Genomic DNA, 72,089 nt, shown 5'->3' with positions numbered 1-72,089 from the left:
TGCTGTATGCAGATGACTTGCTGCTTCTGTCACCAACCGAGAAAGACCTCCAAGACAACCTGAAAATCTTAGAGAAATTCAGCTCCACCTGGGCTCTACTGGTCAACCTAAAGAAAACCAACATCATGGTGTTCCAGAAGAGAAAATCAGACCAGCACCCTTCATTTATCCTCAACAACTGCGCCCTTACAGGAACGGACAAATATACCTATCTGGGCTTAGAGATTCACCGATCAGGGAGCTTCAAACAAGCCATAGAGACCCTGAAAGACAAGGCATGCAAAACCTTCTATGCCATCCGAAGGAAACTCTACCATCTAAAGCCACCAGTGAGGGTCTGGTTAAAAATCTTCGATTCTATCATCGCCCCAATCCTCCTGTATGGCAGCGAAGTCTGGGGTCCTCACACCTACCCAGACTGGTCAAGGTGGGATTCAAGCCCAACAGAAATATTCCACCTGGAATTCTGCAAGCACCTTCTCCAAGTCCATCGGAGCACCTCCAACAGTGCTTGCCGGGCCGAGCTGGGCAGATTCCCTCTACACCTAACGGTTCTAAAGAGGGCACTGTCATTCCGGGCTCACCTACGTAGGAGCAATCCAAGCTCCCATCACCATAAAGCCCTGACACATGTAGGGGAAACAGAAAAACCAGGACCCTCGGAACAGCTCACCCAAACCCAACCTGACCAGAAAACCAATCACAACAACCTGACAAAAGCCGGAATCAGGAAGATGGTAGACGAAGGCCAGGAGAGGTACGTAAGTGACTGGAAGAACGACATCATCAGCTCACAGAAACTGACCATGTACCAGAGTCTACAGAGAGACTACAGACTGGCTCCATACCTGGAGAAACTCCAGGACCCCAAAGACCGCAAGATCCTGAGCCGGTATAGACTCAGTGCCCACAGTCTGACCATCGAATCCGGCCGACACAGGCAGAGCTACAAGCCCAGGGAGGAAAGACTGTGCCAACACTGTGACCAGGAGGCCCTGGAGGATGAGACCCACTTCCTGCTACACTGCTCCAAGTACTCAGCAGTGAGGGACACTCACTTCAGGAGACTCTCACATCTCTTCCCGGATTTCACCACCATGAAGGAGGAAGAGAAAACATACATCCTGCTGGGGGAAGAAGAGAGAGCAGTGGAGATAGCAGCGCAATATGTGAACGAATGCCATAGACTGCGAGAAAGAGAACTCTGATATGCCATGGACTTCTATGGCACCCACCCTGGATATGCCCCAATCCCCCATCCACCTTCCCTATGCCATGGACTTCTATAGCCTCATCCTGGATCTGCCCCCATGCCGCCATCCACCTTCCCTATGCCATGGACTTCTATAGCCCCAACCTGGATCTGCCCCATCCACCTTTCCTACAGCCCCTTCCCAACATCCCTACAGTCCCTATCCCTATTCCCTTCTGTACACCTGCTTTGGCAAAACTAATGTGTATTTAGTCCTGCCAATAAAGCTTCTTTGAATCTTGAATATACCCCTCCTCCTGTATATATACCTCTCCTGTACACTATATACCCCTCCTCCTGTATATATACCTCTCCTGTACACTATATACCCCCTCCTCCTGTATATATATCCTGTACACTATATACCCCTCCTCCTGTATATATACCTCTCCTGTACACTATATACCCCTCCTCCTGTACACTATATACCCCCTCCTCCTGTATATATATCCTGTACACTATATACCCCCTCCTGTATATATACCTCTCCTGTACACTATATACCCCTCCTCCTGTATATATACCTCTCCTGTACACTATATACCCCCTCCTCCTGTATATATATCCTGTACACTATATACCCCTCCTCCTGTATATATACCTCTCCTGTACACTATATACCCCTCCTCCTGTATATATACGTCTCCTGTACACTATATACCCCCTCCTCCTGTATATATACCTCTCCTCCTGTATATATACCCCTCCTGTACACTATATACCTCTCCTCCTGTATATATACCCCTCCTGTACACTATATAATAATAATAATAATAATAATAAATTTTATTTTTATAGCGCCGACATATTCCGCAGCACTTTACATTTCAGAGGGGATTTGTACAGACAATAGACATTACAGCATAACAATAATCACATACAGTAGATTATAACAAATACCAAGAGGAAAGAGGGCCCTGCTCGCAAGCTTACAGTCTATGAGGAAAGAGGGAGACACGAAAGGTGGGTGGTAACAGTTAAGGCCCTTTTACATTTAGCGATGCACCAGCGATCCAACCAGCGATCCGACCCGGTCAGGATCGCTGGTGCATCGCTAAATGATCGCTAGTGAGCTTTCATACAGAAAGATCTCACAGCGATGCAGCAGCGACGCAGCGCACGATACTTACCTTTCACACACAGCGATCCTGCGTCCTCCCGCCCGCGTCCAGCGTCGCTCGTCGTCACAGCAGGAAGTCTCAGCAGGAAGCGCCCGACGAGAAATGGAGCCGGACATTCTCGCGCGATCAGCGATGGACAGCGGGGGAGCCGGTCGGAGGTAAGTATCACACATAGCGATATCGCTAGCAATATCGCTATAACGTCACAAAACCAGTGACGTTTTAGCGATATTGCTAGCGATATCGCTTAGTGTAAAACCCCCTTTACCCTGAGTGTATGGACCAGTCATAATGTTAAGTGTGTAACAGTACACAGAGGGCTAATGGAGGCATAAAGCATGTGGGAACATGATGCGGGGAACCTGGTTATGGTAAAACTTTTGGCTCTGCCACACAGGGATAGATTAGGTTAATGTGTTGGGGTGGTAGGCCAGTCTGAATATATGCGTTTTCAGGACACGCTTAAAATTGTGGGGATTGGGGACTAATCGTATTGACCTGGGAAGTGCATTCCAAAGAATTGGCGCGGCACGTGTAAAGTCTTGGAGACGGGAGTGGGAGGTTCTGACTATTGAGGATGCTAATCTCAGGTCATCAGCAGAACGGAGGGCGCGGGTAGGGTGGTATACTGAAACAAGGGAGGAGATGTAGGGTGGTGCTGAGCCATGGAGGGCTTTGTGGGTGAGGGTAATAAGTTTATACTGAATTCTGGAGTGGATGGGTAGCCAGTGTAATGACTGGCACAAGGTAGAGGCATCGGTGTAACGATTGGTGAGGAATATGATCCTGGCTGCAGCATTCAAGACAGATTGGAGGGGGGAGAGTTTGGTAAGAGGGAGACCGATTAGAAGAGAGTTACAATAGTCGAGACGAGAATGAATAAGAGAAACAGTAAGAGTTTTTGCAGAGTCAAAGGTAAGAAAAGGTTGAATTCTAGAAATGTTTTTGAGGTGCAGATGACAAGAGCGAGCCAGTGATCGAATGTGGGGGGCAAAGGAAAGCTCGGAATCAAGTATGACCCCAAGACAGCGGGCCTGTTGCTGGGGAGTAATAGTGGAACCACACACAGAAATATATACCCCCTCCTCCTGTATATATACCCCTCCTGTACACTATATACTCCCTCCTGTATATATACCTCTCCTGTACACTATATACCCCCTCCTCCTGTATATATACCACTCCTGTACACTATATACCCCCTCCTCCTGTATATATACCCCTCCTGTACACTATATACTCCCTCCTGTATATATACCTCTCCTGTACACTATATACCCCCTCCTCCTGTATATATAACCCTCCTGTACACTATATACCCCCTCCTCCTGTATATATACCCTCTCCTGTACACTATATACCCCCTCCTCCTGTATATATACCCTCTCCTGTACACTATATACCCCCTCCTCCTGTATATATACCTCTCCTGTACACTATATACCCCCTCCTCCTGTATATATACCTCTCCTGTACACTATATACCCCCTCCTCCTGTATATATACCTCTCCTGTACACTATATACCCCCTCCTCCTGTATATATACCTCTCCTGTACACTATATACCCCCTCCTCCTGTATATATACCCCTCCTTCTGTATATATACCTCTCCTGTACACTATATACCCCTCCTCCTGTATATTTATCTCTCCTGTACACTATATACCCCCTCCTCCTGTATATATACCCTCCTCCTGTATATATACCCCTCCTCCTGTATATATACCTCTCCTGTACACTATATACCCCTCCTCCTGTATATATACCTCTCCTCCTGTATATATACCTCTCCTGTACACTATATACCCCCTCCTCCTGTATATATACCTCTCCTGTACACTATATACCCCCTCCTCCTGTATATATACCTCTCCTGTACACTATATACCCCTCCTCCTGTATATATACCTCTCCTGTACACTATATACCTCCTCCTCCTGCACATATACCTCTCCTGTACACTATATACCTCCTCCTCCTGTATATATACCTCTCCTGTACACTATATACCCCCTCCTCCTGTATATATCTCTCCTGTACACTATATACCCCTCCTCCTGTATATATACCTCTCCTGTACACTATATACCCCTCCTCCTGTATATATACCTCTCCTGTACACTATATACCCCCTCCTCCTGTATATATACCTCTCCTGTACACTATATACCTCTCCTGTACACTATATACCTCTCCTGTACACTATATACCCCTCCTCCTGTATATATACCTCTCCTGTACACTATATACCCCCTCCTCCTGTACACTATATACCCCCTCCTCCTGTGTATACCTCTCCTGTACACTATATACCCCTTCCTCCTGTATATATACCTCTCCTGTACACTATATACCCCTCCTCCTGTATATATACCCCTCCTCCTGTATATATACCTCTCCTGTACACTATATACCCCGTCCTCCTGTATATATACCTCTCCTGTACACTATATACCCCGTCCTCCTGTATATATACCTCTCCTGTACACTATATACCCCCTCCTACTGTATATATACCTCTCCTGTACACTATATACCCCTTCCTCCTGTATATATACCCCTCCTGTACACTATATACCCCCTCCTCCTGTATATATACCTCTCCTGTACACTATATACCCCCTCCTCCTGTATATATACCTCTCCTGTACACTATATACCCCTTCCTCCTGTATATATACCTCTCCTGTACACTATATACCCCCTCCTACTGTATATATACCTCTCCTGTACACTATATACCCCTTCCTCCTGTATATATACCTCTCCTGTACACTATATACCCCCTCCTCCTGTATATATACCTCTCCTGTACACTATATACCCCTCCTCCTGTATATATACCTCTCCTGTACACTATATACCTCCTCCTCCTGCATATATACCTCTCCTGTACACTATATACCTCCTCCTCCTGTATATATACCTCTCCTGTACACTATATACCCCCTCCTCCTGTATATATCTCTCCTGTACACTATATACCCCTCCTCCTGTATATATACCTCTCCTGTACACTATATACCCCTCCTCCTGTATATATACCTCTCCTGTACACTATATACCCCCTCCTCCTGTATATATACCTCTCCTGTACACTATATACCTCTCCTGTACACTATATACCCCCTCCTCCTGTACACTATATACCCCCTCCTCCTGTGTATACCTCTCCTGTACACTATATACCCCTTCCTCCTGTATATATACCTCTCCTGTACACTATATACCCCTCCTCCTGTATATATACCCCTCCTCCTGTATATATACCTCTCCTGTACACTATATACCCCGTCCTCCTGTATATATACCTCTCCTGTACACTATATACCCCGTCCTCCTGTATATATACCTCTCCTGTACACTATATACCCCCTCCTACTGTATATATACCTCTCCTGTACACTATATACCCCTTCCTCCTGTATATATACCCCTCCTGTACACTATATACCCCCTCCTCCTGTATATATACCTCTCCTGTACACTATATACCCCGTCCTCCTGTATATATACCTCTCCTGTACACTATATACCCCGTCCTCCTGTATATATACCTCTCCTGTACACTATATACCCCCTCCTACTGTATATATACCTCTCCTGTACACTATATACCCCTTCCTCCTGTATATATACCCCTCCTGTACACTATATACCCCCTCCTCCTGTATATATACCTCTCCTGTACACTATATACCCCTCCTCCTGTATATATACCTCTCCTGTACACTATATACCCCTCCTCCTGTATATATACCTCTCCTGTACACTATATACCCCTTCCTCCTGTATATATACCTCTCCTGTACACTATATACCCCCTCCTCCTGTATATATACCCCTCCTCCTGTATATATACCTCTCCTGTACACTATATACCCCTTCCTCCTGTATATATATCTCTCCTGTACACTATATACCCCTTCCTCCTGTATATACCCCTCCTGTACACTATATACCCCTTCCTCCTGTATATATACCTCTCCTGTACACTATATATCCCTTCCTCCTGTATATATACCTCTCCTGTACACTATATACCCCCTCCTCCTGTATATATACCTCTCCTGTACACTATATACTCCCTCCTCCTGTATATATACCTCTCCTGTACACTATATACCCCCTCCTCCTGTATATATACCCCTCCTGTACACTATATACCCCTCCTCCTGTATATATACCTCTCCTGTACACTATATACCCCCTCCTCCTGTATATATACCCCTCCTGTACACTATATACCCCCTCCTCCTGTATATATACCTCTCCTGTACACTATATACCCCCTCCTCCTGTATATATACCCCTCCTGTACACTATATACTCCCTCCTCCTGTATATATACCTCTCCTGTACACTATATACCCCCTCCTCCTGTATATATACCCCTCCTGTACACTATATACTCCCTCCTCCTGTATATATACCTCTCCTGTACACTATATACCCCCTCCTCCTGTATATATACCCCTCCTGTACACTATATACCCCCTCCTCCTGTATATAAACCTCTCCTGTACACTATATACTCCCTCCTCCTGTATATATACCTCTCCTGTACACTATATACCCCCTCCTCCTGTATATATACCCCTCCTGTACACTATATACCCCTCCTCCTGTATATATACCTCTCCTGTACACTATATACCCCTTCCTCCTGTATATATACCCCTCCTGTACACTATATACCCCCTCCTCCTGTATATAAACCTCTCCTGTACACTATATACTCCCTCCTCCTGTATATATACCTCTCCTGTACACTATATACCCCCTCCTCCTGTATATAGACCCCTCCTGTACACTATATACCCCTCCTCCTGTATATATACCTCTCCTGTACACTATATACCCCCTCCTCCTGTATATATACCTCTCCTGTACACTATATACCCCTCCTCCTGTATATATATACCCCTCCTGTACACTATATACCCCCTCCTCCTGTATATATACCTCTCCTGTACACTATATACCCCCTCCTCCTGTATATATACCTCTCCTGTACACTATATACCCCCTCCTCCTGTATATATACCTCTTCTGTACACTATATACCCCTCCTCCTGTATATATACCTCTCCTGTACACTATATACCCCTCCTCCTGTATATATACCTCTCCTGTACACTATATACCCCTCCTCCTGTATATATACCCCTCCTGTACACTATATACCCCCTCCTCCTGTATATATACCTCTCCTGTACACTATATACCCCTCCTCCTGTATATATACCTCTCCTGTACACTATATACCCCTCCTCCTGTATATATACCTCTCCTGTACACTATATACCCCCTCCTCCTGTATATATACCTCTCCTGTACACTATATACCCCTTCCTCTTGTATATATACCTCTCCTGTACACTATATACCCCCTCCTCCTGTGTATACAGTGGGGAAAAAAAGTATTTAGTCAGTCAGCAATAGTGCAAGTTCCACCACTTAAAAAGATGAGAGGCGTCTGTAATTTACATCATAGGTAGACCTCAACTATGGGAGACAAACTGAGAAAAAAAAATCCAGAAAATCACATTGTCTGTTTTTTTTTCATTTCATTTGCATATTATGGTGGAAAATAAGTATTTGGTCAGAAACAAAATTTCATCTCAATACTTTGTGATATATCCTTTGTTGGCAATGACAGAGGTCAAACGTTTTCTGTAAGTCTTCACAAGGTTGCCACAAACTGTTGTTGGTATGTTGGCCCATTCCTCCATGCAGATCTCCTCTAGAGCAGTGATGTTTTTGGCTTTTCGCTTGGCAACACGGACTTTCAACTCCCTCCAAAGGTTTTCTATAGGGTTGAGATCTGGAGACTGGCTAGGCCACTCCAGGACCTTGAAATGCTTCTTATGAAGCCACTCCTTCATTGCCCTGGCGGTGTGCTTTGGATCATTGTCATATTGAAAGACCCAGCCACGTTTCATCTTCAATGCCCTTGCTGATGGAAGGAGGTTTGCACTCAAAATCTCACGATACATGGCCCCATTCATTCTTTCATGTACCCGGATGAGTCGTCCTGGCCCCTTTGCAGAGAAACAGCCCCAAAGCATGATGTTTCCACCACCATGCTTTACAGTAGGTATGGTGTTTGATGGATGCAACTCAGTATTCTTTTTCCTCCAAACACGACAAGTTGTGTTTCTACCAAACAGTTCCAGTTTGGTTTCATCAGACCATAGGACATTCTCCCAAAACTCCTCTGGATCATCCAAATGCTCTCTAGCAAACTTCAGACGGGCCCGGACATGTACAGGCTTAAGCAGTGGGACACGTCTGGCACTGCAGGATCTGAGTCCATGGTGGCGTAGTGTGTTACTTATGGTAGGCCTTTTTACATTGGTCCCAGCTCTCTGCAGTTCATTCACTAGGTCCCCCCGCGTGGTTCTGGGATTTTTGCTCACCGTTCTTGTGATCATTCTGACCCCACAGGGTGGGATTTTGCGTGGAGCACCAGATCGAGGGAGATTATCAGTGGTCTTGTATGTCTTCCATTTTCTAATTATTGCTCCCACAGTTGATTTATTCACTCCAAGCTGGTTGGCTATTGCAGATTCAGTCTTCCCAGCCTGGTGCAGGGCTACAATTTTGTTTCTGGTGTCCTTTGACAGCTCTTTGGTCTTCACCATAGTGGAGTTTGGAGTCAGACTGTTTGAGGGTGTGCACAGGTGTCTTTTTATACTGATAACAAGTTTAAACAGGTGCCATTACTACAGGTAATGAGTGGAGGAAAGAGGGGACTCTTAAAGAAGAAGTTACAGGTCTGTGAGAGCCAGAAATCTTGATTGCTTGTTTCTGACCAAATACTTATTTTCCACCATAATATGCAAATAAAATGAAAAAAAACAGACAATGTGATTTTCTGGATTTTTTTTTTCTCAGTTTGTCTCCCATAGTTGAGGTCTACCTATGATGTAAATTACAGACGCCTCTCATCTTTTTAAGTGGTGGAACTTGCACTATTGCTGACTGACTAAATACTTTTTTTCCCCACTGTATATACCTCTCCTGTACACTATATACTCCCTCCTGTATATATACCTCTCCTGTACACTATATACCCCTCCTCCTGTATATATACCTCCCCTGTACACTATATACCCCCTCCTCCTGTATATATACCTCTCCTGTACACTATATACCCCCTCCTCCTGTATATATACCTGTCCTGTACACTATATACCCCTCCTCCTGTATATATACCTCCCCTGTACACTATATACCCCCTCCTCCTGTATATATACCTCTCCTGTACACTATATACCCCCTCCTCCTGTATATATACCTCTCCTGTGCACTATATACCCCTCCTCCTGTACACTATATACTCCCTCCTCCTGTATATATACCTCTCCTGTACACTATATACCCCCTCCTCCTGTATATATACCTCTCCTGTACACTATATACCCCCTCCTCCTGTATATATACCTCTCCTGTACACTATATACCCCCTCCTCCTGTATATATACCTCTCCTGTACACTATATACCCCCTCCTCCTGTATATATACCTCTCCTGTACACTATATACCCCTCCTCCTGTATATATACCCCTCCTGTACACTATATACCCCCTCCTCCTGTATATATACCTCTCCTGTACACTATATACTCCCTCCTCCTGTATATATACCTCTCCTGTACACTATATACCCTTCCTCCTGTATATATACCTCTCCTGTACACTATATACCCCCTCCTCCTGTATATATACACCCCTCCTGTACACTATATACCCCTCCTCCTGTATATATACCTCTCCTGTACACTATATACCCCCTCCTCCTGTATATATACCTCTCCTGTACACTATATACTCCCTCCTCCTGTATATATACCTCTCCTGTACACTATATACCCTTCCTCCTGTATATATACCCTCTCCTGTACACTATATACCCCCTCCTCCTGTATATATACCCCTCCTGTACACTATATACCCCCTCCTCCTGTATATATACCCCTCCTGTACACTATATACCCCTCCTCCTGTATATATACCTCTCCTGTACACTATATACCCCTCCTCCTGTATATATACCCCTCCTGTACACTATATACCCCTCCTCCTGTATATAAACCTCTCCTGTACACTATATACCCCCTCCTCCTGTATATATACCCCTCCTGTACACTATATACCCCCTCCTCCTGTATATATACCCCTCCTGTACACTATATACCCCTCCTCCTGTATATATACCTCTCCTGTACACTATATACCCCCTCCTCCTGTATATATACCTCTCCTGTACACTATATACCCCCTCCTCCTGTACACTATATACCCCTCCTCCTGTATATATACCTCTCCTGTACACTATATACCCCTCCTCCTGTATATAAACCTCTCCTGTACACTATATACTACCTCCTCCTGTATATATACCTCTGCTGTACACTATATACCCCTCCTACTGTATATATACCTCTCCTGTACACTATATACTCCCTCCTCCTGTATATATACCTCTCCTGTACACTATATACCCTTCCTCCTGTATATATACCTCTCCTGTACACTATATACCCCTCCTCCTGTATATATACCTCTCCTGTACACTATATATACCCCCTCCTGTATATATACCTCTCCTGTACACTATATACCCCCTCCTCCTGTATATATACCTCTCCTGTACACTATATACCCCCTCCTCCTGTATATATACCCCTCCTGTACACTATATACCCTTCCTCCTGTATATATACCTCTCCTGTACACTATATACCCCTCCTACTGTATATATACCTCTCCTGTACACTATATACCGCTACTCCTGTATATATACCTCTCCTGTACACTATATACCCCTCCTCCTGTATATATACCTCTCCTGTACACTATATACCCCTCCTCCTGTATATATACCCCTCCTGTACACTATATACCCCTCCTCCTGTATATATACCTCTCCTGTACACTATATACCCCCTCCTCCTGTATATATACCTCTCCTGTACACTATATACCCCCTCCTCCTGTATATATACCTCTCCTGTACACTATATACCCCTCCTCCTGTATATATACCCCTCCTGTACACTATATACCCCCTCCTCCTGTATATATACCTCTCCTGTACACTATATACTCCCTCCTCCTGTATATATACCTCTCCTGTACACTATATACCCTTCCTCCTGTATATATACCTCTCCTGTACACTATATACCCCCTCCTCCTGTATATATACACCCCTCCTGTACACTATATACCCCTCCTCCTGTATATATACCTCTCCTGTACACTATATACCCCCTCCTCCTGTATATATACCTCTCCTGTACACTATATACCCCCTCCTCCTGTACACTATATACCCCTCCTCCTGTATATATACCTCTCCTGTACACTATATACCCCTCCTCCTGTATATAAACCTCTCCTGTACACTATATACTACCTCCTCCTGTATATATACCTCTGCTGTACACTATATACCCCTCCTACTGTATATATACCTCTCCTGTACACTATATACTCCCTCCTCCTGTATATATACCTCTCCTGTACACTATATACCCTTCCTCCTGTATATATACCTCTCCTGTACACTATATACCCCTCCTCCTGTATATATACCTCTCCTGTACACTATATATACCCCCTCCTGTATATATACCTCTCCTGTACACTATATACCCCCTCCTCCTGTATATATACCTCTCCTGTACACTATATACCCCCTCCTCCTGTATATATACCCCTCCTGTACACTATATACCCTTCCTCCTGTATATATACCTCTCCTGTACACTATATACCCCCTCCTCCTGTATATATACCCCTCCTGTACACTATATACCCCTCCTCCTGTATATATACCTCTCCTGTACACTATATACCCCCTCCTCCTGTATATATACCTCTCCTGTACACTATATACTACCTCCTCCTGTATATATACCTCTCCTGTACACTATATACCCCTCCTACTGTATATATACCTCTCCTGTACACTATATACCCCTCCTCCTGTATATATACCTCTCCTGTACACTATATACCCCTCCTCCTGTATATATACCTCTCCTGTACACTATATACCCCTCCTCCTGTATATATACCCCTCCTGTACACTATATACCCCTCCTCCTGTATATATACCTCTCCTGTACACTATATACCCCCTCCTCCTGTATATATACCTCTCCTGTACACTATATACCCCCTCCTCCTGTATATATACCTCTCCTGTACACTATATACCCCTCCTCCTGTATATATACCCCTCCTGTACACTATATACCCCCTCCTCCTGTATATATACCTCTCCTGTACACTATATACTCCCTCCTCCTGTATATATACCTCTCCTGTACACTATATACCCTTCCTCCTGTATATATACCTCTCCTGTACACTATATACCCCCTCCTCCTGTATATATACACCCCTCCTGTACACTATATACCCCTCCTCCTGTATATATACCTCTCCTGTACACTATATACCCCCTCCTCCTGTATATATACCTCTCCTGTACACTATATACTCCCTCCTCCTGTATATATACCTCTCCTGTACACTATATACCCTTCCTCCTGTATATATACCCTCTCCTGTACACTATATACCCCCTCCTCCTGTATATATACCCCTCCTGTACACTATATACCCCCTCCTCCTGTATATATACCCCTCCTGTACACTATATACCCCTCCTCCTGTATATATACCTCTCCTGTACACTATATACCCCTCCTCCTGTATATATACCCCTCCTGTACACTATATACCCCTCCTCCTGTATATAAACCTCTCCTGTACACTATATACCCCCTCCTCCTGTATATATACCCCTCCTGTACACTATATACCCCCTCCTCCTGTATATATACCCCTCCTGTACACTATATACCCCTCCTCCTGTATATATACCTCTCCTGTACACTATATACCCCCTCCTCCTGTATATATACCTCTCCTGTACACTATATACCCCCTCCTCCTGTACACTATGTCGGGATCCCTCAGATTACTCTTTCATCTGAAGGACCGATGTTCTTAGGTGTGAAGCATCATATGTCTCTAATTAAATCAGCTCCATCGAGAAGAACTACACAGACACCAGCTGTATAATACCACTCAGGATGCCTCCAAGACGCCTCTGGCTTATCAGTTAGGCTTCCGTCTTTTATAGTAAAGAATTTAGACATTTACAGACATGCGCAGTACAAATGATTTTACAACTTGTTTTCGACAAAGAAAGTCATTTAGGCGAAAAAGCAGAGGTATTTGACCTTGGTTCACAAGGGAGATGTCTGAGACATCTCCTCGAAGAACAGATAAGGTTTTAAACAAGAGAATGCAACATAGACAGAACTCAATTTAACTCCTTCAGTTCCTATCATTCCCCCCTTTGACATCTTCATTTTCCACAATCTGGAACACTGGATCCTGCAACAACAGCGGATAGTGGCTCGTTCACCAGGTACTATCCCAGGCCGACGGGTTGCCTGAGGGAGACAGGTCTTCTACCTTCTCCATCCCCCAGATACTGAAGCCACGTCCATCATTGCAAGAGTACGCTCCTTCATGCCAGAAATGAGATGTCAATCTAGGACTCAAAGGAATAATAGTTAAATTCTTGTTGTTTACAGTCAAACTTCCTTATTTATTTCTACATCTTTTCTTGCATACAGAGATACACCAAAAAACAAGTTTCAATAGCACATATATTACAAAGATACAAACAACAATGATTTTGGACAGCAACGGTGGTGTTCAATATATCCAATATATCCCATATTTGGTCATCTAAGTAATCTGTAGCCCTGACTAATTTATCCCACATTTGAGTGATCATAGGATAAATAAAAATAGAACTGACAATTTTATTAGCCACACTCATCTGCACTATATGTGGTCTCCCAGAGAGGCGAGGTGTATTGTCAGCAGCTCTTTTGTACAACGTGTGTTTAGGTATGCTCTGAGTATTCAACTGGTCATTCGGAATAACAAAGGTAGCTGGAGTCAAACGACCCAGAGTACAAGCACCTTTTACCCCTACTGGCAACCATTTATATGCATTGTCTCCACATACCCAGAACATGTCACTAGGTAGGTCCCATAGGGCTGAATGTTGTAATACCAGTCTATGAACTAAATCTATGAACGCAGATACATTCTGAAGCATACACCAATTTGGAAGTTGTCCTAAAGGGCTACAATACCCTACATCGGGATTTCTACAGGTGGGAGTTCCTTTCTCATATCCAGATGACTCGTTGCAAGGTATATTACCTGAAATATTAAAACAAGTTTCATTATTGCCCTGGGGAAATAAATTGGAATACTCCCAGGACGTGTTATGCAACCTTCTTTCTAGCAGTATTGGTTTGAAGGCATCAGTAGAGTGGGAAGTTACATTAAAACTAACTTGTAGGCCATACATTGGAATTTGCCCCAGGTAGGTTAATCGAGTTCTATTCCTGGGTACCCAAGCTCCCCTTTATATGCCAGATATTGAAGATATGTGTTACTTCCTGAAAGATTACCCTGCCACCAAGGGTATCCTACCCATCCCACAATAGGTATACCAACAGTTGTGTTCCATAACTTCACATTATTTGTGGCATTATTAGCGAGTGTATCAGAACAACTGGTCCAGGCAAATAATTCCTCGGGTGGCATAGGAATAACAAGGAACGGAATACTAGTGGCTGATACTGCTGAATGTGTGCAGATCCAGCAAATGATTTGACCAATCATTTAGTATTTTTTCATGATGTTGTATAAACTTATTATTCAAGGACATTGGAGAATTTAGACTATCCCACGCAGCTACCATTATTACAGATAATGCAACAAAACCAAACCAAAACATTATGCACTCTTATGCTTTGTTAACTCCTGTGGCTAGTTTGCAATGCGATGCGTGGATCCAGGTTGGTCGTCCTTCCAACTTAACAGAAGTAGGCGTTGTTAGGAGTACTTGGTAAGGTCCTTGATATCGGGGTTCAAGGGTCTTTCTGGAGTGTTTCTTGACATATACGTAATCACCAGGTTGTAGACAGTGAGTTCCTTCCACACTATCTGGATCTGGAATGGAAGAGAAAACTAGAGAATGCATTTGAGTTAAATGCTTTTGCAACTGGATTACATAACTTGTCAAATTATCCACATTAAGTGTTAAGACCTGTGGGTAGTACAACCCTGTGTTCGGTGGTCTTCCAAACAGTATCTCGAAGGGTGACAGTTTAGCTTTCCCCGTGGGTGTGTACCTTACTGAGAATAATGCTAATGGGAGACACTCTGGCCATGGTCTATGGGTCTGCTCCATGGTTTTCTGTATTTTCAATTTCAGTGTCCCGTTCATTCTTTCTACCTTCCCTGAACTCTGTGGGTGGTAGGGTGTATGAAATGCCTGTTCTACACCTATCATTTGCATGACATTTTGCATTACCTCAGCAGTAAAGTGTGTACCTCTGTCTGATTCAATTGTTTCAGGGACACCGAATCGTGGTACTAGTTCCATCACCAGTTTCTTTGCAGTGGCTCGAGCTGTAGCCGTTTTCACCGGGTAGGCCTCTGGCCATCCAGAGAAGAGATCTACACATACTAGGATATTTGCATACACTCCTACCTTGGTAGCTGTATGTCGTCAATCTGCCATCTCTGAAACGGGTAGAGAGGCCTAGGTGTCGCTTTCTTAGGGACTTTTACTGTTTTACCTGGGTTGTGCTGTGCACAGATGAGGCATGATTGTACAAGTTTCGCGGCTGCGCAACTGAAGCCAGGAGCGATCCAGAAGGCATCTACCATGGCACACATGTGACTTTTTGAGGTGTGATTGGGGCCATGTGCTGCTTGCGCCATGATTGGGAACAGGGACTTTGGTGGGCACATTTTATCCTTATTCTCCCATACTCCATTTGAGTTCAGCTCAGCTCCCAGTCTCCCTCGGTGTACCTTCTCTGTTTGGGCAGCCTTTTGCTGGAGGGATTTCAGGACATCTAGACCCAATGTGGCTGGAATACGCTGACTCCCCGCCACCGTCCACTGCTCTCTCTAGGCCGCCTTGTGCTATTTTAGCAGCCTCGTTCGCCCTTCTATTGCCCTCTACCTCCACGGAGTCACCTTTGTGTGTGCTTTTACCTTGACAATGCCAACCTGGACTGGTAACATCAATGCCTCCATCAATTGTTTCACCAGCTCTGCATTTTTAATGGGCTTCGAATCTGTGAAAATATTAGCGACTTTACCTGCAGCGGCTCTACACGCCTCAGTGAGTGCCTTCAACTCTGCCTCCTGCGCCGACATGTGAGGAGAGAGTGGTTCCGCTCGGATTACCTCATGTGAGGATACTACTGCATATCCAGTGTAGAATCGTCCATCCTGGTGGTATCTGGGACCATCTACAAAAAAGAAACTCAAAGTCTGCATTAGAAACAGGTTTTTCATGAATGTGTGCAAACCCAACTGTCTCCTGACTCATCAGTTCTATGCAGACATGTTCATGCGTCATGTCAAAGTATCCTTCCTCACTCGCTAATACGGTCACCAATTCCCCCTTTTCTGAATCCACAGGCAGGAGGGTGGCTGGATTCAGAACGTTACATCTTTTGAGGAGTGACATACTCAGGAATTAGTAGAGCACACTCAAGTCGGAGCTGTCTGGCCATAGACAGATGTTTTGGTTGAACTTGTAGGAGTATGGCATGGATCGTCAGTGTCATCTCACATGCCTTCCCTATTACGTCTCCACTTTTTTCCTTGTGCTCCAGCATACATGACAGGTCGTTTTATTGTCCTTGTTTGCTCAATTTCTTTAGCTACCTTAAGGAGGTCTTTCGGATCTACATGTCTCCATTCAGGTCTGGCTGTCTGTACTGCGTCTCGTAAGTCTTTGTTCATACCGTCAATGAGTGCATTCACCAGTATTCTAACATCAAGTGGGTTTATGCAAATGTACCCCATGTCTGCCCATTTCAGCTGTAACCGTCCAAGGTATATCTCTACTCTCTCTCCTCTTTGCTGTGTCACATTAGTCAGGAGTACAGACTGCTCTGATTGTTCCACTGCAGCCCATTGTCTTAGTGACTCACAGTACGTCTCCCCAGATCGTGCAGATTTATCATCCATGCCCCAAGCCTGATCCTTTGTCACATCTGTGTGTGTCTTAATTATATGATCTAGTGCGTCACCTGCCTTTAAACTCACCAACCTCTCTAAGTCTGCCCAGGTACACTTATATGTTTGCTGTACTTCCTTTATGTGTCTGTAAAACGGGAATGGTTGGTCTTCAGGGGCAGGCAGCTGCTTCAGCAAAGCTAGCTGGTCAGAGGGGCTCCAGGGATAATACACCTGCATCTTTCTTATTCTAGTCACACTTCTAGGTCCTGATGGGGTTGGCCGTCTGATGTCTACTGTCAGCTTACTCCTCAAGGGCCAATGTCCCACTACCCACTATCCACACTATTATGTCAGCTTCTTATGATCTTGTCTGGATAGGATTTAGTGCAATTCTCTTAGGTCAGTAGCACAGGTCACACAAGTAGCTATTCAGTCTGGATTTGTCTGAGTCTGACCACAGTGTTTACAAGTCCATCTGTTTTGTCTGGGTCTCTGGTTACACTTTGTCAATCAAACATTCATAATACACCTTCCACACTGCTGCACATTCTCAAGCATCATTTATTCACTTGCTATTTTCTTCCCTTGTCTGTGCCTTTTTGTACATCCAAACATTCACACTCTGGTATTTTTGCCTTTTTCAATATTTGTCCCACTTGTTTTACTGCTTCCTTCCTTCTCTGTCTCTTGTAATTTGACACAATTTGCTATACAAATCAATCACACAACTAGAAGCAGGTTCAAACACATTAATGACCAAGCAATCACTTACAATTCCCTTCTAAATTAGGCACCATATCTTACTTTTAACTTCCAATCTTCAATTAAGTACTGTTGCTTTAAAATGCACAAATCTTTCAGCATGTACCTTACGGATAGAATTACAGAGAATTTTGAGCACAGCTCACACTCAGCAGAGATAAGAGCGAAGGGAGAAGAAAAACTACGCAGCTCCATCCTTCACCCCTCCCGTCAGAATGCAGCGTCGTCCTTCACAGAATTCTGTAGCTCTTTAGACTTATCAAAATCAATTTCTACAAAGAAACTCAAAATCACGGGATTTCACTGTAAGGGCAGATAACTGTATAATGAGATTAACCATGCCTTGCCCTTTTTCTGGCCAAATGCATTCAGGAAACTTTACAATGTAATGCCACATATAACACGAACTATATCATTACTCAATTCATTCAGTCTCAGATGTAGATTTGAAATATCTATAACGCATCTGTCCGGGATTCCACCACAACTAGAAAGGTCACAAATCTCTTGACACAAAAATGATGTGTGATGATTCATTCATACGTGCTCATTCACTGATTTTTTTTTTTTTTTTTTTTACTCAATTACTCATCTCTCATCTTATTCAGAGGTTCTCATAGACATATATACAAGGATTCACACAGCCTGCCTATCTTGCACTTTGGATTTGATTAATACTTTTTCCAGGTTCTTTGCTGCACTACTTCCATATCTATCCTCAATTATATCACATAACCGACTTCCTTCTTCAGGTGTCTTTCCCTGACTGTTCCCCATCTTATCTTTTATTCTTATCCTGTCTCTCTTGTTGTCTTCCTGTTAGTCCCCTGCCTTAGGTGGTGTATTGGGTAAGCTCAAGACTAGGCTCTACTATACCTCGTTACCTTCTTCCTAAGGTGCTAACAGGCTAAATGGAGTGTCTGTTCCTCGGTGTACTACGTGTTTCGTGTACTTATATGCTATGTAGCATCCGAACAGAAATACTCCCACAACACACAGGATTGTAAATAAAGTGTCCATCTACTGGGGTTCTTCAGTCATATCCTGTCACAGGCTCATTTCACGGTCCTGTGCTCATTCGGTCACACTCTTATCTGTCACAAGGTTTATTCGTAAAGGGTGTTGATTTAAGCTTAGGCGGTGACCTCCCCGAAAGGACGCTGTCACATGACCCAGTTAGGCAATATCACCACTCTTTGAACGAATACCTACTGTGCAGCTTATTTGTCTACTTTCCACAACCTTTCAAATCAAAGTAGCCATTCAACAACCTCCTCTATTCCTAGTGCGGAATCGTCTATTGTGAAAAACTTGTCCGTCCGGGCTGCGCAGTATGAACTGTTCACCCAGCCTTATATTCCGTAATGTCAGACCTCTCCCATTTTGATTTGCATCAGCTCTTTTTCTAAAAATAGCTGTGCACAGACAGAACCTACAGTAACCTCTCATTCGAGCAGAAATTACATATGCGTGTCACACCCGATTTCCTCAGAGTTCTTATATGGACCTGATTTTACGGCCCCCTCCTCTACTAGATTCCCCTTTATACGGACCTTAGTTATAATGATAGATTATGAAGAGCAGAGAAGAGAAAAATTGATCTCTTACCTGGCCAGGTGTTTAGGTCTGCTGTTCACAATTTCATCAGTAACTGGAGTGGTCTGTAGATCGGGTAGTCTTGGAGAGGTGCCTATATCAGGTCCCTGTTTCGGGTGCCAGGAAACTGTCGGGATCCCTCAGATTACTCTTTCATCTGAAGGACCGATGTTCTTAGGTGTGAAGCATCATATGTCTCTAATTAAATCAGCTCCATCGAGAAGAACTACACAGACACCAGCTGTATAATACCACTCAGGATGCCTCCAAGACGCCTCTGGCTTATCAGTTAGGCTTCCGTCTTTTATAGTAAAGAATTTAGACATTTACAGACATGCGCAGTACAAATGATTTTACAACTTGTTTTCGACAAAGAAAGTCATTTAGGCGAAAAAGCAGAGGTATTTGACCTTGGTTCACAAGGGAGATGTCTGAGACATCTCCTCGAAGAACAGATAAGGTTTTAAACAAGAGAATGCAACATAGACAGAACTCAATTTAACTCCTTCAGTTCCTATCAACTATATACCCCTCCTCCTGTATATATACCTCTCCTGTACACTATATACCCCTCCTCCTGTATATAAACCTCTCCTGTACACTATATACTACCTCCTCCTGTATATATACCTCTCCTGTACACTATATACCCTTCCTCCTGTATATATACCTCTCCTGTACACTATATACCCCTCCTCCTGTATATATACCTCTCCTGTACACTATATATACCCCCTCCTGTATATATACCTCTCCTGTACACTATATACCCCCTCCTCCTGTATATATACCTCTCCTGTACACTATATACCCCCTCCTCCTGTATATATACCCCTCCTGTACACTATATACCCCTCCTCCTGTATATATACCTCTCCTGTACACTATATACCCTTCCTCCTGTATATATACCTCTCCTGTACACTATATACCCCCTCCTCCTGTATATATACCCCTCCTGTACACTATATACCCCTCCTCCTGTATATATACCTCTCCTGTACACTATATACCCCTCCTCCTGTATATATACCCCTCCTGTACACTATATACCCCTCCTCCTGTATATATACCTCTCCTGTACACTATATACCCCCTCCTCCTGTATATATACCTCTCCTGTACACTATATACTACCTCCTCCTGTATATATACCTCTCCTGTACACTATATACCCCTCCTCCTGTATATATACCTCTCCTGTACACTATATACCCCTCCTCCTGTATATATACCTCTCCTGTACACTATATACCCCTCCTCCTGTATATATACCTCTCCTGTACACTATATACCCCTCCTCCTGTATATATACCCCTCCTGTACACTATATACCCCCTCCTCCTGTACACTATATACTACCTCCTCCTGTATATATACCTCTCCTGTACACTATATACCCCTCCTCCTGTATATATACCTCTCCTGTACACTATATACCCCTCCTCCTGTATATATACCTCTCCTGTACACTATATACCCCTCCTCCTGTATATATACCTCTCCTGTACACTATATACCCCTCCTCCTGTATATATACCTCTCCTGTACACTATATACCCCTCCTCCTGTATATATACCTCTCCTGTACACTATATACCCCTCCTCCTGTATATATACCTCTCCTGTACACTATATACCCCCTCCTCCTGTATATATCTCTCCTGTACACTATATACCCCCTCCTCCTGTATATATCTCTCCTGTACACTATATACCCCTCCTCCTGTATATATACCCTCTCCTGTACACTATATACCCCTCCTGTACACTATATACCCCCTCCTCCTGTATATATACCTCTCCTGTACACTATATACTCCCTCCTCCTGTATATATACCTCTCCTGTACACTATATACCCCTCCTCCTGTATATATACCCCTCCTGTACACTATATACCCCCTCCTCCTGTATATATACCTCTCCTGTACACTATATACTCCCTCCTCCTGTATATATACCTCTCCTGTACACTATATACTCCCTCCTCCTGTATATATACCTCTCCTGTACACTATATACCCCTCCTCCTGTATATATACCCCTCCTGTACACTATATACCCCTCCTCCTGTATATATACCCCTCCTGTACACTATATACTCCCTCCTCCTGTATATATACCTCTCCTGTACACTATATACCCCTCCTACTGTATATACCTCTCCTGTACACTATATACCCCCTCCTCCTGTATATATACCCCTCCTCCTGTATATATACCCCTCCTGTACACTATATACCCCCTCCTCCTGTATATATACCTCTCCTGTACACTATATACCCCCTCCTCCTGTATATATACCCCTCCTGTACACTATATACCCCCTCCTCCTGTATATATACCCCTCCTGTACACTATATACCCCCTCCTCCTGTATATATATCTCTCCTGTACACTATATACCCCTCCTCCTGTATATATACCCCTCCTGTACACTATATACTCCCTCCTCCTGTATATATACCTCTCCTGTACACTATATACCCCCTCCTCCTGTATATATACCTCTCCTGTACACTATATACCCCCTCCTCCTGTACACTATATACCCCTCCTCCTGTATATATACCTCTCCTGTACACTATATACCCCTCCTCCTGTATATAAACCTCTCCTGTACACTATATACTACCTCCTCCTGTATATATACCTCTGCTGTACACTATATACCCCTCCTACTGTATATATACCTCTCCTGTACACTATATACTCCCTCCTCCTGTATATATACCTCTCCTGTACACTATATACCCTTCCTCCTGTATATATACCTCTCCTGTACACTATATACCCCTCCTCCTGTATATATACCTCTCCTGTACACTATATATACCCCCTCCTGTATATATACCTCTCCTGTACACTATATACCCCCTCCTCCTGTATATATACCTCTCCTGTACACTATATACCCCCTCCTCCTGTATATATACCCCTCCTGTACACTATATACCCTTCCTCCTGTATATATACCTCTCCTGTACACTATATACCCCCTCCTCCTGTATATATACCCCTCCTGTACACTATATACCCCTCCTCCTGTATATATACCTCTCCTGTACACTATATACCCCCTCCTCCTGTATATATACCTCTCCTGTACACTATATACTACCTCCTCCTGTATATATACCTCTCCTGTACACTATATACCCCTCCTACTGTATATACCTCTCCTGTACACTATATACCCCTCCTCCTGTATATATACCTCTCCTGTACACTATATACCCCTCCTCCTGTATATATACCTCTCCTGTACACTATATACCCCTCCTCCTGTATATATACCCCTCCTGTACACTATATACCCCTCCTCCTGTATATATACCTCTCCTGTACACTATATACCCCCTCCTCCTGTATATATACCTCTCCTGTACACTATATACCCCCTCCTCCTGTATATATACCTCTCCTGTACACTATATACCCCTCCTCCTGTATATATACCCCTCCTGTACACTATATACCCCCTCCTCCTGTATATATACCTCTCCTGTACACTATATACTCCCTCCTCCTGTATATATACCTCTCCTGTACACTATATACCCTTCCTCCTGTATATATACCTCTCCTGTACACTATATACCCCCTCCTCCTGTATATATACACCCCTCCTGTACACTATATACCCCTCCTCCTGTATATATACCTCTCCTGTACACTATATACCCCCTCCTCCTGTATATATACCTCTCCTGTACACTATATACTCCCTCCTCCTGTATATATACCTCTCCTGTACACTATATACCCTTCCTCCTGTATATATACCCTCTCCTGTACACTATATACCCCCTCCTCCTGTATATATACCCCTCCTGTACACTATATACCCCCTCCTCCTGTATATATACCCCTCCTGTACACTATATACCCCTCCTCCTGTATATATACCTCTCCTGTACACTATATACCCCTCCTCCTGTATATATACCCCTCCTGTACACTATATACCCCTCCTCCTGTATATAAACCTCTCCTGTACACTATATACCCCCTCCTCCTGTATATATACCCCTCCTGTACACTATATACCCCCTCCTCCTGTATATATACCCCTCCTGTACACTATATACCCCTCCTCCTGTATATATACCTCTCCTGTACACTATATACCCCCTCCTCCTGTATATATACCTCTCCTGTACACTATATACCCCCTCCTCCTGTACACTATATACCCCTCCTCCTGTATATATACCTCTCCTGTACACTATATACCCCTCCTCCTGTATATAAACCTCTCCTGTACACTATATACTACCTCCTCCTGTATATATACCTCTCCTGTACACTATATACCCTTCCTCCTGTATATATACCTCTCCTGTACACTATATACCCCTCCTCCTGTATATATACCTCTCCTGTACACTATATATACCCCCTCCTGTATATATACCTCTCCTGTACACTATATACCCCCTCCTCCTGTATATATACCTCTCCTGTACACTATATACCCCCTCCTCCTGTATATATACCCCTCCTGTACACTATATACCCCTCCTCCTGTATATATACCTCTCCTGTACACTATATACCCTTCCTCCTGTATATATACCTCTCCTGTACACTATATACCCCCTCCTCCTGTATATATACCCCTCCTGTACACTATATACCCCTCCTCCTGTATATATACCTCTCCTGTACACTATATACCCCTCCTCCTGTATATATACCCCTCCTGTACACTATATACCCCTCCTCCTGTATATATACCTCTCCTGTACACTATATACCCCCTCCTCCTGTATATATACCTCTCCTGTACACTATATACTACCTCCTCCTGTATATATACCTCTCCTGTACACTATATACCCCTCCTCCTGTATATATACCTCTCCTGTACACTATATACCCCTCCTCCTGTATATATACCTCTCCTGTACACTATATACCCCTCCTCCTGTATATATACCTCTCCTGTACACTATATACCCCTCCTCCTGTATATATACCCCTCCTGTACACTATATACCCCCTCCTCCTGTACACTATATACTACCTCCTCCTGTATATATACCTCTCCTGTACACTATATACCCCTCCTCCTGTATATATACCTCTCCTGTACACTATATACCCCTCCTCCTGTATATATACCTCTCCTGTACACTATATACCCCTCCTCCTGTATATATACCTCTCCTGTACACTATATACCCCTCCTCCTGTATATATACCTCTCCTGTACACTATATACCCCTCCTCCTGTATATATACCTCTCCTGTACACTATATACCCCCTCCTCCTGTATATATCTCTCCTGTACACTATATACCCCCTCCTCCTGTATATATCTCTCCTGTACACTATATACCCCTCCTCCTGTATATATACCCTCTCCTGTACACTATATACCCCTCCTGTACACTATATACCCCCTCCTCCTGTATATATACCTCTCCTGTACACTATATACTCCCTCCTCCTGTATATATACCTCTCCTGTACACTATATACCCCTCCTCCTGTATATATACCCCTCCTGTACACTATATACCCCCTCCTCCTGTATATATACCTCTCCTGTACACTATATACTCCCTCCTCCTGTATATATACCTCTCCTGTACACTATATACTCCCTCCTCCTGTATATATACCTCTCCTGTACACTATATACCCCTCCTCCTGTATATATACCCCTCCTGTACACTATATACCCCTCCTCCTGTATATATACCCCTCCTGTACACTATATACTCCCTCCTCCTGTATATATACCTCTCCTGTACACTATATACCCCTCCTACTGTATATACCTCTCCTGTACACTATATACCCCCTCCTCCTGTATATATACCCCTCCTCCTGTATATATACCCCTCCTGTACACTATATACCCCCTCCTCCTGTATATATACCTCTCCTGTACACTATATACCCCCTCCTCCTGTATATATACCCCTCCTGTACACTATATACCCCCTCCTCCTGTATATATACCCCTCCTGTACACTATATACCCCCTCCTCCTGTATATATATCTCTCCTGTACACTATATACCCCTCCTCCTGTATATATACCCCTCCTGTACACTATATACTCCCTCCTCCTGTATATATACCTCTCCTGTACACTATATACCCCTCCTCCTGTATATATACCCCTCCTGTACACTATATACCCCTTCCTCCTGTATATATATACCCTCTCCTGTACACTATATACCCCTCCTCCTGTATATATACCCCTCCTGTACACTATATACCCCCTTCCTCCTGTATATATACCTCTCCTGTACACTATATACCCCCTCGCTGTGATTCTACCTCACGCCGTGTGTCACTCGTCCCTTTTCCCCCTCAGTGTCGCTCTCGCGCTGTGGGCGGGTAGAGTTCGCGCGCTCACTGTAGAGGTGGAGCTTGTCGCTGTGGAGACGGTGACGTGGGGTGACGTCACTAAGGCACTGGGTATAAGTTTCGGTGCGGCGCAGCCGTCGTTAGTGAGGCGGCAGAAGAGCGTGGTCCCGGGATTGGAGGAGAATCTGCGCGCTGACAGCATGGGTTACGGGGTAAGAGCGGCCCGGCAGGTGCTCGGCCTCCAGTCCCGGGGGAGATGATGGCTGGAGCCTGTCAGGGTCAGCGGAAGGAGGGGAATGGTCTGGGCAGGATGGCGGCCGGGGCTGTGGAGTCATCGCACGGACCTCTCAGTTTCTCTGACCCCACATCACTTATAATTGTGTTACATCTCTAAGGAGTCTGAGTGTCTCCATTTTACACCAACTCCACAGCCCTGGGTGATGGGCGCTGGGTCTGGGCTACGTGGGGCTGCTGGCTCCGAGCCTTGGGTGTGGATAGAAAGTTCATCATGGGGGTGATTAGCTTTTGGTTTCTCTTGTCTTCAGTTCTGTCACTTAGGGTTGATGTATGATGGCCTCTTACTGTTGGGTGCCCCTCTGGGCTCTCGGTGGTGATGTGGGTAGTGGTTGTCCTTTCTTCTTGGTGTGGCGCCCCCTTCTGATTGTGTGGCAGCTCCTGGCTCTGTAGTGATGGCCTCTTACTGTTGGGTGCCCCTCTGGGCTCTCGGTGGTGATGTGGGTAGTGGTTGTCCTTTCTTCTTGGTGTGGCGCCCCCTTCTGATTGTGTGGCAGCTCCTGGCTCTGTAGTGATGGCCTCTTACTGTTGGGTGCCCCTCTGGGCTCTCGGTGATGTGGGTAGTGGTTGTCCTTTCTTCTTGGTGTGGTGCCCCCTTCTGATTCTGTGGCTGCTCCTGGCTCTGTAGTGATGGCCTCTTACTGTTGGGTGCCCCTCTGGGCTCTCGGTGGTGATGTGGGTAGTGGTTGTCCTTTCTTCTTGGTGTGGCGCCCCCTTCTCATTGTGTGGCAGCTCCTGGCTCTGTAGTGATGGCCTCTTACTGTTGGGTGCCCCTCTGGGCTCTCGGTGATGTGGGTAGTGGTTGTCCTTTCTTCTTGGTGTGGTGCCCCCTTCTGATTCTGTGGCTGCTCCTGGCTCTGTAGTGATGGCCTCTTACTGTTGGGTGCCCCTCTGGGCTCTCGGTGGTGATGTGGGTAGTGGTTCGCCTTTCTTCTTGGTGTGGCGCCCCCTTCTGATTGTGTGGCAGCTCCTGGCTCTGTAGTGATGGCCTCTTACTGTTGGGTGCCCCTCTGGGCTCTCGGTGGTGATGTGGGTAGTGGTTGGCCTTTCTTCTTGGTGCGGCGCCCCCTTCTGATTCTGTGGCAGCTCCTGGCTCCGTAGTGATGGCCTCTTACTGTTGGGTGCCCCTCTGGGCTCTCAGTGGTGATGTGGGTAGTGGTTGTCCTTTCTTCTTGGTGTGGCGCCCCCTTCTGATTGTGTGGCAGCTCCTGGCTCTGTAGTGATGGCCTCTTACTGTTGGGTGCCCCTCTGGGCTCTCGGTGGTGATGTGGGTAGTGGTTGTCCTTTCTTCTTGGTGTGGTGCCCCCTTCTGATTCTCTGTGGCAGCTCCTGGCTCTGTAGTGATGGCCTCTTACTGTTGGGTGCCCCTCTGGGCTCTCGGTGGTGATGTGGGTAGTGGTTGGCCTTTCTTCTTGGTGTGGCGCCCCCTTCTGATTGTGTGGCAGCTCCTGGCTCTGTAGTTATGGCCTCTTACTGTTGGGTGCCCCTCTGGGCTCTCGGTGGTAATGTGGGTAGTGGTTGGCCTTTCTTCTTGGTGTGGCGCCCCCTTCTGATTGTGTGGCAGCTCCTGGCTCTGTAGTGATGGCCTCTTTCTGTTGGGTGCCCCTCTGGGCTCTCGGTGGTGATGTGGGTAGTGGTTGTCCTTTCTTCTTGGTGTGGCGCCCTCTTCTGATTCTCTGTGGCAGCTCCTGGCTCTGTAGTGATGGCCTCTTACTGTTGGGTGCCCCTCTGGGCTCTCGGTGGTAATGTGGGTAGTGGTTGTCCTTTCTTCTTGGTGTGGCGCCCCCTTCTGATTCTGTGGCAGCTCCTGGCTCTGTAGTGATGGCCTCTTACTGTTGGGTGCCCCTCTGGGCTCTCGGTGGTGATGTGGGTAGTGGTTGTCCTTTCTTCTTGGTGTGGCGCCCCCTTCTGATTCTGTGGCAGCTCCTGGCTCTGTAGTGATGGCCTCTTACTGTTGTGTGCCCCTCTGGGCTCTCGGTGGTGATGTGGGTAGTGGTTGTCCTTTCTTCTTGGTGTGGCGCCCCCTTCTGATTGTGTGGCAGCTCCTGGCTCTGTAGTGATGGCCTCTTACTGTTGGGTGCCCCTCTGGGCTCTCGGTGGTGATGTGGGTAGTGGTTGTCCTTTCTTCTTGGTGTGGGAGCCCCCTTCTGATTCTCTGTGGCAGCTCCTGGCTCTGTAGTGATGGCCTCTTACTGTTGGGTGCCCCTCTGGGCTCTCGGTGGTGATGTGGGTAGTGGTTGTCCTTTCTTCTTGGTGTGGCGCCCCCTTCTGATTGTGTGGCAGCTCCTGGCTCTGTAGTGATGGCCTCTTAGGCTAAGTGCACACGTACCGCAACTCTCGCGGAAATTACCGCGGGAATTCCAGTCCGCGGGAAAATCGCATTTTAAATTTCCGCGATTTTCCCGCGGCAAAATGCTAGTTTTGCAAGCGTATTTAGCTTGCAAAATGCTAGCGTTCTCCAAGCGATCTCTAGCATCGCTTGGAGAACTGATTGACAGGTTGGTCACAGTCGTCAAACATAGTGTTTGACGAGTGTGACCAACTTTTTACTACTGAGGCTGCCTATGCGGCATCAGTAGTAAAAGATAGAATGTAAAAAAAAATAGTGTTATTCTTACCTTCCGACGTCCCGCGCAGGCGTTCCAAGTAGTCCTTTGCGAAAATGCCCGCGATGTCTCGCGGTAATTCGCGAATTACCGCGAGACTTCGCGATCCCGCGAGATCGGACGCCATCGCGGGCATTTTCGCAAAGGACTACTGGGAACGGGAGCGTGAAGAGAAGCGGGAAGGCTGCGCGGGACGTCGGAGGGTGAGAATAACAATATTTTTTATTTTAAATTCTATTTTTTACAGGGATATGGTACCCAAAGCCCGGAGGACAGTCTCCTCTCCTCCGGACCGTGGGTACCATCCGCAATTGTTCTGCTTACTTTCCGCATGGTGTGCACAGCCACATGCGGGAAATAAGCGGAACAATGCATTCCTATGGGTGCGGGATCGCCGAGATTCCGCAAATTAATGAGCATGCTGTGGTTTTTACCGCGAAGCGATTCCGCCGCGGTAAAAACCGCAGCATTAGCACAGCATTGCGGAATCCCATAGGAATGCATGGGATGCTTATTTTTCGCGTTTTCGCAGCAAAATCGCGCGGTTAAAACTACCGCGGAAACGCGGAAAAAACGCCACATGTGAACTCAGCCTTAGTGTTGGGTGCCCCTCTGGGCTCTCGGTGGTGATGTGGGTAGTGGTTGTCCTTTCTTCTTGGTGTGGCGCTCCCTTCTGATTGTGTGGCAGCTCCTGGCTCTGTAGTGATGGCCTCTTACTGTTGGGTGCCCCTCTGGGCTCTCGGTGGTGATGTGGGTAGTGGTTGTCCTTTCTTCTTGGTGTGGCTCCCCCTTCTGATTGTGTGGCAGCTCCTGGCTCTGTAGTGATTGCCTCTTAGTGTTGGGTGCCCCTCTGGGCTCTCGGTGGTGATGTGGGTAGTGGTTGTCCTTTCTTCTTGGTGTGGCGCCCCCTTCTGATTATGTGGCAACTCCTGGCTCTGTAGTGATGGCCTCTTACTGTTGGGTGCCCCTCTGGGCTCTCGGTGGTGATGTGGGTAGTGGTTGTCCTTTCTTCTTGGTGTGGCGCCCCCTTCTGATTGTGTGGCAACTCCTGGCTCTGTAGTGATGGCCTCTTACTGTTGGGTGCCCCTCTGGGCTCTCGGTGGTAATGTGGGTAGTGGTTGTCCTTTCTTCTTTGTGTGGCGCTCCCTTCTGATTGTGTGGCAGCTCCTGGCTCTGTAGTGATGGCCTCTTACTGTTGGGTGCCCCTCTGGGCTCTCGGTGGTCATGTGGGTAGTGGTTGTCCTTTCTTCTTGGTGTGGCGCCCCCTTCTGATTGTGTGGCAACTCCTGGCTCTGTAGTGATGGCCTCTTACTGTTGGGTGCCCCTCTGGGCTCTCGGTGGTGATGTGGGTAGTGGTTGTCCTTTCTTCTTGGTGTGGCGCCCCCTTCTGATTGTGTGGCAGCTCCTGGCTCTGTAGTTATGGCCTCTTACTGTTGGGTGCCCCTCTGGGCTCTCGGTGGTGATGTGGATAATGGTTGTCCTTTCTTCTTGGTGTGGCGCCCCCTTCTGATTGTGTGGCAGCTCCTGGCTCTGTAGTGATGGCCTCTTACTGTTGGGTGCCCCTCTGGGCTCTCGGTGGTGATGTGGGTAATGGTTGTCCTTTCTTCTTGGTGCGGCGCCCCCTTCTGATTCTGTAGCAGCTCCTGGCTCTGTAGTGATGGCCTCTTACTGTTGGGTGCCCTCTGGGCTCTCGGTGGTGTTGTGGGTAGTGGTTGTCCTTTCTTCTTGGTGTGGCGCCCCCTTCTGATTGTGTGGCAGCTCCTGGCTCTGTAGTGATGGCCTCTTACTGTTGGGTGCCCCTCTGGGCTCTCGGTGGTGATGTGGGTAGTGGTTGTCCTTTCTTCTTGGTGTGGCGCCCCCTTCTGATTATGTGGCAGCTCCTGGCTCTGTAGTGATGGCCTTTTACTGTTGGGTGCCCCTCTGGGCTCTCGGTGGTGATGTGGGTAGTGGTTGTCCTTTCTTCTTGGTGTGGCGCCCCCTTCTGATTGTGTGGCAACTCCTGGCTCTGTAGTGATGGCCTCTTACTGTTGGGTGCCCCTCTGGGCTCTCGGTGGTGATGTGGGTAGTGGTTGTCCTTTCTTCTTGGTGTGGCGCCCCCTTCTGATTGTGTGGCAGCTCCTGGCTCTGTAGTGATGGCCTCTTACTGTTGGGTGCCCCTCTGGGCTCTCGGTGGTGATGTGGATAATGGTTGTCCTTTCTTCTTGGTGTGGCGCCCCCTTCTGATTGTGTGGCAGCTCCTGGCTCTGTAGTGATGGCCTCTTACTGTTGGGTGCCCCTCTGGGCTCTCGGTGGTGATGTGGGTAATGGTTGTCCTTTCTTCTTTGTGCGGCGCCCCCTTCTGATTCTGTAGCAGCTCCTGGCTCTGTAGTGATGGCCTCTTACTGTTGGGTGCCCTCTGGGCTCTCGGTGGTGATGTGGGTAGTGGTTGTCCTTTCTTCTTGGTGTGGCGCCCCCTTCTGATTGTGTGGCAGCTCCTGGCTCTGTAGTGATGGCCTCTTACTGTTGGGTGCCCCTCTGGGCTCTCGGTGGTGATGTGGGTAGTGGTTGGCCTTCTTGCGTCTTCCCGGCAGTGATCTGTTGGCAGCGGTATGTCCGACAGCAGCAATAAGAGTCTGCATTGCAGGGTGGGTGTTCTCTAGAGGCGTCGGTGATGCCAGGGATGGAGCGTGTGCCAGCTTCCTCACTCCTTTCACTTGTAAATTAGTGTTGGCGCCTCGGCTGCTCCTTGACACTGGCAGCTGCCGGGGCCGCATGTCCCTGCGGAGTGCGGCGTGCTCCCTGCCTGGATGAGGGTGGGGGGCACATACTGTAGGCCGTGGATCCTGTTGCGCGCGGGTTAATGGTTTTACATCTGATTTACCTGCAGTCTATATATAGCGGGAGGATGGGATCAGCCGCTGGTGCCGGCTCTTCTGGTACATGGTTCTTCCTGAGTGCTGTAAGGTGTAAAGCTGCACTGACCTTGCTTTGTCATTGCCATGTTTAGTGGAGGGCACCCCCTGCAGAGGGTACTATCCCCAGGGGCTGTCAGTGCCAGGTAGTAGAGGCATAACGGGTGCCATGTCGTGTCTCGATTACTGGGGAGCAAGTGTGCTTGGGGTGCTCCTCTTTTGTGACCCCCTGGCTGACTCTAGACCTTCTAGCCATACTTCCAGGATCTGGTGCCCCCTCTGGCGCTCCTGTTCCCCCCGGGCACTCCATGGTGTCTGTATTGTGGCCATATACTGTGTTGCTGGTGACCTCATGTTTGTGATATCTGTAGCAGCACATTCAGTTTTGGGTTATGTTTCTACTGCTCTTTTCTGAAGTTTTATGTCTGTCTGGAGCCCAATCTGTGCCGAGGGATGGTGCATGTGGCCCCTGGCGTGTTGCTTGAGTGACATGCAGCCCATGTACGCGGTGCTGGAATAGGGGACTCTGAGGTTGTGAAATGTTCCTGTAGGTGTGTACTGTTCCCAGGGTGTGAGGCTGAGCATGCCTTCCCTCTGACCTCGGTCTCCTGGGCTAGGTTACCCTTAGGCTGGGTTCGTATTGCGTTCGGGGCTGCGTTTTAACGTATCCGTTACATAGCGACATTAACGCTGACGCATGTCATAAGCAGCGTGCAGTAGCGATGTGCCGTCATTTTGTGTTCGAGGGTCCGTCACTGCATCTGTGCTAGCGCGATCGCATAACGCGATCAGAAAACAGTAGCGTTAGCGCAGTCCGTGTAACGCATGCGTTGAATGGACTACTCTAATGCAATATGGACGTGGCCTTATCCTGGGCTGACCTTCCATTCCTGCACACTAATGGTGGACGCCTGCAGTCATGAATAAGTAGTCCCGGAGCCATCAGTGAGCGCCATTGATGGTCGGATGACTTTCCCAGACTCTTAAGTAGCTGTGATGCCAGCTAATGTGGCCTGCTTGGGGGAGCTATGGTGGCAGCCATATTGGTAATCACCCAGCATGCCAAGAGACAGATGGCTGTAAGGTGCATTTACACTGCCCAATTATCACTCCTGCTGTGTGCTGTCGAGCACAGTGTTAGTCTGACAGTCCTGTGTAACGAGTGTGTGCTGCCGAGCACAGTGTTGGTCTGACAGTCCTGTGTAACAAGTGTGTGCTGCCGAGCACAGTGTTGGTCTGACAGTCCTGTGTAACAAGTGTCCTGCCAGGCATAGTGGTGGTCTGACAGTCATGTGTAACAAGTGTGTGCTGCCGAGCACAGTGTTGGTCTGACAGTCCTGTGTAACGAGTGTGTGCTGCCGAGCACAGTGTTGGTCTGACAGTCCTGTGTAACGAGTGTGTGCTGCCGAGCACAGTGTTGGTCTGACAGTCCTGTGTAACGAGTGTGTGCTGCCGAGCACAGTGTTGGTCTGACAGTCCTGTGTAACGAGTGTGTGCTGCCGAGCACAGTGTTGGTCTGACAGTCCTGTGTAACGAGTGTGTGCTGCCGAGCACAGTGGTGGTCTGACAGTCCTGTGTAACGAGTGTGTGCTGCCGAGCACAGTGGTGGTCTGACAGTCATGTGTAACGAGTGTGTGCTGCCGAGCACAGTGTTGGTCTGACAGTCCTGTGTAATGCGTGTGTGCTGCCGAGCATAGTGGTGGTCTGACAGTCCTGCCGAGCATAGTAGTGGTCTGACCGTCATGTGTAACCCACTGTGCTCGGCAGCACACACGCGTTACACATGACGGTCAGACCACTACTATGCTCGGCAGGACTGTCAGACCACCACTATGCTCGGCAGCACACACGCATTACACAGGACTGTCAGACCAACACTGTGCTCGGCAGCACACACGCATTACACAGGACTGTCAGACCAACACTGTGCTCGGCAGCACACACTCGTTACACAGGACTGTCAGACCAACACTGTGCTCGGCAGCACACACGCTGGTCTGACAGTCCTGTGTAACGCGTGTGTGCTGCCGAGCACAGTGGTGGTCTGACAGTCCTGTGTAACGAGTGTGTGCTGCCGAGCACAGTGGTGGTCTGACAGTCCTGTGTAACGCGTGTGTGCTGCCGAGCACAGTGGTGGTCTGACAGTCCTGTGTAACGCGTGTGTGCTGCTGAGCACAGTGGTGGTCTGACAGTCCTGTGTAACGCGTGTGCTGCCGAGCAGTGGTGGTCTATCACTGATCAGCCTGTCTGCATGGTATAAATGAGCCGAACAGTGGGAGATCCGCGGTAGATGTTGGGGGTCATGATGACTTGTCACACCTGGACGCCCTTGCTTGCCCGGAGCAGCAGCAGCGGCGGCACACCCGCCTGAGGCTTCTTTGGGCACAAGGCTTCGCTTTGTTTGGTGCCAGTGAACAGTTTGTTCTTGTGACGTTGGTGCAATGATCGGGTTACAGAACGCCCAGGGCTCTAGATGGTGCCACCCCGCCTCGCTTGGTGATGTGCAGGTACATGTCTTGGCTCTCATTGCCCCACTGGGAGGGTGCGACCTGATGGGACTTGTATGCCCCGAGGCTGGCACAGTCTTCACATCAGCCTTCTGGTGGCAGATGAGCTGTCTGCGCCATCCTGCCAGTGACCTTGGGCAAGGTTATTGGAGGAGTCTGCCCCTCCAGGCATTGTTTGAGAGGTGGTGGCACAAGGCTACCACATGTCGTGGGGTGGCACTCGCCTATTGGGGGTGAAGGGTTAGAGGACACTCGCCCATAAGTGCTGTTGTTACTAGACCCTCTCCTCCACACATCAATCCTCCAACAATACACACCAGTCCCAGGTTAGTGCCCTGGTGACCATGCACTTGGTAATGGGGGGGCAGGGCCGGATGACGAGGGGACCGCACCAGGGCGCTCCTGATATTGGGGTGTAGTTGGAACAGGTGGGCTCTTAAGTCCTTCTTTTCTGAACGGTGTATGAATCTCCAGACTGGTGACTTGTACGGGATGGGAACTGCCCCCCGCCATTACCACCATCATTAGTCCCCCTTCATCTGTTGCCATCCCCGGGGGGGGTTCCTGGCAGGCATGGAAGGGTTACTGCTCTCGCGAGTCTCCAGTGTCTGCAGTGGCGCCTGGTGGGAACAGAGTCATGGAAACTGCTGCTGCAGATTATGGAAGCTGCCCTCCCTCTACTCCTGTGACTGCAGCGTGAAGGGGTTAACCCTGCCTGTGCCGTGTGACTGCAGGGCGTTCGTGTGTTTAACCCTGCCTGTGCCGTGTGACTGCAGGGTGAATGGGTTAAATCTGCATGTGACTACAGGGTGTGCCTGGTTAACCCTGCCTGTGCTCTGTGACTGCAGTGTGAGGGTTAACCCTTTAGTGTTGGCGTGACCCGCGTCCGGCTCTGGTTTCTCGGTGTGTTAGTCTCTATGGCGCATTGTTCTGCAGCACGTGATGGAGGAGGTGCTGAGTGGCGTCGTTAACCCTGTGTTGGCTTGTTGTAAGGTGGAAGTGACGGTACAATCCACACAAAGGAGGGTCCTGAGTAGAGCGACTTTGTTCGGTTTCCATCCTCTTATTCTATAGCGGAATAAGCTGCAGGGGGATCCCGGCTTCCTGGATCGCCGGCTGATGAGGGAACTCAAGCAAACTGGCTCCGCTCTTGTCCTGAGCAGCTGTCAGGGAGTTGCTATAGAAACCAGGGCCATCGCTGGCAGCGGCTGTAACGTGGCTTCTGGCTCCCGGGTCTTGTCACCTTGTTAATGGACACCGCCTGATGAGGTGACACATAGCGGCCTGGCCGGACGGCTCGTATCTGTGGTCCCTGGCGACCTTCCATTGTGTGATGTGGATACAGCTGCTTACTCTGCTGTTTTCCCCCCTACAGGCCGGACGTGATAAGTATGAGCCTGCTGCCACTTCTGAACATGGCGGCAAGAAGAAGGGGAAAGGAAAGGACCGGGATCGGGATATGGATGAGCTCAAGAAGGAAGTCACTATGGTGAGTGAGAAGTCTCTCCATCTGACGTCTCCTTACATGGGGCTGCAGATCATGCCCCTCACCCTCTCTTCTCTTTACAGGAGGACCATAAGATGAGCTTGGATGAGCTTCACCGCAAGTATGGTACCGATCTGACCAGGGTAAGACGGCAACTGGCCGGGCGATGCCTGAGGTGTTGTCACATCTGTGTGGGTGTATTACGAATGTTCTTCTGTTACAGGGGCTTACAACAGCCCGAGCAGCCGAAATCTTGGCACGTGATGGTCCAAACGCCTTGACGCCGCCGCCCACCACTCCAGAGTGGGTAAAGTTCTGCCGACAGCTGTTTGGAGGCTTCTCTATGCTGCTATGGATTGGCGCCGTTCTCTGCTTCCTGGCGTATGGAATTCAGGCCGCAACAGAGGAAGAACCACAGAATGATAATGTGAGCGGCACCTCCTTCTTAACCCCTTAGTGACAGAGCCAGTTTGCAGCTTAATGCCCGGGCCAATTTTTACAATTCTGACCACTGTCCCTTTATGAGGTTATAACTCTGGAACGCTTTAATGGATCCCGCTGATTCTGAGACTGTTTTTTCGTCACATATTGTACTTCATGTTAGTGGTAAAATTTATTCGATAAGTCTTTTGCAATTTTAAAACTTTAAATTTTTATGCCCTTAAATCAGAGAGATGTCACAAAAATTTCTTAAGTAACATTTCCCACATGTCTACTTTACATCAGCACAATTTTGGAAGCAAATTTTTTTTTTGTTAGGAAGTTATAGGGTTAAAAGTTGACCAGCGATTTCTCATTTTTACAACAAAATTTACAAAACCATTTTTTTTAGGGTCCACATCATATTTAGTCATTTTGAGGGGTGTACATGACAGAAGATACCCAAAAGTTGCACCATTCTAAAATCTAGACCCCCTCAAGGTGCTCAAAACCACATTCAAGAAGTTTATTAACCCTTTAAGTGCTTCACAGGAACTAAAGCAATGTGGAAGGAAAAAATTAACATTTAACTTTTTTTTGCAAAAGATTTACTTCAGAACCTAATTTTTCTTATTTTCACAAGTGTTAAAAGAGAAAATCAACCACAAAATTAGTTGTACAATTTCTCCTGGATACGCCGATACCCCATATGTGGGGGTAAACCACTTTTTCAGCGCACAGCAGAGCTCGCAAGGGATGGAGCGCCGTTTGACTTTTACAACGCAGAATTGGCTGGAATTGAGATCGGACGCCATGTTGCGTTTGGCGAGCCCCTGATGTGCCTAAACAGTGGAAACCTCCAACAAGTGACCCCATTTTGGAAACTAGACCCCCCAAGGAACTTATCTAGATGTGTGGTGAGCACTTTGAACATTCAAGTGCTTCACAGAAGTTTATAACGTAGAGCCATGAAAATAAGAAATCCTTTTTTTTCCACAAAAATGATCTTTTCGCCCCCAAATTTTTATTTTTACAATGGTAACAGGAGAAATTGTACCCCCATAGTTATTGTGCGATTTGTCCTGAGTACGCTGATACCCCTTATGTGGGGGGGAACCACTGTTTGGGCGCATGGGAGAGCTCTGAAGGGAAGGAGTGCCATTTTGGAATGGTCAGCGGGCATCATGTTGCGTTTGCAGAGCCCCTGATGAGCCTAAACAGTGGAAACCCCCCACAAGTGACCCCATTTTGGAAATTAGACCCCCTAAGGACCTTATCTAGATGTGTGGTGAGCACTTTGAACCCCCCAAGCGCTTCACAGAAGTTTATAAACACAGAGCCGTGAAAATAGTCATTTTTATTTACACAAGTGATTTTTTTTTTTTTTTACCCAATTTTTAGGGGGGGGGGTGAGATCGGGGACCCTCTCTCTCTCTCCTCTGATGTGCGATCACGTCAGAGGAAAGAGAAATTAAATGTAAAATCGCGGCTTTATTTTTAATTTTTTTGCGGTCGCCATTATAGGGTTAATAACGGCGATCGCAAAAGTGGGGTCGGTAAAAACCGACCGATTCACGTTCTCTGGGGTCTCAGCTACCCCCGGCAGCCGAGACCCCGGAGAAAATCCGACACTGGGGGGCGCTATTCACTTTCTCCACAGCGCAGTGAATTAACGGCGCTGTGGTTTAAGTACCCTTAATTAACGCCGTTAAAAGGCGTATCAGTGGTTAACGGTGTTCTCCAGGGTGACGTGTGATGCATGTACAAGCTGTGTAACATTGTCATCTACTCTCCGCAGCTCTACCTCGGTGTCGTCCTCTCCGCTGTCGTGATAATCACCGGCTGCTTTTCTTACTACCAAGAGGCGAAAAGCTCGAAGATCATGGAGTCCTTCAAGAACATGGTGCCCCAGGTGCGGCCTGTATACCTCCGGCCACTGAGCCTGTGTAGTAATGTGCTGTTATCTTGACATGACGTCTTCTATCTCAGCAAGCCCTGGTCATCCGCAACGGTGAGAAGCTGAGCATCAACGCAGAAGACGTCGTCCAAGGAGACTTGGTAGAAGTGAAGGGTGGTGACAGAATCCCGGCCGATCTCCGTATCATATCTGCCCATGGTTGTAAGGTGAGTGGCCTTCCTGTGTTATACTATTGAAATGGGCATCGGAGGATGACGCTTTATTATGAGCCTGCCGTTGTCAGTTTTGCCTATGGGCCGTTGGAATTTGTTTTTGTCGGTACTTGAATAAGCAGTGACTGATTTTCACATAAACCTCTTGTTAAGGGCATACTATCTGCTCCTTACATCAATTGGGCCTCTTTTTGGGGGGTGGGGGGGTATACTTTTAGGTTGATCACAACTGATTGTGTTGTGCTCTCTCTAAATTTTCTCATGCTTGCACATCATTTGTCTCGCTGGCGTCAGCCGCTTCATGGTGTTTCCAATCCCGATAGGTGGATAACTCCTCCCTGACTGGAGAATCCGAGCCACAGACCAGATCTCCTGACTTCACGAACGAGAACCCCCTGGAGACCCGAAACATCGCCTTCTTCTCCACCAATTGTGTAGAGGGTGAGTGTGGGGAGTTGTCAGGTGTGGTTTTGGATTTGCTGGGTCACAGGTGACCGTTCCAACCCTCCCTCTACAGGAACCGCTCGTGGTATCGTCATCAACACCGGAGACCGCACAGTCATGGGACGTATCGCCACCCTGGCATCGGGTCTGGAGGGCGGCCGTACCCCCATTGCTATTGAGATTGAGCACTTTATCCACATCATCACCGGCGTGGCTGTCTTCCTGGGTGTCTCCTTCTTCATCCTGTCACTCATCTTGCAGTACACTTGGCTGGAGGCCGTCATCTTCCTCATTGGTATCATTGTCGCCAACGTGCCTGAAGGTCTCCTCGCTACGGTTACTGTGAGTAGGGAGGGAGACGCTGATAGAACCTCTGGCTGAACCACTCAGCAGTACCTCTAAAGTCCTGCTTGCCTTCTATAGGTGTGCCTTACACTCACCGCTAAGAGAATGGCTCGGAAGAACTGTCTGGTTAAGAATCTGGAAGCTGTGGAAACCCTTGGATCTACCTCCACCATCTGCTCTGACAAGACCGGGACCCTCACACAGAATCGTATGACTGTGGCACACATGTGGTTTGATAACCAGATTCATGAAGCAGATACCACGGAGAATCAGAGCGGTACGATGCCTGGGTTCAGGGATGTTATAATGCTTGGGGTCTTGTGGATGCTTTGTAAGATGGTGCTGGCTGGGGTGGTGAGAGGAGTGGGTCACAACTGTAACTGATAGTGCTGCTGGTCTTGGGTAAAATGTAATAGAAAATTGGGTTGTCTTGGAGATTCTGCCCTTCGTAGGGGTTCCCTTTTAAAAGTGAGTGTTTTGGGGGCCCAATGTTAGTGGGTGTGCATTTCAGGGGATCTAAGTGCTGCTCTTGGTTTCTCATCCACCTCTTCTCCCTTTCCCCCAACCACCCTGCAGGTGCCTCCTTTGATAAGACCTCACCCACATGGACCGCCCTGGCTCGTGTTGCTGGCCTTTGTAACCGTGCGGTGTTCCAGGCCGGGCAGGAGAACACTCCTATCCTGAAGGTGAGTCTCTGCGTCCCAGTATGTTCTGGAGGTTCTCTGTCTCTGCATCTTCCTCACTGTCCTTCTCCTGCAGCGGGATGTGGCCGGAGATGCCTCTGAATCTGCTCTGCTGAAGTGCATTGAGCTCTGTTGTGGATCTGTGAGGGACATGAGGGAGAAGAACCAGAAAGTGGCCGAGATCCCCTTCAACTCCACCAACAAGTATCAGGTGAGAAGTCAGTAACCCTTGAAATGACGCGTCTGTCCCGTCATCCATACAGGGTACACGGGCTCCCTGTAGGCTTTAGTGATAAGCTTGCTCTGCCGTAGGCCCGAGGCTCTGATTTAGATGAATGCTGCTCTGCAGGCGGGGAGGGCAGGAGGCGGCTGTCAAATCTGCTTAAAATAAACCTGTAATCTTAAGTTTGAGCCGAGGCGTAACGTGCTGCGGGCCTGAGCTCCTCTGCAGCCGTCCTGTGTCTGGTGACAGCCGTCCACCTGATTTGCTGACTTACCAGACGAGAGGACGCATGACTTCTGTCTGCTAATAACGAGCAACTTGAGGCCTGGACGTGTTGCATGGAGTGCTGTATAGGGTTGTGCTCCTTACATAACAGCCCGGGGCCCAGTATGGGGCTATACAGGCAGTGGAGCAGTCGAGTAGGGAAGGCCCACAGCCATGGGTGCGTTTTACACTTCATGGCAGGGGGGCTTAATCTCATTAACCCCTTTCTCCTTTGCTCCCAGTAAAAGCCGCTTGTAGTGGATTTACTGCTGAGGTTGAACATTCCTCAAGGCTTATCCTGTCTGGTACAAGCCAGTGATTTGTGTTCAGTGGCTGCGCTGGACCCCAGAGGCCTGCGTCGCTTATCCTGCTACTGTTCTCCACAGCTGTCCATACACAAGAATGCCAACCCCTCCGAGTCCCGTTACCTGCTGGTCATGAAGGGTGCCCCCGAGAGGATCCTGGACCGTTGCTCCACTATCCTGCTGCAAGGCAAAGAGCAGCCGCTGGATGAGGAGCTGAAGGACGCCTTCCAGAACGCGTACCTGGAGCTTGGAGGCCTGGGAGAACGAGTCTTGGGTGAGGCCTGCTGCTCCCTAGCCTCATATGCCATGTTGTGTCTGCCAGTAGTGGTCTCATTTCTTGCCTTCTCTCCACAGGTTTCTGTCACTTGGTTCTTGAGGATGACCAGTTCCCTGATGGCTTCAATTTTGATACGGAAGATGTGAATTTCCCCACAGAGGGCCTGTGCTTTGTTGGCCTAATCTCCATGATTGATCCTCCCCGTGCTGCTGTGCCTGATGCCGTCGGCAAGTGCAGAAGTGCTGGCATCAAGGTGGGCAATGTCTCTTGTGCTGATGTGCTTGTACATGAATAAAACCTTTCTATGGATTCATTTTCCTTTTTTCTGTCAGGTTATCATGGTCACCGGTGACCATCCCATCACTGCCAAGGCCATTGCCAAGGGAGTGGGTATCATCTCTGAGGGTAACGAGACGGTGGAAGACATTGCAGCCAGACTGAACATCCCAGTGAACCAGGTGAACCCCAGGTATGTGTTGTGGGACATGAGTCCTTCATCCTCGCCTCTACTCCTTTTTCTCCTGCCTTGCTCGTCCGCCTGCGGCTCTGCTCCTCATGCCTCGCCTGCTTGTCTTCTCCTGTCTTGTCCTCTCCTGTCTTGTCCGATGCTTGTCTTCTCTTGCCCCACCACTACTTGGCTCTTCTTCCTGCTCTTTTTTTTTTTTTTAGCTGTTTATGTTCCTCTCCTCCATTTCTGACAGGGATGCCAAGGCCTGTGTAATCCACGGTTCGGACCTGAAGGACATGTCCCCGGAGCAGATCGATGACATCCTCCATCACCACACAGAAATAGTGTTTGCCAGAACCTCTCCTCAGCAGAAGCTGATCATTGTGGAGGGATGTCAGCGGCAGGTACTCTTCGTCCTCCTCTTTAACAGTTATGGAGTGAGATGGCCAGAGCAGGACATCAGTGATTGTCTGTCTTGCAGGGCGCCATTGTGGCTGTGACTGGTGATGGTGTAAACGACTCCCCAGCGCTGAAGAAGGCTGACATTGGTATCGCTATGGGCATTGCCGGCTCTGACGTCTCTAAGCAGGCGGCTGACATGATCCTGCTAGACGATAACTTTGCTTCTATTGTGACCGGTGTGGAGGAAGGTGAGCGCCAGTCTCCTGGGAAGAAGCTTTACAGCATGGCGCCTTGCTGCTGTTCACCGCTCTCCTTTTCTTGCAGGACGTCTTATCTTTGATAACCTGAAGAAATCTATTGCCTATACCCTGACCAGTAATATCCCGGAGATCACACCTTTCCTCATCTTCATCATCGCCAACATCCCTCTGCCTCTGGGCACCGTCACCATCCTCTGTATAGATCTGGGCACTGACATGGTAGGAGCGGTCTGTGGGGGAGGGTGGTGATGGCCACTGACTGGAGGTCACTAATCGTGTTTCTCTGCTCAGGTTCCTGCCATCTCTCTGGCCTATGAACAAGCAGAAAGCGACATCATGAAACGTCAGCCTAGAAACCCCAAAACAGACAAGCTGGTGAATGAACGCCTTATCAGCATGGCGTACGGGCAGATCGGTGAGTAACTGCTTGTTGCATGGCTGAATGTCCGGGTTCTGTTCCTGCGTGGTTGCTGGCTAGGTTCTGCCACGGTCCCTCACTTCTCCTCTTCAGGTATGATCCAGGCCCTTGGAGGTTTCTTCACCTACTTTGTCATCTTGGCGGAGAACGGCTTCTTGCCGTCAACACTGCTCGGTATCAGAGTGAACTGGGATGACCGCTGGATGAACGATGTGGAGGACAGCTATGGGCAGCAGTGGGTGAGTGATCTTTATATATGGGGTCTGTCTGGTGGCCTCTATGCTGCAGGATCTTCATCTTCCCTTCCCCCAACAGACATACGAGCAGAGGAAGATTGTGGAGTTCACATGTCACACGTCGTTCTTCGTCAGTATCGTCATTGTGCAGTGGGCCGACTTGATCATCTGTAAGACCCGGAGGAACTCTGTGTTCCAGCAGGGCATGAAGTAAGTCGGGGTCTGGGGTGGTCAGTGGTGGAGAACCGCTGCCAGGCTACGGTGAGTAATGTGACTGCTTCTCCATAGGAACAAGATCCTGATCTTTGGGCTGTTTGAGGAAACTGCTCTGGCTGCCTTCTTGTCCTACTGCCCGGGCATGGACGTGGCACTTCGCATGTACCCGCTGAAGTAAGTGATGTCCGGTGACTGGTGCTGCGCTCATGTTCTGTATGCAGCTTCTAATTGTCCCTCATCTTTCAGGCCGACATGGTGGTTCTGTGCCTTCCCATACTCGCTGATAATCTTCATCTACGATGAAATCCGCAAGCTGATAATCAGGCGCAACCCTGGAGGTGAGTTGTCCATTGATCGGCAGGAAACTGCAGGCACTGTGGGTCTTCGGACCCTGCGGTAGGACAGTGTGGCGTCACCCACTCTTCTCTAGTACTTATTTGTTTTTGTTAAGCAATCGCTGACCACTTTCTTTTCTCTTGTCTCTAGGTTGGGTGGAGAAAGAAACCTATTATTAAGCGAGGTTTGTTCTAACATTTCACACATCGCCCCCTCTCCTCTGCCTGCCTGCACACCCTCGTTCCCTGCGTGCACCTGTCTGGCCTATTTCCCGTGAGCGAAGATGCATTTTGGCGAGGGGCGCAGAGCCGCCTGTGTGCGTCCTGTTCGGAGTTCTCATTGTGCCTTCTATGGTTTAGTTTTTGTAAGGGAGCACGTCCACAGATGTTTTATATATATATATATCTGCATTTTTACAAATAAAGGTGGGTTTCAAAGGTCTCTGCCGTGTCTTGTGGTTGTTCTGTGGCTGTCTTGGAGGTCCGTGCTGCATCCCTGTGGTGATCTCCAAGGTCTCTGCCTCATCCTCTTATAACTCCACAAATCCTAATCCTGTACGGAGCTTACCTCGTGTCTTACACCAATGTCAGCCGGAGCTTCCAGCATGATGACCTGATCACTTGTCCCAGTAGCTTTGGGCTTCACGTGGCAGGCAGCAGAATCGTGAGTGCAGCTCTGTGGGTGACGTGGAGTACAGGAATGCATTACAGACCTCAGATGACCCAGAGGCTTCTCCATAGGATTACTGTAGATCCTGGGGGGGCCGTAGGCTGTAGTGTGGGGTCTCCGCTTGTGACGGTGATTGCTCCCCACTTATTAGTCCTCTGGAGAATGTGGACATCACGCTTCTGTTCAGTGCCAACATCTTTTGTTTCCTGTGGCAGCCACATTGAGACGCTATGAGAAGGAGCCAATGTGCAGACTGCTGATGGCAATGGATGACGGCTGTATGGACAGTACGAGGCAGGGGTGGTATATGGAGGGAGACCTCGCCAAGCTGTAGGACTGTCCAGTCATGTTCCTTGTGCTGACCATCTGTGGATACCAGTTACGTTGGCTAATGCGATGGTCCTTTCCTGTACAGCAGGATGTCTGCAGCACGTCCTGTAGACACGGGGCAATGTGCTGCTGAGAAAGGTTACTTCATTGCAGTGTAAATGAGAAGTGAACGTTCTGTGGTGTAAGGAATCTGCGCTGCTGTAATCGCTGTTCAGCCATCTTCGTTGTCATAGAAAACCAATAACCCTCACCAGGGAGGGGAACATCACCCCCCCCTCCCGTACAAAATCTCTGGAGGAGACGGGTGGCAGTCCAAGCCTCCTTGAAGTAGTGTCACATGTTAAGATGGGGAAGTGAGGAAATTGCGTATGGCTAGGAAGTGACAAAACTTTTAAAAATCCCCTTTGCGGGTGGGATTGCCTGCGGTGACCAATATAAGTAAAGCTGCAGATTTATTGGCCTGGCCGTGAAGCTTGGGATCTTGCTTTGCTGGAGCAGTAGGTGCCTCTCCAGGCTGAGCTTCTATGATGAAAGCACTTCCCCAGACTGTGCTACAATGTGCTCTTATTGATGGGTCATTTTCAACATTGAGAACTAATTGGGGAAGAATATTTTTTTTTTTTTTTTTTTTTGGTGACTCTCATGCCATAAGCCCCAGATAAATAGTGGCCAGGTTGCTGTCAGCCCTGTCATGTTTACTGTCACACAAAATATCTGTGAATGTTGGAATCTCATAATCTGTAGAAGCCGACACTACATCCCATGACCAGCCCTGTTGTGAGTCGTCATGGGGGATGTGGGCGTAAGGTGCTGATAGAAGGACAAAGTGAAAAATCTGGGTTTATGTGGAGAGATTCATATCTGTGTATGCATGATCCGTGTTCACTGGACTCCTCCGCTCGAAGTGCTCTCCTTTGCTAAGCTGAGCAGTCTCCGTGTCCTGCTTTTAGTATGTTCTTTAATGTAACTGTATATGCTGTATTCTTTTGTTCCCTTTTTTAAAATCTTTTGTATATTTTTTTTATAAACACTGCCTATTCTGAAATAACTATAAAATATAATAGTTGTGTTCCTTTTTGTTCTGTAAACCGCACCCCCGAAGCTATATGCCACTTGTCAGGCATCTGGTTGGCCAGTAAAATGGCTAGTGAGTAGTTCTTGGGTTATCGGGGAGTTGACAGTGACTGTACCATGGAGTGTGGGGGGTGGAATTATATATTATATTCTCCATGCGTTATTAGGTGTATATGGCACACCCTTACTGTTTAATCTAATTACCGGCCTACTAGTGAATACAGCTGCAGCCTCCTCCGTTAATCATCGGCCAATTGTGTAATTGTCCTGAAGAAAGCAGCAGCTGGCTGTTCGTGACTAAAGGATGGTCCTGTGTCACTCCACTGGCTGTGATCTTTGACATGTGGCAGCGGAGGGATCTGCGTGATCTCTGTTGTCCATGACTGTTGGTGGGATCTGCGTGATCTGTTGTCCATGACAGTTGGTGGGATCTGTGTGATCTCTCCGGTGTCGTCCTTGACCGTCTGCGTCTGTCTTAATCCCTTGCTGACCACCAGGCCAAATACTTGAAATCTTACATCTCCCTGTATGTGGGTATCACGCTGGACTGTGGTTTTTTTTTTTTTTTTTTTGGACACTACTTTTTGTTGCCGGTAAATGACTTGCGTTTTAATAAAATCAGAAATCTAACACTTCAGTAATTTGCAATCTTTACATTTTGAATGATCCCTTTATTACAGATCATTTGTGCGCACAGGTTACTAAACCTTTCCCTCGTCTCTGCTGCATATCTGTACCTGCTGTATAATGGCCTCCTATTTTATTAGCTTGATGGGAGGTTTAAAATTTAGCGGCAATTTGTTTTTTTGCAAGGAAGTTTACAAAACTTAAAGTGCCCTGTGATCAGGATTGTGCGAAGTGACTGCAGACAGTTTCAGGTCGGCACCGTTATACTGATGATACCAGTATACTGATGAATCAGTCCTGTTGTGGAATCAGCGTGGGAAGTTTTCAGCTAATGAGATTTTCATGGGGGTTGGGGCTGTCAGCAGCATGTGGGTGGGGCTTTGGCCAGAGTCATCTTGTCCTGCTCTGAGCCTGAGAAACCAAGAAAAGACCCCACCACAGGCCACCCCAATGCACACTGTCTCTATGAAGAGGAACATGTGCTTCAGGGCTGCTCGTAGGCAGGTCTTTCTTGATTTCTCTGGTCTAGGGAAGGAAGATGAGACTCCGCCTACAGTCCCTCCCCTGAGCATCTCGGTAACTGAAAACTTCTAACACTGATTACACAAGACGAACTTCATCACCAGGTATCAGTATAGTCAGTATAATGGCCCTGACCTGACACTGTCTGTAGTCACTGAGCACAATCCTGATCACAGGGCACTTTATCTCCTGAATAGGTCCCTAGAAAACTTACAACAGAGGACCGATATACAGAACCCCCCAAAAGAGTGACGATTATAAATAGTGCACCCTTCCATGTATTCAGAATCCGGTCCACCAGTCATGATCTCAGGGTGCCGAGGAGGTTACAGAGGTGCCCCCCCCCCCCCCCCCGCTGTTGACCATCTGGATGCCATAGTCACTATTGTTTCTTGTCATCACAGCCCGTGACTGACACAGTGGGCAGCTGCCACATCTTAACCATTACGGGAGCCTTGGGATACACAAGCCTAATCAGTAATCACATTGGTGGTCCCTAAAAGGTGAACCTTGTACCAAGCCTTCAGAGGAGGGACTGCACTGATACACTGTAATGAGCCTGCTGTGTGGAGTAGGTAACGTGAGTTCAGTCTTTACTATTCTCTGGCACAGGTCTAGTCTCTACAATCCGCTGCTTGATAACCTGGTACTACTGTAATGTTTCTAGGGGATGCCAGCCCTTTAATTTTCACATGGGGGGGGTTGTTTAAGATTAGCAGCTATTCGGGGGCCACCTCTTTCAGGGACCTATTGATAGGACAGGGTGACCACAGCGCCCATAACTGCCCTGTGTACATCAGGGACAGGGGTGTAGTCCTCACACCCGCCCTGCAGGGTCCTGCTTGCCACCTCCTGGGCTGCTGGCAGTGCAGGGGTTAATGGTGGAGAACACACTTATTGTGCCCCCTCATCAGTCACAAGCCAATGAGGGGAGGTGTGGAGCGGCCCCCCAGCTCTCGTCATCTGTGGGACGGTGACACCATTCAATGACCGGAACACAGAGGAAAAGACCTTCATTGTAACAACGAGACCAGAGACGGCGAGGAAAAAGCAAGATGTTCAAAGACCTCACTAAAGCAGTCACCACGGACGGGGTGGTGTATGGTCACCACGGACGGGGTGGTGTATGGTCACCACGGACGGGGTGGTGTATGGTCACCACGGACGGGGTGGTGTATGGTCACCACGGACGGGGTGGTGTATGGTCACCACGGACGAGCCTACGGTGGTTATAGAGGGCATACACAGTTACGGAAGCGTAAGGTCACTATAGAAGGTGTGTAGACGCGGGGGTGGGATCAGCGGGTGCTCTCATCTGCTGGCCTGAGATGGAATGGATCCCGGCTCATCCCACTGATCGGCCGCTCTCCTTTACCATGAGCAGAACACTACTCAGACAACACAGGTGAGGATAAAGCTGTGGCAAAGCTTTATTGAACCACCAAAAGACAATGACATGCCGATGGCAACATTCAGACTCATGACAGCAGTCTGTCTCTTGACCCACCAAAGAAAAAATTCAATAGCCAACATTCAGCCTATTTCTGCTGCATTACTGAAAATATACAACTGGATCATTAAGATTAAATCCTGTGTCATCACATTGCTCCCCCATTTTAATTAGACAGGCGTGATAGGATTCCGATCATCCTCCTGGTCTTCGGCTTGACCTGGGTAACTTCTCACAATCGAAGAGGATTAACTCGCATCCATTTGGTCCACACATGGTGTCCTCCGCATCCTGTATTCAGTCTGTTGACGCTGGCACAGCTCCTGTAGTTGCTGTTTCTTTTTTGCATTATACATCCCTGCCACTCCTCTTCCCAAAGCAGAGCTGGTGCCGTTGGACATAATTGCTGTCTACAAATATCTCAAGGGCTGTCACATTGTAGAAGGATCATCTTTATTCTCATTTGCACAAGGAAAGACTAGAAGCAATGGGATGAAACTGAATGGGAGGAGACAGATTAGATATCAGAAAAAACTTTTTGACAGGGTGAACAATGAGTGGAACAGGCTGCCACGAGAAGTGGTGAGTTCTCCAATGGAAGTCTTCAAACAGAGACTGGACAGACATCTGACTGGGATGATTTAGCGAATCCTGCTTTGAGCAGGGGGTTGGACCAGATGGCCCAGGAGGTCCCTTCCAACTCTACGATTCTATGATATGTTGGCATTCAAAACCTGCTCTGTATGCCTCACCTATGGTCTGCTGGATCTGCCTATATCCCTCCCTATTTGTGGAATCCTTCACGGTGTCTATGAACACCAGTCCCCTTCATCTCTACCAGATCTGCCAAGCTGAGTAGTATCTTACTGCCAAGTGTGGAGACACGAGGGTCAGTGGGAGCTTCCGCTGGCCCGAGACTGCATAGACCAGGGCTTATTCTACTGAACATCCGCTCTCCTTTTAACATGGGCATAATGCTACTCAGACATCACAGGTTAGCGTAACAGTGTGGCAATACTTTACTGAACGTCAAAATAGCCAGATAACACATAGAACAGTCCCAGCAAATGCCTAAAGATGGTGCAAGTTACAGAGGCTCATCCTTTTGCTGCCTAACTGGGATTAGAGCAGCTGTTACTTTGGGGATTCAAGGGCCGACTAACCCCACCAGTGGCATGCCGTTTTTTTGGTGGGCACCCACAGAGAGGCAGTAAAGATAAGCCTAAGAAGTTGACAGTCCATTGAGACATGTGGCCAGGTGACCAGAGGGTCCCAGCCTGGCGTGTCTGAATGTCTCTGTGAGGGCCAAGTGACTGGAGACTACCAACCTGGCTTCCTCAAATGTCTCCATGGGTTCAGTAATGGTCAATAGACCAGATCTGTATTCTTCCAGCTAGGGCCGTGATATCCTACAGAATATCAAATCTGTGTTCCCCTTGATGGAGCCATGATCAGTATAGAAGGGGTGTACGGTCCCTACAGGAAGTGTATGATCATTATAGAGGGATTATACGGTCACTACGGATGGCGTACAATCAGTATAGAGGGGGTGTACGTTCACTACAGGAGATGTACAATCTGTAAAGAGTGGGTGTACTGTCACTATAGGAGGTGTATGGTCACGACGGAAGGAGTATGATCAGTATAGAAGGGGTGTACTGTCACTATAGGAGATGTATAATCAGTATAGAGGGGGTGTATGGTCACTACAGGAGGCGTATGATCAGTATAGAGGGGGTGTAGAGTCACTACAGGAGGCGTGCGATCAGTATAGAGGAGGTGTGCGGTCACTACAGGAGGTGTACGATCAGTATAGAGGGGGTGTAGAGTCACTACAGGGGGTGTACGGTCACTACAGGAGACGTACGATCAGTATAGAGGGGGTGTAGAGTCACTACAGGAGGCGTGCGATCAGTATAGAGGGGGTGTGCGGTCACTACAGGGGGTGTACGGTCACTACAGGAAACGTACGATCAGTATAGAGGGGGTGTAGAGTCACTACAGGAGGCGTGCGATCAGTATAGAGGGGGTGTAGAGTCACTACAGGAGGTGTACGATCAGTATAGAGGGGGTGTGCGGTCACTACAGGGGGTGTACGGTCACTACAGGAAACGTACGATCAGTATAGAGGGGGTGTGCGGTCACTACAGGAGGTGTACGATCAGTATAGAGGGGGTGTAGAGTCACTACAGGGGGTGTACGGTCACTACAGGAGACATACGATCAGTATAGAGGGGGTGTAGAGTCACTACAGGGGGTGTACGATCACTACAGGAGGTGTACAATCAGTATAGAGGAGGTGTGCGGTCACTACAGGAGGCGTGCGATCAGTATAGAGGGGGTGTACTGTCACTATAGGAGATGTACAATCAGTATAAAGGGGGTGTATGGTCACTACAGGAGACATATGAGCAGAATAGAGGAGGTGTAGAGTCACTGCAGGAGGCGTGCGATCAGTATAGAGGAGGTGTGCAGTCACTACAGGAGGCGTGCGATCAGTATAGAGGAGGTGTGCGGTCACTACAGGAGATGTACGATCAGTATAGAGGGGGTGTGCGGTCACTACAGGGGGTGTACGATCAGTATAGAGGGGGTGTACTGTCACTACAGGAGATGTACGATCAGTATAAAGGGGGTGTAGAGTCAATACAGGAGGCGTGCGATCAGTGTAGAGGAGGTGTGCGGTCACTACAGGAGGTGTACGATCAGTATAGAGGGAGTGTACTGTCACTACAGGAGATGTACGATCAGTATAAAGGGGGTGTAGAGTCACTACAGGAGATGTACGATCAGTATAGAGGGGGTGTACTGTCACTACAGGAGATGTATGATCAGTATAGAGGGAGTGTACTGTCACTACAGGAGATGTACGATCAGTATAAAGGGGGTGTAGAGTCACTACAGGATGCGTGCGATCAGTAGAGAGGAGGTGTGCAGTCAGTATAGAGGGGGTGTACAGTTGTGGCCAAAAGTATTGACACCCCTGCAATTCTGTCAGATAATACTCAGTTTCTTCCTGAAAATGATTGCAAACACAAATTCTTTGTTATTATTATCTTCGTTTAATTTGTCTTAAATGAAAAAACACAAAGCAAATAGATGAAGCAGCGACTCAAGGAGAAGTCATTATTATGGGGGACTTCAACTACCCTGAAATACATTGGGGAACCGAAACCTGCAGTTCCAGCAAAGGTAATAGGTGTCTGACCACTATGAGAGACAATCACCTTTCACCACTGGTCCAGGACCCAACAAGAGGGGGGTCACTGCTAGACCTAATATTAACCAACAGGCCAGACCGCAGATCAGATATAAGGGTTGGGGGTCACTTGGGTAATAGTGATCACAAGATAATAAGTTTTCATGTATCCTTTAATAAGATGTGTAGTAGAGGGGTTACAAGGACACTAAACTTCAGGAAGGCAAATTTCCCACGGATGAGAGATGATCTTGGTGCAATAACTGGGACGATATCCTGAGACATAAAAATACACAAAGACAATGGGAGACGTTTATTATCCTCCTGAATAGGAGCTGTGCACAATATATACCGTATGGGAATAAACCTGCTAGAAATAGGAGGAAACCACTATGGCTAAATAGATCTGTAACGGGCGCAATAAGGGACAAAAATAAAGCATTTAGAGAATTACAGCAAGTAGGTAGTGATGAGGCATTAAATAAATACAGAAAATTAAATAATTCTGTAAAAAGCAAATCAAGACAGCAAAATACATAAATAGTAAGAAGCTAAAAAATGATAGTGTTGGCCCCCTTAAAAATAGTCTGGGTGAAATGGTGGATGAGGATGAGGAAAAAGCCAATATGCGCAATGACTTTTTTTCATCAGTATTTACACAAGAAAATCCCATGACGGATAACATGATCAGGGATAAAAATTCTCCGTTAAATGTCACCTGCTTAACCCAGCAGGAAGTACGGCGGCGTCTAAAAATCACTAAAATTGACAAATCCCCGGGCCCGGATGGGATACACCCCCGAGTACTGCAGGAATTAAGCACAGTCATAGATAGACCATTATTTTTAATCTTTAAAGATTCCATAATAACAGGGTCTGTACCACAGGACTGGCGTATAGCAAATGTGGTGACAATATTCAAAAAGGGGACAAAAACTGAACTTGGAAATTATAGGCCAGTAAGTTTAACCTCAACTGTGGGTAAAATCCTGGAGGGTTTTCTAAGAGATACTATACTGGAGTATCTGGAGAAGAATAACCTCATGACCCAATATCAACATGGGTTTACAAGGGACCGTTCCTGTCAGACTAATCTGATAACCTTTTATGAAGAGGTACGTTCCGGACTGGACCAAGGGAATGCAGTGGACGTGGTGTACATGGACTTTTCGAAAGCTTTTGATACGGTGCCACACAAAAGGTTGATACATAAATTGAGAACAATGGGGATAGGGGAAAATATGTGTAGGTGGGTTAAGAGCTGGCTCAGGGATAGGAAACAAAGGGTGGTTATTAATGGAGCACACTCGGACTGGGTCACGGTTAGCAGTGGGGTACCACAGGGGTCAGTTTTGGGCCCACTTCTTTTTAACATATTTATTAATGACCTTGTAGGGGGCATAGAGAGTAGAATTTCAATATTTGCAGATGACACTAAACTCTGCAGGGTAATCAATACAGAGGAGGACAATTTTATATTACAGGAGGATTTATGTAAACTAGAAGCTTGGGATGATAAATGGCAAATGAGCTTTAATGGGGATAAATGTAAGGTCATGCACTTGGGTAGAACGAACAAGATGTGTAATTATGTGCTTAATTGTAAAACACTGGGCAAAACTGTCACTGAAAAAGACCTGGGTGTATGGGTGGACGACAAACTCACATTTAGTGGCCAGTGTCAGGCAGCTGCTGCAAAGGCAAATAAAATAATGGGATGCATTAAAAGAGGCATAGATGCTCATGAGCAGAACATAATGTTACCTCTATATAAGTCACTAGTGCGACCACACTTAGAATACTGTGTACAGTTCTGGTCTCCGGTATATAATAAGGACATAGCTGAACTGGAGCGGGTGCAGAGAAGAGCGACCAAGGTTATTAGGGAACTAGGGGGTCTGCAATACCAAGACAGGTTATTACACTTGGGGTTATTTAGTTTGGAGAATCGAAGGCTTAGGGGTGATCTTATTACAATGTATGAATATATGCGGGGACAATACAAAGACCTTTCTAATGATCTTTTTACTCTTAGACCTGTGATGGGGACAAGGGGGCATCCTCTGCGTCTGGAGGAAAGAAGGTTTAAGCATACTCACAGACGCGGATTCTTTACTGTAAGAGCAGTGAGACTATGGAACTCTCTGCCATATGATGTTGTAATGAGTGATTCCCTACTAAAATTTAAGAAGGGCCTGGATGCCTTTCTTGAAAATTATAATATTACAGGGTATATACACTAGTCTCCTTAATATTGCTTTGATCCAGGGAGCAAGTCTGATTGCCGTATGTGGAGTCGGGAAGGAATTTTTTTCCCCAATGTGAAGCTTACTGTTTGCCACATGGGGTTTTTTTTTTGCCTTCCTCTGGATCAACATGTTAGGGCAAGTTAGGATAAGATATGGGTTGAACTAGATGGACTTAAAGTCTCCCTTCAACCTTAATAACTCTGTTACTATGTTACAAAAAGAATTGTCCTAAAGCCAAATTGGATATAATTCCACACCAAACATAAAAAAGAGGGTGGACAAAAGTATTGGCACTGTTCGAAAAATCATGTGATGCTTCTCTAGTTTGTGTAATTAACAGCACCTGTAACTTACCTGTGGCACCTAACAGGTGTTGGCAATAACTAAATCACACTTGCAGCCAGCTGACATGGATTAAAGTTGACTCAACCTCTGTCCTGTGTCCTTGTGTGTACCACATTGAGCATGGAGAAAAGAAAGAAGACCAAAGAACTGTCTGAGGACTTGAGAAACCAAATTGTGAGGAAGCATGAGCAATCTCAAGGCTACAAGTCCATCTCCAAAGACCTGAATGTTCCTGTGTCTACCGTGCGCAGTGTCATCAAGAAGTGTAAAGCCCATGGCACTGTGGCTAACCTCCCTAGATGTGGACGGAAAAGAAAAATTGACAAGAGATTTCAACGCAAGATTGTGCGGATGTTGGATAAAGAACCTTGACTAACATCCAAACAAGTTCAAGCTGCCCTGCAGTCCGAGGGTACAACAGTGTCAACCCGTACTATCTGTCGGCGTCTGAATGAAAAGGGACTGTATGGTAGGAGACCCAGGAAGACCCCACTTCTTACCCCGAGACATAAAAAAGCCAGGCTGGAGTTTGCCAAAACTTACCTGAAAAAGCCTAAAACGTTTTGGAAGAATGTTCTCTGGTCAGATGAGACAAAAGTAGAGCTTTTTGGGCAAAGGCATCAACATAGAGTTTACAGGAGAAAAAAAGAGGCATTCAAAGAAAAGAACACGGTCCCTACAGTCAAACATGGCGGAGGTTCCCTGATGTTTTGGGGTTGCTTTGCTGCCTCTGGCACTGGGTTGCTTGACCGTGTGCATGGCATTATGAAGTCTGAAGACTACCAGCAAATTTTGCAGCATAATGTAGGGCCCAGTGTGAGAAAGCTGGGTCTCCCACAGAGGTCATGAGTCTTCCAGCAGGACAATGACCCAAAACACTTCAAAAAGCACTAGAAAATGGTTTGAGAGAAAGCACTGGAGACTTCTAAGATGGCCAGCGATGAGTCCAGACCTGAATCCCATAGAACACCTGTGGAGAGATCTAAAAATGGCAGTTTGGAGAAGGCACCCTTCAAATATCAGGGACCTGGAGCAGTTTGCCAAAGAAGAATGGTCTAAAATTCCAGCAGAGCATTGTAAGAAACTCATTGATGGTTACTGGAAGCGGTTGGTCGCAGTTATTTTGGCTAAAGGTTATGCAACCAAGTATTAGGCTGAGGGTGCCAATACTTTTGTCTGGCCCATGTTTGGAGTTTTGTGTGAAATGATCAATGTTTTGCTTTTTTCTTCATTCTCTTTTGTGTTTTTTCACTTAAGACAAATTAAATGAAGATAATAATACCAAAGAATTTGTGTTTGCAATCATTTTCAGGAAGAAACTGAGTATTATCTGACAGAATTGCAGGGGTGTTAATACTTTTGGCCACAACTGTACGATCAGTATAAAGGGGGTGTACGGTCACTACAGGAGACGTATGGTCAGTATAGAGGGGGTGTAGAGTCACAACAGGAGGCGCGCGATCAGTATAGAGTAGGTGTGCGGTCACTACAGGAGATGTATGATCAGTATAGAGGGGGTGTACTGTCACTACAGGAGGTGTATGATCAGTATAGAGGGGGTTTACTGTCACTACAGGAGGTGTATGATCAGTATAGAGGGGGTTTACTGTCGCTACAGGAGATGTACGATCAGTATAGAGGGGTTATACAGTCACTACAGGAGGCTTACGATCAGTATAGAGGGGGTGTACTGTCACTGAAGTTAGGTGTACGATCAGTATAGAGGGGGCCTACGGTCACTACAGGAGGTGTACGAGCAGTATAGAAGGGGTGTATGGTCACTACAGGAGACATAAGATAAGTATAGAGGGATTGTATGGTCACTACGGGTGGCGTACGATCAATATTGAGGTGTTATATGGTCAATACAGGAGGCGTACAATCAATATAGAGGGGGGTGTACGTTGACTACAGGAAATGTACAATCTAAAGAGTGGGTGCATGGTCACTATAGGAGGTGTATGTTCAGTATAGAGGGGGTGTACGGTCACTACGGGAGGCGTACGATCAGTATAGAGGGGGTGTATGGTCACTACAGGTGGCTTACGATCAGTATAGAGGGGGCGTACGGTCATTATAGGAGGCGTACAATCAGTATAGAGGGGGTGTATGGTCACTACAGGAGACATATGATCAGTATAGAGGGGGTGTATGGTCACTACAGGTGGCTTACGATCAGTATAGAGGGGGCGTACGGTCATTATAGGAGGCGTACGATCAGTATAGAGGGGGTGTACTGTCACTACAGGAGGCGTACGATCAGTATAGAGGGGGTGTACTGTCACTACAGGAGGCGTATGGTCAGTATAGAGGGGGTGTACTGCCACTACAAGAGGCGTACGGTCAGTATAGAGGGGGTGTAAGGTCACTATACGAGATGCACGATCAGTATAGAGGAGGTGTGCGGTCACTACGGGAGACGCAAGATCAGCATAGAGGGGGTGTACGATCAGTATAGAGGGAGTGTACTGTCACTACAAGAGATGTACGATCAGTATAGAGGGGGTGTACGGTCACTATAGGAAGTGTACGATCAGTATAGAGGGAGTGTACTGTCACTACAAGAGATGTACGATCAGCATAGAGGGGGTGTACGGTCACTATAGGAAGTGTACGATCAGTATAGAGGGAGTGTACTGTCACTACAAGAGATGTACGATCAGTATAGAGGGGGTGTATGGTCACTATAGGAAGTGTACGATCAGTATAGAGGGAGTGTACTGTCACTACAAGAGATGTACGATCAGCATAGAGGGGGTGTACGGTCACTATAGGAAGTGTACGATCAGTATAGAGGGAGTGTACTGTCACTACAAGAGATGTACGATCAGTATAGAGGGGGTGTACAGTCACTATAGGAAGTGTACGATCAGTATAGAGGGAGTGTACTGTCACTACAAGAGATGTACGATCAGTATAGAGGGGGTGTACGGTCACTATAGGAAGTGTACGATCAGTATAGAGGGAGTGTACTGTCACTACAAGAGATGTACGATCAGCATAGAGGGGGTGTACGGTCACTATAGGAAGTGTACGATCAGTATAGAGGGAGTGTACTGTCACTACAAGAGATGTACGATCAGTATAGAGGGGGTGTACGGTCACTATAGGAAGTGTACGATCAGTATAGAGGGAGTGTACTGTCACTACAAGAGATGTACGATCAGCATAGAGGGGGTGTACGGTCACTATAAGAAGTGTACGATCAGTATAGAGGGAGTGTACTGTCACTACAAGAGATGTACGATCAGTATAGAGGGGGTGTACGGTCACTATAGGAAGTGTACGATCAGTATAGAGGGAGTGTACTGTCACTACAAGAGATGTACGATCAGCATAGAGGGGGTGTACGGTCACTATAGGAAGTGTACGATCAGTATAGAGGGAGTGTACTGTCACTACAAGAGATGTACGATCAGTATGTAGGGGGTGTACGTGTAGGTAACAGCAGGTTCGCAGGATGCAGTGACGAGACGCGACGCGAGACTGGTTGAATTTTGAAAAGCAAACTTTTTATAATTTTAAGCCGCTAGGGCTATACTAAGCAACCAAAAAGGGGTAACAGTTGTCCTCGCGGGGACGGAGTGGCGGTTTACTGGCTGCGCGCACAGCCTGGGGCTCTGTGCAGAGTGTCTCTGTTGACGAGGAACAGGCTCCAACTGCCAACTGCAGCGGGGTGAAGGCGGCTGTGTGCGGTGATAGACAGGCCGCAACCACGGGCTGACATGAACTGGCAGCGGGCAGGCTGCAACCGCGGGCTGAAGGGGAATGGCAGCAGCCGGGAGAGGGAGCGGACAGGCCACAGAGGGCTTGAGCTCAGCAGTAACGGCCGAGGATGACCGGGGGCAGATCGTAACCCGGGATTGGGGTGAAGAGACAGTCGCCTGTCGGAAAGCTCGGCGCCTCCTTCCTGAGGGCCACTGCGTATCTCCCTTCTGCTGCTGGTCTCTTCTCTGAACTGTCAGTGTCCTTCCCGCTCTCTCACACCCCCTCCATCTCCTGCTCCGTGTCTGACGTATCACCAACTGACTCCTCTGCGCGCTCCCTGTCCCTTTGATACTCGCCCCTCCCCCTGCTGTCCTGTCACTCTCAACAGTCCACTCTCCTCCTGTTCCCCGGGTACTGTTTCCTTAGGATCAGATGCCGGTCCTCTTGGTTCCGGCCCGGACACTCTGTGGGGGTCCTCCTCCCTACATACGGTTACTACGGGAGATGTACGATCAGTATAGAGGGGGTGTAAGGTCACTACAGGAGACGTACGATCAGTATAGAGGGGGTGTAAGGTCACTATAGGAGACGCAGGATCAGTATAGAGGGGGTGTACTGTCACTACAGGAGATGCACGATTATAGAGGGGGTGTACTGTCACTACAGGAGACACATGATCAGTATAGAGGGGGTGTACGGTCACTACAGGAGACGCACGATCAGTATAGAGGGGGTGTAAGGTCACTATAGGAGACGCAGGATCAGTATAGAGGGGGTGTACTGTCACTACAGGAGATGCACGATTATAGAGGGGGTGTACTGTCACTACAGGAGACACATGATCAGTATAGAGGGGGTGTAAAGTCACTATAGGAGACGCAGGATCAGTATAGAGGGGGTATAAGGTCACTATAGGAGACCAATGATCATTATAGAGGGGGTGTACTGTCACTACAGGAGACACATGATCAGTATAGAGGGGGTGTAAGGTCACTACAGGAGACGCACGATCAGTATAGAGGGGGTATAAGGTCACTATAGGAGACTTATGATCAGTATAGAGGGGGTGTAATGTCACTATAGGAGACGCACGATCAGTATAGAGGGGGTGTACTGTCACTACAGGAGATGCATGATCATTATAGAGGGGGTGTACTGTCACTACAGGAGACACATGATCAGTATAGAGGGGGTGTAAGGTCACTACAGGAGACGCACGATCAGTATAGAGGGGGTATAAGGTCACTATAGGAGACTTATGATCAGTATAGAGGGGGTGTGCGGTCACTATGGGAGACGCACGATCAGTATAGAGGGGGTGTACGGTCACTACAGGAGACGTACATTCAGAGGCAAACCAGAAAAAGAAAGGTTTTACGTGACTCAAAAGCCACTAAAAACATCAAAAAAGGCTCAAATAATGAAATTAATTGGGCCCTAATGTGGGAGGAAGGGCCCCCGCCGAGTGTCCGGGCCGGAACCAAGGGGACTGTCATTTAGGTTCCGGGGGAAGTTGTTTCCGGCGGACAGAGTTCAGGGCCGGACCGCTGAGACTGACAGATGGGTTGAGGGAGGAGCTGATATAAAAAGGGAGGAGAACGCTAGTCACAGTGAGTCAGCAGAACGGGGAAGTAGGAACAGGAGACCGTGGGAGCGTGTGAGAGCCAGAGGGACGTGCAGAGGCCAGAGAGGAGGACAGAAGCAAGGCGGATGGCGCCGAGTTGGCCGTCAGAGAACCGCTGCTCCGCTTCAACCCGCGGACACCGGCGGCTGTTGCCGCCACACTCCGGCCCGCGGCTGCGGCCTGCCCGCGGTCACCCGTGGCTGTTGCCGCCTCACTCCAGCCCGCAGCTGCGGCCTACCCCTCACCGCCCGCAGCCGCCCCGCTCCCAACCGCAGCTGCGGCCAGTTCATTGCAGACGGCAACCACTAGTTCCCCACTCCAGTCCATGGCAAGAGTCGGGCCTTCGCCCACCGCGGGCCCCCTGTTACAGCCGCTGGCTGCGCCGGTGGCTTGCCAACTGCCATCCCGCTTCGCGACCACTTACCCCCGTCTGGGGATTGCGGCCCATCTGTCCAAGAACTCTTCTGGGGCTTGTTGTGCCCCTGCTTTGCCTGGGCGTCAGAACGCTTGCAGACTGCGCCAGTTCTTCAGCAGCTGGGCCCAGCGGCTGCTACGCCGAAGAACCATCACCCAGGACGCTGAAGACATCAGGACGGATAAATGACTTTATATAACTAAGGACCCGTAGTCGGCCATACCGCGGCCCTATAGTGACCGGCCTTTGCCGGGGTAGACGTGTTCTTATATATCCGTGTTTGCCTGTGTTAAGTCCCTGCGAGGACAATCCCTGTTACCTGTTTGGTTGCTTAGACTAGCCCACCTGATCTATACCTATAAAAAGTTATTATCAAAAGCATAAACTCGTCTCGCGTCTCGTCACTGCATCCCGCGTACCTGCCGGTACCACACTGATGCACAGGGTAGGCCAGCTGCAGCTCTGTGGAGGAGCACACCTGCGGACGGGTGTCATGGATGATGGGATGGTGTCATCACTACTTTTGAGGCCTACACAGAGCAGCAGAATTAACCCCATAAGGTTCCTGTGCAGAGGGATTATGGGTAATATAAACTGCCTTGTGCACCGAGAGCTCCACAGATAATGGTGTTGCAGATGCTGACAGTGACAATTCCCACCAGGGAGTGGAAAATTCCTCCCTGACGTGTGAGAAAATTCCCAGAGAGGATGATGTGTGCAGACACCGGAGACCCAGGTGGGGGAAGGGATCGCTCTGTAGCCACAGGCCATGATCCAGTATTAGGGGGCGCTGGGAGATGGGGTGCACCCGTTTCTCCACATACAGAAGACTTTATGTCAGTTGCAGTAAAGGAATCGCCTCATAAAATCAATGGCCTCCGTGCAGGTCTGTGATTCCTGGCAGCAGGTGAAGACTCCTCCGGCTGGAATTACAGGAGCCCATGGAAAGTCTTTACATAATACATCAGGGGCCATGGTGTCACCGTGTGATGATCAAATGGGCGGTAGGAGTGATGGATGGTGCAGGGCGAGTGAAGCGTTAATGCACCAGACACAGGCAGGTGTAGAGATGATGTATCAGATACAGGCAGGAGTAGGGGTGTAGTACCGGACACAGGCAAGAGTAGGGGTGTAGTACCAGACACAGGCAGGAGTAGAGGTGATGTACCGGACACAGGCAGGAGTAGAGGTGATGTACCGGACACAGGCAGGAGTAGGGGTGTAGTACCGGACACAGGCAGGAGTAGAGGTGATGTACCGGACACAGGCAGGAGTAGGGGTGTAGTACCGGACACAGGCAGGAGTAGGGGTGTAGTACCGGACACAGGCAGGAATAGGGGTGTAGTACCAGACACAGACAGGAGTAGAGGTGTAGTACCGGACACAGGCAAGAGTAGGGGTGTAGTACCGGACACAGGCAGGAGTAGAGGTGATGTACCGGACACAGGCAGGAGTAGGGGTGTAGTACCGGACACAGGCAGGAGTAGGGGTGTAGTACTGGACACAGGCAGGAATAGAGGTGATGTACCGGACACAGGCAGGAATAGGGGTGTAGTACCGGACACAGGCAGGAGTAGGGGTGTAGTACCAGACACAGGCAGGAGTTGAGGTGATGTACCGGACACAGGCAGGAGTAGAGGTGTAGTACTGGACACAGGCAGGAGTAGGGGTGAAGTACCGGACACAGGCAGGAGTAGGGGTGATGCATCGGATACAGGCAGGAGTAGGAGTGATGCATCGGATACAGGCAGGTGTAGGAGTGATGCATCGGATACAGGCAGGAGTAGGAGTGATGCATCGGATACAGGCAGGAGTAGGAGTGATGCATCGGATACAGGCAGGTGTAGGAGTGATGCATCGGATACAGGCAGGAGTAGGAGTGATGCATCGGATACAGGCAGGTGTAGGGGTGTAGTACCGGACACAGGCAGGAGTAGGGGTGTAGTACCAGACACAGGCAGGAGTAGAGGTGATGTACCGGACACAGGCAGGAGTAGAGGTGTAGTACCGGACACAGGCAGGAGTAGGGGTGTAGTACCGGACACAGGCAGGAGTAGGGGTGATGCATCGGATACAGGCAGGAGTAGGAGTGATGCATCGGATACAGGCAGGTGTAGGAGTGATGCATCGGATACAGGCAGGAGTAGGAGTGATGCATCGGATACAGGCAGGAGTAGGAGTGATGCATCGGATACAGGCAGGAGTAGGAGTGATGCATCGGATACAGGCAGGAGTAGGGGTGTAGTACCGGACACAGGCAGGAGTAGAGGTGATGTACCGGACACAGGCAGGAGTAGAGATGTAGTACCGGACACAGGCAGGAGTAGGAGTGATGCATCAGATACAGGCAGGTGTGGGGTGATGCATCGGATACAGGCAGGTGTAGGGGTTTAGTACCGGACACAGGCAGGAGTAGGGGTGATGCATCGGATACAGGCAGGAGTAGAAGTGATGCATCGGATACAGGCAGGTGTAGGAGTGATGCATCGGATACAGGCAGGTGTAGGGGTGTAGTACCGGACACAGGCAGGAGTAGGGGTGATGCATTGGATACAGGCAGGAGTAGGAGTGATGCATCGGATACAGGCAGGTGTAGGAGTGATGCATCGGATACAGGCAGGAGTAGGGGTGTAGTACCGGACACAGGCAGGAGTAGGGGTGATGCATCGGATACAGGCAGGAGTAGGAGTGATGCATCGGATACAGGCAGGTGTAGGAGTGATGCATTGGATACAGGCAGGTGTAGGGGTGATGCATCGGATACAGGCAGGTGTGGGGTGATGCATCGGATACAGGCAGGTGTAGGGGTGATGCATCGGATACAGGCAGGAGTAGGGGTGATGCATCGGATACAGGCAGGAGTAGGGGTGATGCATCAGATACACGCAGGTGTAGGGGTGATGCATCGGATACAGGCAGGAGTAGGAGTGATGCATCGGATACAGGCAGGATTAGGGGTGATGCATCGGATACAGGCAGGTGTAGGAGTGATGCATCGGATACAGGCAGGAGTAGGGGTGTAGTACCGGACACAGGCAGGAGTAGAGGTGATGTACCGGACACAGGCAGGAGTAGAGATGTAGTACCGGACACAGGCAGGAGTAGAGGTGATGTACCGGATACAGGCAGGAGTAGGGGTGATGCATCGGATACAAGCAGGAGTAGGGGTGATGCATCGGATACAGGCAGGAGTAGGAGTGATGCATCGGATACAGGCAGGTGTGGGGTGATGCATCGGATACAAGCAGGAGTAGGGGTGATTCATCGGATACAGGCAGGAGTAGGAGTGATGCATCGGATACAGGCAGGTGTGGGGTGATGCATCGGATACAAGCAGGAGTAGGGGTGATGCATCGGATACAGGCAGGAGTAGGGGTGATGCATCAGATACACGCAGGTGTAGGGGTGATGCATCGGATACAGGCAGGAGTAGGAGTGATGCATCGGATACAGGCAGGATTAGGGGTGATGCATCGGATACAGGCAGGTGTAGGAGTGATGCATCGGATACAGGCAGGTGTAGGGGTGATGCATCGGATACAGGCAGGAGTAGGAGTGATGCATCGGATACAGGCAGGTGTAGGAGTGATGCATCGGATACAGGCAGGAGTAGGAGTGATGCATCGGATACAGGCAGGAGTAGGAGTGATGCATCGGATACAGGCAGGAGTAGGAGTGATGCATCGGATACAGGCAGGAGTAGGGGTGTAGTACCGGACACAGGCAGGAGTAGAGGTGATGTACCGGACACAGGCAGGAGTAGAGATGTAGTACCGGACACAGGCAGGAGTAGGAGTGATGCATCAGATACAGGCAGGTGTGGGGTGATGCATCGGATACAGGCAGGTGTAGGGGTGTAGTACCGGACACAGGCAGGAGTAGGGGTGATGCATCGGATACAGGCAGGAGTAGAAGTGATGCATCGGATACAGGCAGGTGTAGGAGTGATGCATCGGATACAGGCAGGTGTAGGGGTGTAGTACCGGACACAGGCAGGAGTAGGGGTGATGCATTGGATACAGGCAGGAGTAGGAGTGATGCATCGGATACAGGCAGGTGTAGGAGTGATGCATCGGATACAGGCAGGAGTAGGGGTGATGCATCGGATACAGGCAGGAGTAGGAGTGATGCATCGGATACAGGCAGGTGTAGGAGTGATGCATCGGATACAGGCAGGAGTAGGGTTGTAGTACCGGACACAGGCAGGAGTAGGGGTGATGCATCGGATACAGGCAGGTGTAGGAGTGATGCATTGGATACAGGCAGGTGTAGGGGTGATGCATCGGATACAGGCAGGTGTGGGGTGATGCATCGGATACAGGCAGGTGTAGGGGTGATGCATCGGATACAGGCAGGAGTAGGGGTGATGCATCGGATACAGGCAGGAGTAGGGGTGATGCATCGGATACAGGCAGGAGTAGGGGTGATGCATCAGATACACGCAGGTGTAGGGGTGATGCATCGGATACAGGCAAGAGTAGGAGTGATGCATCGGATACAGGCAGGATTAGGGGTGATGCATCGGATACAGGCAGGTGTAGGAGTGATGCATCGGATACAGGCAGGAGTAGGGGTGTAGTACCGGACACAGGCAGGAGTAGAGGTGATGTACCGGACACAGGCAGGAGTAGAGATGTAGTACCGGACACAGGCAGGAGTAGGAGTGATGCATCAGATACAGGCAGGTGTGGGGTGATGCATCGGATACAGGCAGGTGTAGGGGTTTAGTACCGGACACAGGCAGGAGTAGGGGTGATGCATCGGATACAGGCAGGAGTAGAAGTGATGCATCGGATACAGGCAGGTGTAGGAGTGATGCATCGGATACAGGCAGGTGTAGGGGTGTAGTACCGGACACAGGCAGGAGTAGGGGTGATGCATTGGATACAGGCAGGAGTAGGAGTGATGCATCGGATACAGGCAGGTGTAGGAGTGATGCATCGGATACAGGCAGGAGTAGGGGTGTAGTACCGGACACAGGCAGGAGTAGGGGTGATGCATCGGATACAGGCAGGAGTAGGAGTGATGCATCGGATACAGGCAGGTGTAGGAGTGATGCATTGGATACAGGCAGGTGTAGGGGTGATGCATCGGATACAGGCAGGTGTGGGGTGATGCATCGGATACAGGCAGGTGTAGGGGTGATGCATCGGATACAGGCAGGAGTAGGGGTGATGCATCGGATACAGGCAGGAGTAGGGGTGATGCATCGGATACAGGCAGGAGTAGGGGTGATGCATCAGATACACGCAGGTGTAGGGGTGATGCATCGGATACAGGCAGGAGTAGGAGTGATGCATCGGATACAGGCAGGATTAGGGGTGATGCATCGGATACAGGCAGGTGTAGGAGTGATGCATCGGATACAGGCAGGAGTAGGGGTGTAGTACCGGACACAGGCAGGAGTAGAGGTGATGTACCGGACACAGGCAGGAGTAGAGATGTAGTACCGGACACAGGCAGGAGTAGAGGTGATGTACCGGATACAGGCAGGAGTAGGGGTGATGCATCGGATACAAGCAGGAGTAGGGGTGATGCATCGGATACAGGCAGGAGTAGGAGTGATGCATCGGATACAGGCAGGTGTGGGGTGATGCATCGGATACAAGCAGGAGTAGGGGTGATGCATCGGATACAGGCAGGAGTAGGAGTGATGCATCGGATACAGGCAGGTGTGGGGTGATGCATCGGATACAAGCAGGAGTAGGGGTGATGCATCGGATACAGGCAGGAGTAGGGGTGATGCATCAGATACACGCAGGTGTAGGGGTGATGCATCGGATACAGGCAGGAGTAGGAGTGATGCATCGGATACAGGCAGGATTAGGGGTGATGCATCGGATACAGGCAGGTGTAGGAGTGATGCATCGGATACAGGCAGGTGTAGGGGTGATGCATCGGATACAGGCAGGAGTAGGAGTGATGCATCGGATACAGGCAGGTGTAGGAGTGATGCATCGGATACAGGCAGGAGTAGGAGTGATGCATCGGATACAGGCAGGAGTAGGAGTGATGCATCGGATACAGGCAGGAGTAGGAGTGATGCATCGGATACAGGCAGGAGTAGGGGTGTAGTACCGGACACAGGCAGGAGTAGAGGTGATGTACCGGACACAGGCAGGAGTAGAGATGTAGTACCGGACACAGGCAGGAGTAGGAGTGATGCATCAGATACAGGCAGGTGTGGGGTGATGCATCGGATACAGGCAGGTGTAGGGGTGTAGTACCGGACACAGGCAGGAGTAGGGGTGATGCATTGGATACAGGCAGGAGTAGGAGTGATGCATCGGATACAGGCAGGTGTAGGAGTGATGCATCGGATACAGGCAGGAGTAGGGGTGTAGTACCGGACACAGGCAGGAGTAGGGGTGATGCATCGGATACAGGCAGGAGTAGGAGTGATGCATCGGATACAGGCAGGTGTAGGAGTGATGCATCGGATACAGGCAGGAGTAGGGTTGTAGTACCGGACACAGGCAGGAGTAGGGGTGATGCATCGGATACAGGCAGGTGTAGGAGTGATGCATTGGATACAGGCAGGTGTAGGGGTGATGCATCGGATACAGGCAGGTGTGGGGTGATGCATCGGATACAGGCAGGTGTAGGGGTGATGCATCGGATACAGGCAGGAGTAGGGGTGATGCATCGGATACAGGCAGGAGTAGGGGTGATGCATCGGATACAGGCAGGAGTAGGGGTGATGCATCAGATACACGCAGGTGTAGGGGTGATGCATCGGATACAGGCAGGAGTAGGAGTGATGCATCGGATACAGGCAGGATTAGGGGTGATGCATCGGATACAGGCAGGTGTAGGAGTGATGCATCGGATACAGGCAGGTGTAGGAGTGATGCATCGGATACAGGCAGGAGTAGGGGTGTAGTACCGGACACAGGCAGGAGTAGAGGTGATGTACCGGACACAGGCAGGAGTAGAGATGTAGTACCGGACACAGGCAGGAGTAGAGGTGATGTACCGGATACAGGCAGGAGTAGGGGTGATGCATCGGATACAAGCAGGAGTAGGGGTGATGCATCGGATACAGGCAGGAGTAGGAGTGATGCATCGGATACAGGCAGGTGTGGGGTGATGCATCGGATACAAGCAGGAGTAGGGGTGATGCATCGGATACAGGCAGGAGTAGGAGTGATGCATCGGATACAGGCAGGTGTGGGGTGATGCATCGGATACAAGCAGGAGTAGGGGTGATGCATCGGATACAGGCAGGAGTAGGGGTGATGCATCAGATACACGCAGGTGTAGGGGTGATGCATCGGATACAGGCAGGAGTAGGAGTGATGCATCGGATACAGGCAGGATTAGGGGTGATGCATCGGATACAGGCAGGTGTAGGAGTGATGCATCGGATACAGGCAGGAGTAGGGGTGTAGTACCGGACACAGGCAGGAGTAGAGGTGATGTACCGGACACAGGCAGGAGTAGAGATGTAGTACCGGACACAGGCAGGAGTAGGAGTGATGCATCAGATACAGGCAGGTGTGGGGTGATGCATCGGATACAGGCAGGAGTAGGGGTGATGCATCGGATACAAGCAGGAGTAGGGGTGATGCATCGGATACAGGCAGGAGTAGGAGTGATGCATCGGATACAAGCAGGAGTAGGGGTGATGCATCGGATACAGGCAGGAGTAGGGGTGATGCATCGGATACAGGCAGGAGTAGGAGTGATGCATCAGATACAGGCAGGTGTGGGGTGATGCATCGGATACAGGCAGGTGTAGGGGTGATGTATCGGATACAGGCAGGTGTAGGAGTGATGCATCGGATACAGGCAGGTGTGGGGTGATGCATTGGATACAAGCAGGAGTAGGGGTGATGCATCGGATACAGGCAGGAGTAGGGGTGATGCATCGGATACAGGCAGGAGTAGGGGTGATGCATCGGATACAGGCAGGAGTAGGAGTGATGCATCAGATACAGGCAGGTGTGGGGTGATGCATCGGATACAGGCAGGTGTAGGGGTGATGCATCGGATACAGGCAAGTGTAGGAGTGATGCATCAGATACAGGCAAGTGTGGGGTTAACTAGTTATCTCACAGGAACAATGGATTCATTATATTTGGCACAGAAGCATGGACAGTTTTTGGCACCAGGTGCTTTTGTGGTCGCTAGCAGGCAAAGGGATTTACAGCAGAGAAATCAAGAGATGAGAGGCGGAAAATAAACAGAGGATTACAATGCGGAGCAGAGACCGGGAAGAGAGAAGGTTGCACAGGTGGACGTGAGACACCTGATCATTGTGGAAGGGTTCGACCAAAAACTGAAAACATGAAGCAGCTGCCCATGTGACATGACAGGGGTGCTCACACTGAATATGGCTGCTCCTCTAGATGGCTAGACTAGTAAAGACCCCTAGTAATTAGCGTAGGTGAGTCACCTCTAGTCTCAGTGGGTGTTTGCCAGTCATTAGCCCTGAGACTAGTAAACAACCCCCATTACAGGTAGGAAGCCTGGTGAGGGTGAAAGTGGTGGGCAAAGTGACATTGACCATCCTGACCAATCAGTGGCCCGTTGCCAGGATTTCCTGTACATGAACCAAAGGCTTAAAGCAGGATTGTGGGTGCAGCAGAGACAGAGCAGAGGAAATCCCTGCAGACATTGCAATTCACGTGATCATCTGATCTTCGGCTGCTTGAGAAGATGTTAGACAGATGACATTGGCTATAACTCGCCACATTCAGTGACGGTCATCAAGTGCTTCCAGGAGCAGATGGAGCTGAAGGCTGAGGAGGCCCAATGTCAACTAAACAGGAGTCCACGTGTGGACAACAAAAGAATCTGGAGCGGAAAGAGGCAAAGACAGAAGAGACTGGAGTGCCATAGAGTGGTCTGAAGGAGGGGACAGTGGAGAGCAGACTGTGAAATCTGAAGAGCTACAGGAGTCTGAAGAGTGACAGCTAGAGTGGTCTGTAACAGATAAACGAGTCTGGAGGAAGACCCAAAGGACTGGTGGGAGATAGAGGAATCTGCAAAAGTGCAAGAAAGCAAGAGTGAAGTCTGCAGAAGACCAGAAGTCAGAAGAGGATAGTTGAGTGTGGAGGGACCAGAAGGATTTGGAGAGGGACAGTAGATTCTGAAATAGACAGAGGAGTCTTAAAGGGACTGTGGAGTCAGGGAGTTTATAGAGTGCGGAGGGGTCAGCGGGCGCCAGTCTCTTTATACAGAGGCATGTCACCTATTTTTAGATTTAACAAGTGTCCTTCAGTCCAGCAACACAGATAAGGGGAAGAATGGTGATGAGATGATAATTTGATTACTGTATTTAATCTATTTGCATAGTTTTTCCCTCTCTGCTTTCGAAGTCAACAAACTGGCCCAATAACACAATGCATAATTAGCATATCAGCAAAGATCACTAGTGATCAAGGCTCAGCTCACAATACAAGTCAATATTACCAGCTGTCATGAATTACCAGGGAGGATATATTCGTATATCCCATGCTGCCACCAATTTGTCAGTACCCGCTTATCAGCATGTGACTTAGATTAACCCTTGCAGGAGCAACCCCATCTCCTTGCAATAAGTCCAGCATTCAACCTCTGTCCTATGCTGCAGTGGGAGCATAAATCACACCCCGACACAGCCCACACACCCCGCTCATACACGCTGCCACCACTCACCGAACACACGGGCGATGAGTCCCGGAAGTACTACCACTACTCTGTGCCAATCACCAGGAGCGCACACTCTAAGGCTATGGATTCTTTAGAGCAACAAGGTTCAGACTAATTAAAGTTTTAAGCTTTAATATAAAAGGTACAGCGCTTATAATAAAAGGATATGGAACTAAAAAGTGACATACAAATATGCAAAAACAGTGATAAAATAAAAGGGAGAAAACTTTCAGAAATATCGAACTTTGCAGTCTTGTATTCTGACCCCGAGGGAGGGGGGGAATATGAAATGAGGCACATCAACTGTCCATGCTGCCCTCACCTGTGAACCCTTTTTCTTTGTGTGTAGGCCTAATTTATAGATTTACTTGGATCAGGTTTCTAGACCAGATTCTCATGTTAATATTCTAATTGCTGGTTTGTGACTGGACCATGGTTATTTTAACAATGAATACATTATTTTTCAAAGAGCTGGAAGGTGTGAAATGTTTCCACTTTGTGGTTCTCAGTAATGTCCGCTGGTGAGAATGGAGACAGGAGACTGCCTTCTCAGGATACATAGGTCATGAGCTGTGTGGAGAGCTGCAGTCTAAGATCTGCTTCACACATGAGTTTTTTCAAATCAGTCAAAATCCGCCAAAATTTGAAAATGGTGGATCCGCTTTTCTTGTGGCGGATCCGCCATTTTTTCCCATAGAGATACATTAGTGGCGGATTTTGGCGGATGGTCATCCGTTACGTCCGCTATTCGGCGGATCCGCCAGATTCCTGGCGGATTCTGTCTGAGGTGAACGGACTTTGCAACATTTTTTGGCGCAGTTTTTCTGTTGCATGTGTACTGAATTTTATTTTCATAGTACTGTAATTTTATTTCCATATTTGCAATTGTGCTGTGTATTGTATGTGGTGTAACTGTGGTGTTGTATGTGGTGTTTCTGTTGTATATTACTATTTTTTATTTTTCATTTATTGTGGTATTTAAAATAAAGAGCAGAGTAGCTCCTACTTGTGAAAAAAATATAAAATTTTTTTTATAAAAACTGTTTTTAAAAACTGTCCGTTGTATTATTTTAAAACCAGGTAAAATTAAGTATGGGTATACATGTAAAAAAGGTTACATTAAGTGTTGTTTTTTGGTATACAAGTGTGGTTATACTCTCAAGTGAGAGATTGTAAGGGAATTTACACATGCAAACACTTGGGTATACTCTCAGTGAGAGTTTCAGGGCAAATACTTGGGTATACTCTAAGTGAGAGTTTCAGGGAATTACACACATGCAAACACATGAGTATACTCTCAGTGAGAGTTTCAGGGCAAACACTTGGGCATACTCTCAGTGAGAGTTTCAGGGCAAACACTTGGGCATACTCTCAGTGAGAGTTTCAGGGCAAACACTTGGGCATACTCTCAGTGAGAGTTTCAGGGAATTACACACATTAATACCAATGAAGAATTTTTTTATGTTACTAAAATTCTCTTTATACTTGCAGATCCAGCCAGCAAGGTTGCAGCAGAGCATCCTAGGAAAACACTTCAGTTTTCAAAGAAAGTATAAAGGCCTGAAAGCTTATTTAATCCTTTGTATAGTAGCTAAACAAGTGTCTTTATACTTACAGATCCAGCAAGGTTGCAGCAGAACTGCCAGCAATTCCGCAGCAGACCCGCCAGCAAAACCGCAGCAGTTTAATATGTCTCCTTCTGGGAGCTCCCCCTCACAGCATCAGCAAACTGAGGTAAAAAATTTATTTTTTTTGCTCTTATTTTCCTTTTTTTTTTTTTTTTTTTAACCCTCTATGCATGTATTATGTTTTCACAGGAAGCTGAATCTGAGGCGCTTCCAGGAGGAGACATGCAGGGTGCAGAAATGCAAGGAGGGGGAGCAGAGTGTAAGTTTAGCAGATAAAAAAACACATACATACATAATGCTACACCCAACACAAACATTCATCACAGCGCACACAATAACTACGCATCCATCCAACCCTAAAATTTTTTTTTTTTTTTTTTACAGTCTTCACAATCTGGTGCCCGCACTAGAGCGACTCCCAGGACATCCCAGCGTCATCGAGATGCTGCATCTGGTGGTCGGCGAGCGGTAAGTAACACTTTATTTGGCTGATTGATTAACCCCTTCATGACCAAGCCTATTTTGACCTTAATGACCAGGCCATTTTTTGCAATTCTGACCAGTGTCCCTTTATGAGGTAATAACTCTGGAACGCTTCAACGGATCCTAGCGATTCTGAGATTGTTTTTTCGTGACATATTGGGCTTCATGTTAGTGGTAAATTTAGGTCGATAATTTTTGCGTTTATTTGTGAAAAAATCAGAAATTTGGTGAAAATTTAGAAAATTTTGCAATTTTCAAATTTTGAATTTTTATTCTGTTAAACCAGAGAGTTATGTGACACAAAATAGTTACTAAATAACATTTCCCACATGTCTACTTTACATCATCAGAATTTTGGAAACAAAATATTTTTTTGTTAGGAAGTTATAAGGGTTAAAAGTTGACCAGCGATTTCTCATTTTTACAACAAAATTTACAAAACCATTTTTTTAGGGACCACCTCACATTTGAAGTCACTTTGAGGGGTCTATATGGCAGAAAATATCCAAAAGTGACACCATTCTAAAAACTGCACCCCTCAAGCTACTCAACACTACATTCAAGAAGATTATTAACCCTTCTGGTGCTTCACAGGAACTAAAGCAACGTGGAAGGAAACAATGGACATTTTAATTTTTCCAACAAAAATTTTCTTTTAGCATCAATTTTTTCATTTTCACATGGGCAACAGGATAAAATTGATCCTAAAATTTGTTGGGCAATTTCTCCTGAGTACACCGATACCTCATATGTGGTCATAAACCACTGTTT

The 72,089-nt window shown here is 48.0% G+C and overlaps 1 protein-coding gene across 1 annotated transcript; it reads left to right on the top strand.

Annotated features, from left to right (window-relative positions):
• The first annotated feature begins 26,235 nt into the window (after positions 1-26,235).
• On the top strand, positions 26,236-43,800 carry LOC141053896 (sodium/potassium-transporting ATPase subunit alpha-1). The gene is made up of 23 exons (XM_073551050.1): positions 26,236-26,380; positions 35,842-35,955; positions 36,036-36,095; positions 36,176-36,379; positions 38,171-38,284; positions 38,362-38,496; positions 38,826-38,943; positions 39,020-39,288; positions 39,370-39,568; positions 39,868-39,977; positions 40,051-40,185; positions 40,848-41,040; positions 41,121-41,296; positions 41,376-41,512; positions 41,745-41,895; positions 41,973-42,141; positions 42,218-42,372; positions 42,445-42,568; positions 42,665-42,810; positions 42,887-43,017; positions 43,096-43,197; positions 43,270-43,361; positions 43,510-43,800. The coding sequence occupies exons 1-23, from the start codon at positions 26,369-26,371 to the stop codon at positions 43,536-43,538; spliced, it is 3,075 nt and encodes a 1,024-aa protein (XP_073407151.1). The 5' UTR covers positions 26,236-26,368; the 3' UTR covers positions 43,539-43,800.
• The last annotated feature ends 28,289 nt before the right edge of the window (positions 43,801-72,089 follow it).

The sequence above is a fragment of the Dendrobates tinctorius genome, unplaced genomic scaffold, assembly GCF_039654945.1.
Source record: "Dendrobates tinctorius isolate UK_male_01 unplaced genomic scaffold, ASM3965494v1 ptg000172l, whole genome shotgun sequence".
Classification (NCBI taxonomy): Eukaryota; Metazoa; Chordata; class Amphibia; order Anura; family Dendrobatidae; genus Dendrobates; species Dendrobates tinctorius.
Note: the sequence above shows the minus strand (reverse complement) of the source record. Positions and strands in the feature narration are given on the sequence as shown.

Excerpts from the sequence above, each read along its gene's own strand:
- LOC141053896 (XM_073551050.1), top strand. Across the intron at positions 41,297-41,375 it reads GCAGAAGTGCTGGCATCAAG|GTTATCATGGTCACCGGTGA; the intron begins GTGGGCAATGTC and ends TTTTTCTGTCAG. Across the intron at positions 42,373-42,444 it reads TAGATCTGGGCACTGACATG|GTTCCTGCCATCTCTCTGGC; the intron begins GTAGGAGCGGTC and ends TTCTCTGCTCAG.